This window comes from Hakea prostrata, chromosome 3 (genome assembly GCF_041222555.1).
Source record: "Hakea prostrata isolate BN-2017 chromosome 3, UWA_Hpros_2, whole genome shotgun sequence".
NCBI classification, from domain to species: Eukaryota; Viridiplantae; Streptophyta; class Magnoliopsida; order Proteales; family Proteaceae; genus Hakea; species Hakea prostrata.
In genome coordinates, this window is record NC_142602.1 from 70,091,796 (window position 1) to 70,150,172 (window position 58,377).

The 58,377-nt window shown below is 38.8% G+C and overlaps 1 protein-coding gene and 1 long non-coding RNA gene across 2 annotated transcripts; one reads left to right on the forward strand and one right to left on the reverse strand.

Annotated features, from left to right (window-relative positions):
* Window positions 1-21,364: 21,364 nt before the first annotated feature.
* Window positions 21,365-23,533, forward strand: LOC149022920 (protein SULFUR DEFICIENCY-INDUCED 1-like). Its single transcript, XM_089147366.1, has 4 exons — window positions 21,365-21,627; window positions 21,967-22,179; window positions 22,326-22,481; window positions 22,919-23,533. The coding sequence occupies exons 1-4, from the start codon at window positions 21,505-21,507 to the stop codon at window positions 23,324-23,326; spliced, it is 900 nt and encodes a 299-aa protein (XP_089003492.1). The 5' UTR covers window positions 21,365-21,504; the 3' UTR covers window positions 23,327-23,533.
* Window positions 23,534-26,399: 2,866 nt separating this feature from the next.
* On the reverse strand, window positions 26,400-28,954 carry LOC149022921 (uncharacterized). Its single transcript, XR_016172044.1, has 4 exons — window positions 28,561-28,954; window positions 28,391-28,434; window positions 28,077-28,192; window positions 26,400-26,478 (listed from the first exon to the last, which is right to left on the reverse strand). It is a non-coding gene; the product is annotated as an uncharacterized LOC149022921 (long non-coding RNA).
* Between the last annotated feature and the right edge of the window lie 29,423 nt (window positions 28,955-58,377).

Here is a 58,377-nt window from a genome sequence, read left to right on the forward strand (position 1 = left end):
TATAAAGGATATCCAGTGTTTGACCGGGAGAGTGGCCGCACTAAACCGGTTCATTTCCCGAGCGGGAGAAAAATGTAACTCCTTTTTCAAAGCACTTAAAGCCACATCAACCCAGGGAGAAAACATGTGGACTAAAGAGTGCCAGCAAGCTTTTGAAGACCTCAAGAAGTCACTTGGGATGACTCCCGTCTTAGCAAGACCAGTTATAGGGGAAAGTCTAACCTTATATCTGGCCATATCACCAACCACAATAAGAGCAGTATTGGTCAAGGGTGAGACGATCCAGAACCTAGTCTACTATGTGAGCCATGTATTCGTTGATGCGGAGACACCCAGACATTGACAAACAAGCTCTAGCTCTACTAGTAGCTTCATGTAATATAAGGCCCTACTTTCAGGCTCATCCGATTACCGTCCCGACTAATTTCCCGCTGAAAAAGATCGTGCATAGGCCACATGTAGCTGGGAGAATGGTTGGTTGGGAAGTCAAACTCAGTGAGTATCAAATTGAGTTCAAGCCAAGGATGGCCATCAAAGCCCAGGTTCTTAGATAACTTCATCGTAGAAAACAGTGTCCCACAGACACATAATTCGGAGCCCAGTCTACCTGATGACATGGAGGACCTATGGTTATTGCATGTAGATGGTTTGAGTAGCAGCTCGGGTTCAAGAGCAGGCTTAACTCTTAAAGGTCCGGGTGGTTTTACAATTAGCTATGCACTAAGGTTCAACTTCGCAGCCTCCAACAATGAGGCCGAATATGAAGCTATATTAGCTGGCCTGTAAGTTGCCCGAGCACTAAGGGCGCGAGACATAGAAATCAAAAGTGATTCCCAATTGATTGTAAATCAAATCAAAGGGGAGTATAATGCAAAGGACGATTGGATGGCAAAATACCTTGCGACGGTCGAGCAACTTCAGAAGGCATTTGATCGAATAATTTTTAAACAAATACCCCGGAAAGAAAATGAAGAAGCCAATGAACTGTCATGACTCTTCATTGCCGACTACAAAAACCTAGATTTGGTAGTCTACATAGAAGAATTGGATTTCTCGAGCATACAAGAGACCAAAATCCTGGAGATCGGGCAAGAAGCCGACTGGACAACCCCGCTCTTATCCTACCTGATGGATAACCAACTCTCAACCGATCATAAAGAGGCCAGAAGAGTCAAGAATCAGGCGGCATGGTTCACTATGTTGGATGATCAAATGTATAAGAGATCCTTTTCTGAGCCACTCCTAAGGTGAATCAGACCATCTCGAGCTGGTACGCCATGGCAGAACTCCATGAAGGGATATGTGACGCCCATATGGGTGGGAAGCACTGGCACAAAAAATTCTGAGGTTGGGGCTTTACTGGCCGACCATGCAACAAGATGCCATGGAATACGTCCTTAAGTGTGAGCAATGACAAAAACATGCCACCATTCCTAAGGGACCGGCAGTGCCTCTTTCCTAGATCTTATGCCTGACTCCTTTTTCCATGTGGGGGATGGACTTTGTCGATAAGTTACCAAAAGCCTCAAGGAATCAGGAATATCTAGTTGTAGCCATCAACTACTTTACGAAGTGGGTCAAAGCTGAACCCTTAGCCTCCATCACAGAGAAACAAATGGAAAAATTCTTCGAGGAAAAAAGTCATTTACAAGTTCGAGATACCTCGAATCTTGGTAACCGAAAACGGCAAACAATTTGAAGGTTCCGGGTTCAAGGCATTCTGCGAAAGATATCACAATGAACACTGATATTCCTTGGTTGCTTACCTGCAAAGTAACGGACAAGTAGAAGTTACGAACAAGACTCTGTTGGACAGGATAAAGAAAAGGCTAGAAGATAGCTAGGCATTGTGGGCCGAAGATCTCCCGAGTGTTCTATGGTCATACCGAACAACGATTCGGGCTCCCATGGGAGAAACACCATTCAATTAGCATATGGCACTAAAGCTCTAGCTCCAGTCGAGGTGTTGGCCGGGGCTATTCGATACCAGACCTTTGACGAAGGGAAAAATGAGCAAGGTTTGAGGACCAACCTTGACTTTCTACAAGAAATTCAAGAAACGGCTTGATGAGCACATTTATGTGTGAAATCTTAGGGCATAAAGCATGCATTTTACACACTTAGAGTGGAGCTACCTTGGGTTTTATGTTGTTTTTGCAGATTTTAGGACTTTTCAAGATTTAAGCAAATATTTGGAGTTTTGGGTATGAATCATGCAATTTTACACGTCAAGAAGTCCATTCAAATTCTCAAATGCGAAAATGGGCCTGATCTGGAGCATGATGGGCTATAGATGTGATTATGGGCCAACTCCAAAACATTGAAGAGATAAAGAAGGCAAATTTGATCTACGGCTAAGATTATAAATTATCAATCAAATCTACAGAGATATTATTGAGAGAGTCCAAATGGAGAAAAGAGTCCTTGCATACTTCAATATCTTATTTCCTATTTGGGATTTGATTAAAGAAAGAAAAAGAGGAAAAAGAATTATATTTAGAGAAGGAAGAGGCAAAAATCACGTTTTTGAATGTCTCTGTCCAGTTTCGATCAAGCCCTTCATCGAACAGTCATCCGGTGTCCGATCGTGCTGATTTTTGGAGGATAACTTCACGACTTCTTAAACCTCATATCCAACGGTAGAATTACGCATCTGATCTCTCTAAGTTTGTCTGATTAGTACGTCAAAACCCTATTTGGCTGAGTTAGATAGGAACCCTGAGTTTGATTCAAATTCTATCAAGATTCATATCTCATGTAAACTCTATAAAAGGAGAGCATACTCTATCAAAGGAGAACGTGTTTTAGAGCTTAGTAGAAGCACTCTTTCTTCTCTCTTCAGTTTATTTAGGCTTTCTCTAGTTTTCTTTGCTTGCATTTGTGAGATTTAAATTTCTAGATTAATTGAATGTTTAGGTTTAATTTTTCTATGTAATGCAATTCAAGTTCAAGTTTTAAGATTCGTTTTTCTCTGGGTCTAGCAATTGCAAATCTAGATCATTCTAGATCTAGATATGGTTGTTAGGGTTGGTTGAGATTTGAATCATTTGTTCAATTCGCAAGTAAATAACCTTCTTCAATAATCTTCTCTCCTCCCTCCATTCCCGCTTCTATCTACCCCTCCATATTCTTAATTTAAGATTTACTTTTAGCATTTATTTATTGTTCTCCCTTCCCCTGAGTCCTTGATTAGAGATGCCTACAGTCATGCCTCTCTTTGGTTAAGGTTTCCCTTTCCTTTTATTGCTTTAATTATTTCTTTTCTATAATTTCTAATTTCTTTTTCTCTAATATCCGCTCCCCCGATCGGTGGACTGTAAGCTACAGCAAAGGGTCCACGGTCAAAGTCATTATAATTATACTCCCCTTCCCTAGATCTAGAGCTAACACTCGAATCACTTCCCTTTTATTTTTATTTATTTATTATTCGCATTTTTTTCTGCCTTTATTAATTATGCGTTGATTATGTTCGCTTTAATTTTCGTTTCAATTTGATCGCATTAGATGTATGGATTAGGACCGTTCATTTAGTTTAATTAAGTAATTAACAAGTTTTAATCATTGCACTCTCGCATTATCATTAAGAAGTTAATTCTAAAGTGGCATATCTCATTGAGATTGACTTGTTAACTACACGATACCGTGCGCTTGTAGTTATTTTTAAATTTAATAAACACGGCTCATAACGAAACCAGCCAGTACCAGAAAAGGGTAGCACAATACTATAACTCCTGAGTGAAAAACTGAAGGTACAAGTCGAGGGACCTTGTATTGCAGAGAACAGGGGCATCGGACCCAAGAAATCAAGGAAAGTTGAGCCCGACCTGGGAAGGCCCCTACATTATTGACAAAGAAACAAAACCGGAAGCATACCAATTGATGGAGCCAACAACAGGAAAACCGATCGACCGATCATGGAACTCCACCAATCTGAGAAGGTTCTACCAGTAGTTTGTATATTTTTCAATAATAAACTTTTTCATCTTGAGTTCACCACAAGACTTCTCAAGTACTTATCTTTTGCACCTCTCTTCAGGACCAAACAAATACTGTGATTAGGGAACCACCCGGATCACATCTTTTGCACCTCTCTTAAGGACAACGTACAAACAAGTACAGAGATTCGGGAACCACCCCAGTAACATCTTTTGCACCTCTCTTGAGGACTAAATGTACAAACAAGTACAGTGACTCAGGAACCAACCTGATCACATCTATCGCACCTCTCTTGAGAACTAAACGTACAAATACATACGAAGGACCCGGGAACCACCCCGTTCTCATCTTTTGCACCTCTTTTGAGGACTTAGCATACTTAGAAAAATTTCTACTTCCGCGTCTTCTTCCTAAGTAAATCACGATGTTACATCAAAGAACAACTAAGTTATATTCCTAAATCATACCTCTTGGGTTAAGAACAACCAACACATGAGACATAATTCTCGGGAGCATGCAAGTGGCAAAATACTTGGTCAAAAAGTTTCATTTACAAAGAGGGGTCGAGAATACATCCTTCTAAATACATAAAAATGACAAGCTCGACTACAACAACTTGGGACTTACATGCTCGACTACAACAACTTAAGACTTAAAAATTACAAGTTTAAGTACAAAATGACTCAGGACAAGCCAGTATCCAGTAATTGACATACTAAAGCATTTTTGAACTCTTCGCAGTCACCAAGAGCGAAATTCATGTGCCGATCGAAAGCCATGAACTTACCAACGAGCTGACGTTCATTCACGTGCCGACTGAAAGCCATGAACTTACCAACAAGCTGAAGGCCATCTTGGATTGTCACTCGCATCCTTCCCCTAAGGCTTCAATAAACCCTCAGGGACTGACTCGGGGAAGATCCTGCCTCAATAGATTGGTCAGCCAACATACCTTCATTTGACACGTTAGTGTCAACAACGATGTCACTTGAGGTCCCTCCACCCTCATCTTGGTGTTCCTCGGTAAGCTCATCACCAGCGTCCTTCGGGAAAAAAAGGGTCTATGAAGTCCACAGGATTAGGAATCTCCAAGTTGGGAAGCTCAGGAAGCCCCTCGAGTTGAGGAATCTGGAGTTCGTCATACACCTTCGGGTCCAGAATCCTGGATAGCTTCCCCACATCCGAAAGTGATGCTTGCTGCAAGACGAGCTTGAAGGCTTGGTTCATCCCCCTCCTAAAAGTGGAAGTCGAGAGAGCCAACTTCAATTGCTTGAATTGAGGAGTTTTGAAATAATCCACCATCATCTTCCTCTTAGATTTGGGAGAATCCCTGAAGGAATTGGCCCTCAATTCCTCTTAAATTCGGGAGAATCCCTGAAGGAACTGGCCCTCAATTCCTCGACAATCTTTCTCAAACTTTCATTCTTTTTCGTCTCCGCATCCAGGAGAGTATTGGCATTATCCAAATCCTGGGTAGCCTTCGCAAGTTTCCTCTCAAGAGACCTAGCTTCTCCTTATACTTCCCCCGGCTCTTGGAGACTTCAGCTTTCTCCTTCTGTAGAGAAGTGACTTCTACCCGAGCTGCGTCAAGCTCCCTGTTGGCCTGGTGGGAACTATGGTCTACCTACTGACAGAGGTCTTGGGAGAGTTAATTCCTCCGACTAACATCGAGCCCGATCCATCACCTTAGCGAAGCAGTGGGTTGCCCCGGCCAAATGCCTGAGGATCAACGAAACTATTAGTCGGGATCATATATAAAAAAAGAAAAAAGAGAAGAAATACAACTTAGACTAGGAAGTCACCTATAAGCATCCGAGAAAAACGCTTCATCCCGGGAACTCTTCAAGTAGTCCCAATTGCCGGAAGAGTTCCACCCTCGACCCAATGTTGAGCTATGGCCGGGTCACCAAAGATCGACTGTAACAACCCCCATAATTCTAACCCAAAATCCGTATTGCAAGTCTGATAACTTGAAGGTCTAGCCAGGTTAAGTTGTGGAGTGTCCGGATAGAAGTCTATGATCCGTACACTGAACCCATGGATTTGGATTCTCTTGTTGAAGAACCTGCCTTACTTGGAAGTTGGATCTCTGGTGGAAGGCAAGAGGCATTTGGAGATGTCCGGAATGAATGTAAGACCTCTTCCATGTGTTGATTAGGGTTAGGTTGAGGTTGGGAGTCAATCCCTTGAGCAAAGCACCCAAGTACAACAATGTACTAAGGGCCGGTTGCTTAAGGCAATTGATTGAACCAATCAACAGCCCCAAGCGACTGCCAGATCCTAATTGCAAGGTTTTGCCCTATTTTTCCCTCTGTTCAATATAAATAGAAACCCTCGCCATATTAACGCATTATTATATTTGAGATTGCGATTTTGGACGATTAGGCGGCAGTGGGGACGTGCTGAAAGGTGAGCGAAGTGCAGATTGTGATCTGAAACCTTCTCCCCTCTTTTCTTGCTAATCTGGTTGAGGTAAGTGAATCTCCATTCATTCCATCTCTTTCTTCAGCTATTGAATGGGGTAGTTTTGTTCCCTTTTTGGTTGTTAGTTACCCTCCTTGTTATTGTATCCCCTTTTAATGTTCTTGAACGGATCCTGTCCGAGAACGAATCCTTGCATTCGTGGAAAGGATGGATCTATTTAAGGGAAGGAAATTGGGTGGCAATCCATGTTAATTTTTGGGTTTCTGATTTACCCCTTGGTTATAGACATGTTAGGTTCGAAATTCGGATTGAGATCATCCCAAAACCGGATTGAAAACTAATGATCAAAAGCCTGAGTATCGGATTGGAAACATTCTATTTTTGGGGTGGTTGCTCAAGGCAGTCGCTTGAGCCAAGCGACCGGTTGGGTCACAGTAAGTATGTGGCATTTGGCTTTTAGTCTGTTTGACTCATTTATCTTATATAATCTTGTAACCCTATTTATAGGTGTTCTCTGTTTCTACTGAAAGTCTTATAATTGTTATTGGATTGCATTCTAAAGAACTTCTACTTAATTACATGTAAGGACATACATTCTTGTTTTTATGCAATGACTTGAACATGCTAGACCAGTTACTTTCTTTACTATTCTTTAATCATATACCTTGTTGTAATTGTATTAAGCATGATAATGTTAATGTATACTTGCTATTTGTGACGTTCTTTTATGTACTTTATTGTTTATGATATTGAACGACTGGTTGTGGTATGATGGTGGTTGGTGTATTGCAGTTGTGATGGAAAGGGTATTCCATTGGGATATCTTGGCTTGAGATATCAGAGTGTTGTGGTATGGGACACATGCTCACTGATGCCTACAACACTATCATGACTACTGGATGACATACCTAGGGAGTTTAGAATTGCATGGCTAGGTAGCCCACATACTACTACCCTTTCGGTAGCGGAATTGAAGCCGGATGACCCGTGACGGTGGTGACGTGACTCTGATTCATCCTACAGCGGTAACCAATCTGTGTCAGAGATTCATTGGTCCACTATTGTTCATGCAATGGTAGAGTTGCATATGTTAGGGTTGGGCTCATGGACATCCAAGGAACAGACCGGGTTCCATGAGGAGTCATGAGAGCATTCCGCCCCAACAATATGTGGATGACCATAGGGTTAGGGAGTGGAGTCCAATAGCGGTAGCCAGTCCATGAGGGTTCTCATTCCTAGGTTGCGAAGGATACTGAATTGAGTTGGTTGGTGCCATAGGGAAAGTATTTGGACTTCATGTAGTGTGTCACCATTATGACTTGCATCAGATTAGAAACCCCGACATGCACTAGTACTCATTGCCAATGGTCGTGGTAAGAGAGTGTTGACTTATTCCCCAGCCATGGATTTCCTGGTGTGGACTTTACCCCTTTACCTAGGATCCCAACAGAGGTAATCAATCCGTGAGGGATCAGAGTGACTAGACCTACCCAGAGGAGGGCTAGTGTTATATCTTAAAGCATGTCATCTGTCTAGAGACTTGCATAGTTAGATTTTAGTAGCATTCATACTACTGCATATCATTCATATCATATTTGCATTGCTGATTGTGTGGTGAGAAAGGATATGTATAGCTTAGGCCTTGTATCTAGCATGGCCTCAAACAGAACTGATTGGAGGGCAAGAATCCATGTAGCCGACCCCCTTTAGTTGGGACAAGGCTTATTGTTGTTGTTGTTGTTGTTGTATTGTGTTGACATATGGATGAGATATGTGTATCCTTACTGAGTTCGTCAGAACTCATTCCTTTTTCCTTGTATGTATTATATAAACTATACAGATGGTTGCACAAAAACGGAAGTTGGAGTGGATCCGTATGAAAGACCCCTCACGTATGAAGAAGATGTGGCACCGTCAATGGGAGATGGAGATAGCTTGTGCAAGAGCTCCTGCAGAAGCATGGAGTACGCTTATAGCACCCATTGATGGACGGAGGAGATAGATTGCCAGACATTTTGCTGACTGTCTAGAGAAGAACTGGAAACCCCCTTCCTTGCTAAACATGAGTTGTTGTTTTTAGCTTTAGAGAAAGAAACTGGAAAGAAGATAATTTAGTTTATTTTTATTTGCTTCTGCTCATTATTCTTTTTGAACATTGATTCTTTCCTTTATCATTTTATTGGAGTATTTGGACTCCTGTAATCCTTTTATTAATTATTGAACTTGCTCTTGATTTATCTATACTTGCATTTATTATTATTGTTGGGTAAGACCGTGGATCCTGTGACGGATCGCACCTATGGGTTGTCGGGCAGGTAATTGAGACCGGCGGGTGGGGTGTGACACCGAGTCTCGGTCTGTCAAATCCCACTGAGGGACGAGGGCACTAGAAGACCTGACAAGGGAGTCGGGTTCATGGATTCTCACTTTCTTGGCTGGGGCTGCTCAAAGAAGGTCTTCGGTCAGCTCCACCCTTCCCTCAAGGGCTACAAAAGTAGCTTTCCTTTTGGGACTCTTTACAGTCCCGACTACAGCAGCGGAAGACTTAGCCGCAGCAGCAAGAGCGGATGGAGACTTTGGTTTTGACACCGACTTCTTAGCCCAGGCAAGAGACATGGCCCTGCTTGAGGCAGCTAAGAGATTGTTGAGAGGAACCTCTTCAGATGCTGCATAACAAAGAAAAATGATCAAGTCAGATAACAGAATGCATAAGAAAAGATTAATATGCATAGGGGGCTCACCCGGGGTGAAACTCCACAACTGAAGGATGGGCCCATATTCCATGGAATACCCATGGACGACAAACATGTCCCCTTCAATTCGATTGATATGCCCAACTATATCTTCTTCCTCAGGATCCAGATCAAACAGGGCATTTGACAAGTCAACCTCCTCCCTCGACCTCTCCTGAAGATCAGTAATAAAGGGCTCGGGAGAAGGCGGACGAAAAAATAAATAAAACTCCCTCCACCTTTTAGTAGTGGACGAGAGCGTATCTCTCTCAATGAAATTCCCTTGAAACTTAAGGGAAGAAGATGGCCTCTTGGCCAGAAAATACCAACCCCGCTGGGTGTGGGGATGCAACATGAAAAAGGTGTGGAATGGTCTGAAGGTCAAGGTAACACCTAGATTATTACAAAAGCCAGCAAACCTGATGATGTTGCGCCAACTATTCAAGCTCATGTTGGCCGGGCTGAGCGAATAATGATTCAAGACTTCAACAAAAAGAGGACGCAAGGGGAAATGCAATCCCCTGATGAAGGCATTGTAATACAAGGGGTAAAAACCACTCGGGGGATTATTCACCCGATCTTCGTCTCCTGGAAGACAAACCTCATACCCATCGGGAAGAGGAAAACAAGAAAGAAATCTATTAAGGTCAGTAGAAGTAAGAGAACATGGGTAAAACTCAGGCCCTGATGTCCCCATAACAAAATCTACATGCCAAGGCATCTGGGGCTCAGCCTGAGCAAAGCTCTGGCATCCAATTTCTTCCTATTCGGCTTACGGGGACGGGACCTCAGAATTCGCTCGGGAACTGAAAAGGTGGACGAGTAGAAGCCCTAGACCGGGAAGGAACGGTCCGGGAGGAAGATGTAGGACAATCACAAGAAGAAGTGGTCATCGATTCCGGGTGAAGAGGAGAACTGTGAGCAGAAATAGAAAGAGTGGTAGATTCATCCTCTGACCCAAAAGCATCCCAAGAGGCCACATCGGGGACTTTTGCAATCGAGACAGAAGATGGACCCGCCTGTTCACTCAAAGCTAATGAACGGGCCAATCTAACATTCTCCCTAAAAGCTCTTGGGTCATTATTAAGAGGACTATCACTCGAGGAACGACCGGACTCATCCTCTGAGGATTGCTAATGCAAATTCTTCAAAACGATCTCTCGTGAGGTTAACAACTCTCATCTGATCACTATCACCCTCACCGGCATAGCCCTTATGGGCGGGACGTTTTTTCTCAAGTTCCTTGGGGACGGGAACACTAGGTATATACCTAAACCACCCTTTGGCATCATGATCGGGAAAAGACTTAGCGAACTTATTGAAGAAAGAAAGAGCTGAAGAACTGAACACAAAAAACTGGTCGAGAGCAATGAAAGCAATGTGACGAAACAAAGATGGAAGGGGGTATTTATACCACTAGAAGAAGAGGAGATAATCTTGATCGAAATGTTAAGAAACAGTGAGATCAACAGTTCGAATTAAGAGATGTTTGAACTTCCCAAGGCTGTCATTATGACCAACCATTCTGACCCATGACGTGGCGACACTAGACTAGGTGTAACGCCTGGGGAAACCCAATCGTCATGGCTAACTCTCCAAGACGGGAGTAACCGAAAAACACCCCTCAACATAAGTCCCAGAACTCTACCCCGCTCGATGTTGTCAAAATCATCGCACGGGCTAGGGGGCTAGTGATACAAGAAGATTGTAACCAACTAGGTCTAGACTCAGCTGGGGCTAAAACTAGTAACTTAGTGGGGATCTTAGCCAATCGCACCACGTATATGGAAGGCTCCATCCACTCTAGACCTATATGGTAACATCGCCATAAACAGAAGGTAAACTCCAAGGATGATTAAGCGGGACAACCATCGGGGAAGCCTGTCTATAACCAAAGAGGTAACTCACATACTACTTAAACAAAGACTCACCCCTTCAGTAGGACACGAATACTTTCTTAGCGAATTCCTGTGTTGCTCTTGCACGGGATCTTAATCTGATCACTGTTTGACTTAGCCATCGGAGGCAACTACCCGGCATCCTAGCCGGCCCGCGTTTTACCTTTCTTGCAGGGCTCGTCGTCTCTAGAAAAGGGAAGGTAATCGAATACTAGAACAGCTTACTCGGAACCAAGACCGGAATTGAGACACATCAGATGTCAGTGGAAGCTTAAGATGATAAGTATGTCAAAAATGAAGGGAAATGAAGTTTATGTTTAATAACAATTGTTATATGATTCTAACCAAATGATATATGTCCCACTCAAATGTTTCTATATCCCTAAAAATAACTAGTCTCTGACCAAAATGGCAGAGTATCATATGAGCACTCGAAGCATGGACACACATCATCTTGAATCTCATAAGCTTCCACAGATGGTAGTTGGTACAATCCGATGGTATCGAATACTCCTGCACCTCCGAGTCATCAAGTCTTGAACATAATTTTAAAAACACATTCTCAAAAGAAGATGAAAAAAAAAAAAAAAAAAAAAAAAGAGCACATATTAAAAGACAGGAAAAGAAAAATCACATTAGGAGAATTACATGTACGAAGCATTGATCTCTCTAACTTCTTCTTTAGATCTCTAATATTTCTAATGGAACATTTTGAGAGAAAAAAATTAAAATAAAAAAAGTCCCTTCCTCATCAAAAGAGCTTATAACCTAAATTTGATTGTTCATTTTACTGTTTTCTTTCTCCACCAAAGAATCGATCAATTCTTGTAATTTCTTCACAAAGAATCTCCCTTTGCCTATTTTTTTGGGATCTTCTTTTTATGATTTATCCTTTTAATTTAAGAAAATGAAAAAATACCATAAAATATAAAATTAATACTTTGCTCTACCTGTGAGAGATTAGGAGAATTGATATCCAATAATGGCACACATACTTGTTCGCTCTTTTTGGACTAATTTAATATGTGAATTGACAGCTGTTGTTCCATTGGATGAGATTACATATGTTGTCATTGTTGGCAACTAAAATACAGTGTGTTCTAAGAGTACATGACTTGTACTGAAGTGAAGCTCCCATAGAAGATTTTGGGCATTTGTTATATATTTTAGAGGGTGATTAACACTATTACAACAGTTTTGAGTGTTTGTGAGAATATTTAAGTGTTTTGGATGAAGCGAAGATTACTTAGAATAGTGGATTTCAAAGGTCACTACAGAAGGGTCACATTGGATGAATTTTTTAGTAGTCATGCAGTTGTTTTCTAGGTTAGACTTAAACTGAGGAAACGTATTTCATGAAGTCTTCTTTCCAACGCACTTTTCGGATTGTGATTTCAATATCAAACAAGGGAGTTATGAGGTTTCTCGTGAGAGTGTGCGATATGGAAGCAAATCTGGGAATTGTAGAAGAAATATCAAATTTGGCTACTGTGATGTAATCTACTCTCAGGGGTTCGAAAATAATTTTTAAGAGTTTGGGAGTCTTTCTGAAATAAGTTTTACATCTCAAGGAGGAAAGTGTAATTTTGAAAGATTGAATGATACAATCTAATGGTCATTAGAAGGACGTGGATGAAGATCCAATTTTGAGGGTCAAGATTGATGCGCTTGGTTTTCAAGCGCCCAAGACCGAAAAGATTCCATCAGGTGCCTTTTGGTTGGTCAGGAGCATGATAATATGGTGCACTTCAAAGTATAATGATCAACATGATCCTGTGTATTGCAGCTTAAAGGTAAAGTTAGAAAAGATTCCGTTTGAAATAATCTGGTGAAGGATACTCTAATCTTACATCACTTAAAAGATCTGACAGCCCAGATCTCACCCGCCTTTTTAAAGTGGATATCCAACAGCTGTGGGATTAGATTCTCTTTGGGACTCATCTAGAAGATGAAATCCAACGGTTCTTGTGCATCAACATTCATTCTCTTTAAAAGTCCAAATTTGAGCTAAACAGAAGAGTGTTATTGAGTTTTTTGGCTTGTGGAGACTAAGAAAAACGTGGAGGAGGAGCCAAGAAGCAATATGGGTATGGAGAACAAGCTTGGATGCGTATTTTGGTGAAAACGTTGAAGAAGAAGGTGAGTAATCTATTGTAATCTCCCTTAATTTGAAAAGTTTCACCTTTCAAGTAGTTGCTTGTGAGGGTTGAGTTGTTTGAGGTTGTGGCCTTATACTTTTGTGGGTGCAAGAGTTAATACTGGAGTGGGTGCTCAATGTTTTGAATTAATTGAGAGTGGGTGCTCTCTGATCATTATAGTGAAAAGTTTCACCTTTCAAGTAGTTGCTTGTTAGGGTTGAGTTGTTTGAGGTTGACACCTTATACTTTTGTGGGTGCAAGAGTTAATACTGGAATGGGTGCTCTATATTTTGAATTAGTGGGTGCTCTCTAATCATTGTAGTGATCAAAATTTTAGTTGGAAAGTATTGAGTAAATACAAAGCTCTATTTAGGGCATTACTCCGTGGATGTAGGCAATTTGGCTGAACCACGTAAATTTGGTGACTTACGTTTCTAGTTTATTTTTCATTGCATATATTGAAGTGTTTTTATTGTAGAATGGTGGTGCACTATCTGATAGGCCCAGCCACATTGTGGCGTGTGGTAGACATGCCCTTGTGTAATTGATAATTACAGGATTATCTTGACCAACCTTGTCTTGAATTTAAAGAAGCGTCACATCAAAGAGAATTTTAGAAGACACTGATTCAGCCCCCCTCTCAGTGTCAACTTGGGAATAACAATTGGTATCAGAGCAAGGTTCTCGTGGCGAGAAGTTTAACCACTTCGGGATTTGATCAAAGAGGTCGTAATAATGGCCACAAGTGAATACAGCTCCAAAGACTTTGGAAAAATTCCTGTGTTTGATGGTACAGGATATGTGTTTTGGAAAAGAAGAATGCAGATATACATTGGATCACTTGGGTATGATGTATGGCAGTCTATAATTAATGGTTATAAGGAATCAATAGCTCCACTTACAGACAATGAGGCAAAAAATGCTTATGCACATAATCTCAGGGCACTAAATGCTATTATGTCTTAAGATGATTGAAGAAGAAGACATAGACAGCTATATGGTCCGAGTGAATGAAATTGTAAACTCCATCAGAGGAGTTGGAGAAAACATTGAAAATTCTATGATATGTCAGAAGATACTCTGATCTGTGCTACCCAAATATGACTCCAAAGTCTCAGCCATTGAAGAAGTCAAAGACTTGGATAAAATCACTCTTGATGAAGTACATGGAAACACTTAAGACTTATGAGATGAGAACTTAAAAAGGTAAGTTCATAGATAAAGAAGCAGCATTCAAAGCAATGAAGAAGCTAAAGGTTAAAGAAGAAAAAGAATCTGAAGACTCAAATGATTAACTAATAGCTTACTTAGCTAGAAAGTTCAAAAAAGGAACAAGTAAATACTATGGAAAATTACCTTTTAAGTGCTTCAGCTGTGGTGGAATAGGACACTTTGCTTCTAAATGTCCTAAGAGAAGAAATATAGATGAAGAGGAAGATGAAGAGGAAGAGAGCAATGATAGGAAGGGAAAGAAAAAATTCTTTTCAAAGAAAAGAAAAGCCACTTCAAGAAAAAAAAAAAAGTCTTTTGACTAAGAAAGACTGCTACTCTTCTGAAGAAGAATCAGATGAAGACAATGACTCAGCTGATAAAGTTTTATTTATAGCTATTGAAGATGATGAATCATCTCAAACTCAAGAAAATTATGATGATGATGAAGACACTGAAGGTGAAATTGATTATGTTGGTGAGTTGCACTCTGCCTTGCTTGATCTCAAAAAGGAAAGGAAGAAAAATGAAGAAATAAAAATCAACTTGAAAAGTCAGAGACAACAATCAAAGAATTGACAGTTACAATAATTGAATTAGAGCATGGTATAAATGACTCATCATCTTGCCTCTCTCAAGTGTAAAGAGTGTGAAGAACTTGAGGAAGAAATTGAAAAGTTAATATTTGAGCTTGAAGGACAATAGAGAAATTACTTCAAAGCCGTAACATCATCTATTCCAGTTACTTTGAACTCCAAAGACAAGGAAGTCAAAGATCAAGTGACTGAGGATACTCATTCTACCTCTAGTAGGGCAAGAGACAATGTGTTAGATGAGATTTTGAGCATTCAAAGATCACCTCATGTCAAAACTAGACTTGGGTACTCTTAAGGGGAATGTTCAAATACAGTGACGACCAAAGGAAGTGGAATTGCAATAAATCTAGTAAGTCTTCATGAGAAGCAACAAAAGAATCCATATGTTGGCAAGACCAACCAAAACATGAGTAAAGATGGCTATACTGGAGTTTATCATAAAAAAATTTAAAGGTCAAGGCTTTAATGGATATGGATGCAACAACTTTCGACACAAAGTGGAAAATTGCAGAAAACAAAATAGGGATGTGGCATTCAGCAACATTAACAGATTTGCACCATTGCCTGAGGTTGAAATAAAGTGCTTCAGGTGTTTCAAGTTGGGACATATTGCAAGATATTGTTGGACTGCTCTTCCTTCACAGAAGAAGAGAAACCTTCCCCAAAAGCAAGCTCAAAGACATGCATAAACAATTCAAAGAAAACCTAAAGAACCTATTATTGTATTGGATAAAGTAGTTTGGGTTGAGAAAGGACAAAAAGAAAGAAAGACAAATTCCTTGGTAGTTCAAACATCTTTTAAGACTCACAGTAGTGACTAGTGAGGCACCTTGGATTTTTGATAGTGGATGTTCCACACATATGACAAGTGACAAGAATAAGTTCTCAAGCCTAGAAGCAATTAAAGGTGGCTTAGTGAGATTTCGCAACAATGATGGGGCCAAGATTGAAAGTAGAGGTTCGATTAAGCTGGGATGAAGGAAAGTTGAAATCCAATAATGTTTTATATGTGAGTGGACTCAAACACAACCTTCTCAGTGTAATCCAAATATGTGATGGTGAGTATAAATTTCCTTCTACTAAAGAATTATGTGAAATCAAGAATTCAAAGAATGGAAAAATAGTGGCTCAAGGAACTAGGACTACAGAAAACTTATATGTCTTATCAAATGCTACTGAATTTGTTCCTACAAAAGATCCAAGTGGTGATATCTTCACAAAATCACTATCCAAAGACAACTTTTAGAGGTCAAGAGTTAAGCTTGGAGAGGTGGCTCTAAGGGGGAGCAAGTGAGAGAGCACATAGAACATCATCTCTCCATAGGATAGGAAGATGTGGTGGGCACTCCTATGGTTGAGTCTATGTAGGGGGAGCTCTATTGTAGGGGGAGCAAAGACACTCTTTGGAATTGTTGTCAAAGGGGGAGAGAAAAGAGAATAGAAAGTTGAGTTGCCAACAATTCTAAAGGGGGAGATTGTTGTTCCGTTGGCTGAGATTGCAGATGTTGTCATTGTTGGCAACTAAAATACAGTGTGTTCTAAGAGAACATGACTTGTACTGAAGTGAAGCTCCCATAGAAGACTTTGGGCATTTGTTATGTATTTTAGAGGTTTATTAACACTATTACAACAGTTTTGAGTGTTTGTGAGAAGATTTAAGTGTTTTGGGTGAAGCGAAGATTACTTAGAATAGTGGATTTCACAGGTCACTACACAAGGGTCACATTGGATGAAATTTTGCGTAGTCATAAAGTTGTTTTCTGGGTTCGACTTAAACTGAAGAAACGTATTTCATGAAGTCTTCTTTCCAACGCACTTTTCGGATTAGGATTTCAATATCAAACAAGGGATTTATGAGGTTTCTCGTGAGAGTGTGCGATATGGAAGCAAATCTGGGCATTGTAGAATAAATATCAAATTTTCTCTCAGGGGTTCGACAATAATTTTTAAGAGTTCGAGGGTCTTTGTGAAATAAGTTTTACGTCTCAAGGAGGAAAGTGTAATTTTGAAAGATTGAATGATACAATCTAATGGTCATTAGAAGGACGTGGATGAAGATCCAATTTTGAGGGTCGAGATTGATGGATTTTATCCGCTCCAGTTCGTGTCAGCTCCAGTTCCTCCTGTTAGCCGTTAGATCGTCGACACGTGTTTCATTCTAATCGTATGGCGATAATAACACTTCTGGGTCTCCACACCTGCTCGAAGTCGACGAGAAACCCACACCGTTCCCAATCGACGTTCTCATGAACATCGGACTCGCCAACGATTGCTCCTTCAAGATGATCCTCCACCGCCGGTGAATCTCAAACTCGATTCCAATAACGGAAAAAAAGCTGATCTCAAACGGTAATTTCAATCCTCTATATTGCCGGAATGAGAAAACCCTAGATTTTCCCGGCGACAACGAGCTGAACGGAGATGGTCTCTTGCTCCAGAAGCTCGCTCCGCGATATCTCCAGGGTGAAGCTGTAGTTGGCTCCAATAACAACCGATCCGCAGCGAGGTTGCGCTCGAAGCCGAACGAGTAGGAACATTTTAACAAAGGATCACGACCACCGTTGTAGTTATAGCTATACCTAGCTTCACTCTCGTTTCTGCTTGGCGATATCAGTGACTTTTTCTTCTTGTGAACTGAATGTTTTGTCATCAAACATACAAAATCAACCAGAAGATTAATCAATAGAAGAGAAACCAAGAAAAAGAAAGGGCCATAAGAGTTGGAAGGTTACGTTAAAGAAGATGATAAATAGATCGAAGAAATGAAAGTTTGTACGTTCAATTTACATCAATCAAAGTGGTTTCATCGTTCATTGATGGATTTCTCCAGAACCAATCTCAAGCGACGAGCAATCACATAAAGCTCCGCCGCTCTCTGCTCTCGCCATCTCTTCTCAAGCTCCATTTCCGATGATTCAGCTGGAGTGGAAAAAGTCATTCTCACCTCCTCGAGTGACCTATCGAAAAGATCCAAAATTGTATTTGCCGCTAAGCGTGCAAGCCCAGCACCGGCGGCGGCGGCGAAACCACCACCGTCTTCACCGATTGGCAAATACTGCTCCTCTTCATGTTCCCTGCCGAGATCGTTCTCTAGATTCAATTTAGCATCTTCTTTGATGATATCGGCCTCGTTGTTGGTAGATTGAACTGGTGGTGGTGGTGGAGGAGACGAATTCACCAAAACCATCCTCGTTGAGGACGCCGTTGGCCGGCCCGAAGATGGAGACGGTGAAGGAGAGGAGAGAGAATTGAGAGTTAGGAAGGTGTGTTGTTCTGATGAATTTTGGTTCATCCGATTGGAATGGATCTAGGTGTGTAACATCTAACGATGAACCGGAGGAAACAGGAGGGTGTAAGAACCGGAGTGGATAAAAATCCGAGATTGATGCGCTTGGTTTTCAAGTGCCTAAGACTGAAAAGATTCCATTGCACGCCTTTTGGTTGGTCGGGAGCATGATGATATGGTGCACTACAAAGTATAATGATCAACATGATCCTATGTATTGCAACTTAAAGGTAAGATTAGAAAATATTATATTTGAAATAATCTGCTGAATGGTACTTTAATCTTACATCCCTTAAAGGATTGACGGCCCTGATCTCACCCGCATTTTTAAAGTGGATATCCAACGGCTATGGGATTAGATTCTCTTTGGGACTCATCTAGAAGATGAAATTCAACAATTCCTGTGCATCAACGTTCATTCTCTTTAAAAGCTCGAATTTGAGCAAAACAGAAGAGTGTTTTTGAGTTTTTTTGGCTTGTGGAGACTAAGAAAAACGTGGAGGAGAAGCCAATAAGCAATATGGGTATGGAGAACAAGCTTGGATGTGTATTTTGGTGAAAACATTGAAGAAGAAGGTGAGTAATCTATTGTAATCTCCCTTAATTTGAAAAGTTTCACCTTTCAAGTAGTTGTTTGTGAGAGTTGAGTTGTTTGAGGTTGTAGCCTTACACTTTTGTGGGTGCAAGAGTTAATACTGGAGTGGGTGCTCTATGTTTTGAATTAATTGATAGTGGGTGCTCTTTGATCATTGTACTAAAAAGTTTCACCTTTCAAGTAGTTGCTTGTTAGGGTTGGGTTGTTTGAGGTTAACGCCTTATACTTTTGTGGGTGCAAGAGTTAATACTGGAGTGGTGTTCTATATTTTGAATTAGTGGGTGCTCTCTGATCATTGTAGTGATCAAAATTTTAGTTGGAAAGTATTGAATAAATACGAAGTTCTATTTAAGGTATTACTCCATGGATGTAGGCAATTTGGCTGAACCACGTAAATTTGATGTCTTGCATTTCTAGTTTATTTTTCCTTGCATATATTAAAGTGCTTTGATTGTAGAGTGGTGGTGCACTATCTGGTAGACCCAGCCACATTGTGGTGTGTGGTGGACATGCCCTTGTGTAATTGATAATTATAGGATTATCTTGACCTTGTCTTGAATTTAAAGAAGCGTCACATCAAAGAGAATTTTAGAAGACACTGATTCAGCCCCCCTCTCTGTGTCAACCTGGGAATAACAACAACTTTATCTTTTAAAAAAATAAAAAATAAAATTAGCACTTCTATCATGTAATCTTACTTTTTCTTCTCCAATTAGATGGTATGATACAAGATCTTGTTGTCGTCGAAATTTCTTAAATCAGACCATTTTGAGTGTATTGAATGCGAAAGACCATCTAGATACACTTCAATCAATTTCCATGGATATTCTTCCGGCCAAATATCAGCATCTGTACGTTTTTTGGGTCTAGATGGACTTAGTTGAATCTATCCTTTGCAACGTCCAAATTAACACAAATACTGTTGTTTGCACAACTTTCTTGCTTTTCATAGTTTTTGTTTTACATATGATTTTGATGTTAAGTGTATATAATTTGGGAAAAGACTTCATATGTCACTATAGAGATGATTTTCTTGCCCTTCTTATGAAAGTCAATTATTCATGTTTTCTTGAAAATATATGAACGACCCAACACCCAGAAATTATGGACAAAAATAGAGATAAATTGAAGAAACATTAAGATTAACGTGGTTCAGTTCATACACACGTCAATAAGGTGTGCTACATCCACATAAAGAAGAACTTTCACTACATAAGAAAAAAAAAATTAATGGGTTTCTTAATCAATCGTCAAAACGGCGTTACAAAAACTCTAATCTGAAAATTCGAAGGTAAAAAACCCCAAGTTTCACGACTTTATAAGAGAACATAGGGCAATTGGAATATCTGATCGTACCCACACTTCCACCAAAGAACAAGATCGGTAGTGGGCTCTAGGCTTATTTGCCCAAGCCCTCTACTAATGTCACATATCTCACGAATTGAGTCATCTACATCACTTAGCCGAAATATGTCAAAACAAGAAAAAGTTGAATTGAATGCTTCTAAAAATTTTCACCATTTATTAGGGGTGGACCCCGGATTCAACATGAGAGGGGAGGTGAATAATAATTACAAAATTGTTAGTACTAATATTTAGAAAGAAAACCGTATTGAAAATAATTCAAAATCTATATTAATTTTTTAGAAAAACAAGAATAAGGGAAAAGCCATAAAACACATTTCTAGTGCCAATATCATAATGGAATCCTTGAGATTGCAAAAATCCTCAACGATTGATTTGATTTACAACAAACTTTTCAAAATTCAAATATACAAAATTTTATTAAATGTTGCAGGTGTTAGAATCTAGAACTTTAGATATAATACAAACTCTCACATTCTGTTGTGTTTTGAATTCTAGATAGAGTTTGTTTTTCATTGGATTTGAATTTAAAATTTAAATTTAATCATAAATAATTTTTCTTCATATACTTGAAGTGAAAAGATAGTGTTGAATCAGTCTGGTGGACACAATAATGAGATTGGGTAGATCTTATCCTCTATAGATATGGGAGCCTTGTCAACAATCTGAATTTACTAAGTAAACGCATGTTAATGCATTTTCTAAAAGAAAATAAAAAAATATATGTTAATATGCTAGGTGCCTATTTCTCTTCATAGGAACATGTGATGCAAACATTGCGACATCAATAAATTGCAGCACTGTAAAGGTGACCCCATAAAAAGATAACTTCTAATTTGAAAGAAGCAAATAAAGAAAGCAAAATGGAAATAAAAAATTAAACAAAGCAATGTTGGAGAATCAATGGTAGGATGAGGACTTAGCTCGTGTAGGCAAAATAATTTTTTGGTGGTGATGGATTACAGTTTTATGTCGCCTTGAACCCTGGTGGAATTTGTCATTGACGGTTAAGATCAGTCGCGGTAATAGCATATTACATCCAACGGTTAAGGGAGCATCAGAGAATTTGATGACACCATCATATGTATAGAAAGGTAGCTGCAAAAACGCTAGACAAAATGAGGTAAAAGAAGGTAGGGGGACGGGAATAAGTCCAGGTTCATTTCCCAGGAGTTTCTGTTTATATCATTTAAGGATCTAAGCTTTTTCCATTTCTCAAATTCTCTTTCTTCCTTACCTTTTCACACAACTAGAGATTCGAGCTCTTTGATCACCTGGGAATCTCAAGTAAGAGGAGACATCATCAAGAATAATCGGGAAAGAAAATGCAAGGCGGAGAAGGGAATAGGAAGATGAATTTAAAAAAAGGAGACAAAAAGGATTCTCTCCATGTTATCCTCAAGGTTCCTTCTGGAGATACTCCTTATGTTCGAGCAAAATATGCTCAGGTACCTTTTCTGTCCCTTTTTCTTCTCATCAAATAAGAAAAAGCTTTCTACTTTTTCTCCCTTTCTGCGTTTGATCTGGGCTTCTATTTTTCTGGGATATCTGGATTCTGTAAATGGTTTTTATTTCTCTCGGGGGTGGGGGAGGAGGGGAGAATACAGTTTTTCCCGTTTCCAAAACTTTCTTTAGTTGGGTTTCCATCGAAAGCTTTAATTTTGTTAGTTTTCCGTTAGTTATTTGATAGCAACATTTCATTTTATTGCACACTCGCCGTGTTTCAATCACACCTCTTTCTTTTTCGGTTGTTTAATGGTTATGGTTTTGGGGTTGGGGATTTGTAGCTGCTCCAGAAGGACCCAGAAGCAGCAATTGTTTTGTTCTGGAAAGCAATTAACGCAGGAGATAGAGTTGATAGTGCACTCAAGGACATGGCTGTGGTGATGAAGCAGCAAGATAGAAGTGAAGAAGCCATTGAAGCCATTAAATCCTTTAGGCATCTTTGCTCCAAACAGGCCCAGGAGTCACTTGATAATGTTCTCATAGACTTATATAAGGTATTTATACTACTTTTAAACCAATATCCCTCACAGTTCCAAGAGGTTTCTAATCAAAATTAATTTTCTGAATTTTATTAGTTTGTTAATAAGCCAAATTAGCAAGTTTCATCATCAGCTGACCTCAAAGATATGTATATTAACAGAAATGTGGAAGAATAGATGAACAGATTGATTTGCTAAAGCAGAAGCTTAGGCTGATATACCAAGGAGAAGCTTTCAATGGCAAACCCACCAAGACAGCTCGCTCTCATGGCAGGAAATTCCAGGTTTCCATCCAGCAAGAGACTTCAAGGATACTTGTATGTAATATGATCAGCTCACCTCACCCAGACTGTATTTTAGTATCATTAATGATTAGAAATAATTCGTTATTCACTTAATGATCTTAGTGATAACTTTGAAGATCGACCCACATCGATATGTTTTGGTGGGCAACCCAAATGACCTATTTATTCAATTAAATTCTATAAATATGTACCTTATGTTTATCTGAGGTTATTGAGAAATTTTAGACTTTTTGTTTTAAAGTTTTAGGTGAAAGTTCTTATAACACCATTAGGGTGATTGGTTGAGAGGTTTTTGTTTTTTTAATTTTTCTTCTATGTAGTAGAAACTTCTTTTTTTCTCGCCCATTGATGTAGCACACTGCATTAGCATGCGTACCAAGTTAAATTTCTGTGTTCATTTTCTTCTTCTTCTACTACTTCTTTTTTTAGCTAACTGAACGGAATGGCAGGGAAATCTAGGGTGGGCTTATATGCAACAAACGAACTATATGGCCGCTGAAGTTGTATATAGAAAAGCACAAATGATAGAGCCTGATGCAAACAAAGCGTGCAACTTAGGGCTTTGCCTAATCAAACAGGGAAGATATGATGAAGCGCGGTTAGTTCTTGAAGATGTCCAGCAATGTAGAGCCACCGGTTCAGAAGACTCAAAGTCAAGAAGCCGTGCAGATGAATTGTTGCATGAGCTAGAATCGCTTCAATCGACCGAGTTTTTGTCAACTCAACTTGGTCAAAACTTGGAAGAAATCTTTACAGAAGGGATTGACCAGATTTTGTGTGATTGGACTCCATTCAAATCCATGAGACTTCCCATCTTTGAAGAGATTTCTCAATTCAGAGATCAAATACCTTGTTGACCCGTTGTATATAACTTCCCTAGCAGAGAAGAAATTAAAGGCCAAAAGGTTACTTTGTATACAATGGTCAGGAGAATAATGGTGGCATGCATGCATGTGGATGTAATGTATAAGTGGTTGGTGTCATGGAAGTACCTTTGTTCTTGTCTTAAGAACTTTGAATAATTTATACCAAGAAATAGAGAAAAAAACTTATTATGAAGATCAATTGAATTTTTTTAAAATTTAATTAAAAACATTTTTTTTATAAAAGAAAATATAAATTAAAAAACTACTGAATGCACTTACATATATTAACTATTGTACTATTACAATCATCCCTTTGATTCACTGCAAAATTAGCATATTTCTCAAAAACATCTGAAGCATTGAATTTGGGAAAGTGTTATATTTTATCGTCCATAGGAATAATCTGAAAAACAAATTGTTCTATAAAGGAATCATGCCAATACATGATGAGAATTTGGTTGGATAAAGCTAATAGGGTTTGAAATTTAATAATTAAGTGGATAATCTAAGCAATGACTTTTTTAACAAACAATGATTTTTTTTCCATCTAATTGTCACATCATATATTATTGTGAGAATATTTGTATCAAATTAAATAGTGACCCTAAAAAGAATAACAAGACTCCATCTCAGATAGTGTACCCAAAAAAAAAACTCTATCTCATACTGTTCAAATAAAATAAAGTACCCAAAAAAAAGTCATCTAGAAATGTGATTCTTTCCAATCAGAAGGATGTCTTATTGCACCACAGAAAAAAGAAAGATGTCCTTTTCTTTTTTTTTTTGGATAGTGAATGGATCATTCAATAGAGCGAGAAAAGCTCAAGGATGTTGAACAGTCCTCAGTCATCCAGGAAAATGAGGTAGTTGATCCACTCAATCTTGCTCGTACAGGTGAGTGCTCTCTTGGCTAGGGAGCCAACCATGCTGTTAAGCTCCCTAGGAATGTAGCTAAAGCTAATCAGGCCAACACAAGAAGAGAGCATTACAATATCTTTAACCACGTCCATGATTCAATGTTGGGCTAAGTTTGACCTTCTAATATTTTTACTAGGTTTAAACAATCAGATTTAAACTCCAAGTCCCACCAACCTTTTGTAGTGCAATAAAGAATTCCTTTCCTCATCGCAATGCTTCCTCGAGTAACGGCGAATTGAACTCAGCCAGGATACAGAACTCAACCCTAACTTCCCCTCTTGCATTTCTAACCAAGAATCCTAATCCTCCCTTTTCATTCTTGAGAGCTACATGTGTGTTGATCCTTAGTTTAGCCCTTGCTGGTGGAATCCAATTCGCCTCTTCCCTGTGATGTGTTGGATTTGGATTTTGTTTGTTCTTGCTCTCCATAAAGTCCTTGATGGCACTCTTCACTTTAGATACAATCTCGATGGGGTTTCCTTTCTCTTTGTTGAATAGGAGGTCATTTCTAGTTTTCCAAAGGTACCAACACATATAGGCTCCCAACCCTCAACTTACCCTCAACTTCCTTCTTCCATTCTACCGATATGTTTTTGTGAGCTCCTCAAGCTAGAATCAGCCGATCGAAATGATTATTCTCGAGAGGTGGAACAAACGAGAGATCTGAGGCAAACCAAGCTACTCTTGCACATAGACACTCTATAAGGATATGTTCCATTGTTTCTTGATTCGAGCCACATCTTGCGCATTATGTTCCCATATTCACCCCTCTTTTCACAAGTGCAGTAGCTGTGTTGAGGCCTTGGGCAGATCCTCTCCATAGGAATTCTCTGATCTAGGGGGCAATGTTGCATTTTTAGGTCGCTTCCAAGACTCCTTGGGAACAATGTGATTGTTGCTTATATGTTGTCTTTCCAGCTCTCTTTCCCTACTTAAGAGGTGATAGCGATTTTGTTGAATATTTCCCAGTTTTTTAGTGTCCCCAAACCATACTATCTCTTTGCTCAAACAAACCCAATTTTTTTTTTCTTTTATGTCCTTAGGATGGAAGAGTTGTTGCAGGACACCTACTTTCCAACTTCTGGATTCCTTGTCAATGAGCTGGGATACCATGGTGATACCTTGGAAGTTTAGAATTGGGTGTTTCAACTTTAATGAGGGGCTGAAAGGGATCCAACAATCCTCAACTTTGACTGATTCTCCATCACCTACAATCCATAGAAGCCCTTTCTTAATAGGGTCTCTTCCCTTAATAATGTTGTGCCATATCCAGCTTGGATTAGACCCCAACCTTGCTTCCATGAAATCCACAGAGGGAAGGTATAGGTGAAAACCCTTGGATTTCTAACCCTTTAACCCATGGTTTAAGGACCGTAAATGGTAAACCTGGAGCTCGAGTAGACAACAACTGTGGACCATTCAAGTTGAGCCTAGAAGTTTTGAAATGGACCCCATGGTAGTAAATGACCTTATAGATGACTCAGCCACTCTCTTAGAATTCAAGAGGAGAGAGAATGTCAATCATGAAGGCTTTAAGAGAAGATTTTGGCACCTCTAAAAACCGATGGAGGAATGCTTAAATGTCAAGGTAAATATACCAATGTGTAGGCCCTAGAGAGACCTTTCAAACCAACTGGGAATCACCGAATTCGACCCCCGATTGAGGGGTATTCAAGGGTTGGTCGACCGGGCTAGTTTGACTGCCCCTTGCCCAGTTCGGCATAAAATTGAAAATTTGGGTTTTAAAAACATTATTTTATGTCCCCACTCCTCATAAATGCATTCTTTATGCTAGGGAGGTGTTGAGGACCTAGGAGAGGAGAAACCCAAGAGATTTTGGTGATTCCTTCACGTGTGGTGACTCATTGAAGCTCAAATCGTCGACGTAACACTTAGAAATGTGAGTGTTCTCGAAAACCCTATTCTCTAACCTATTTTTGATGGTACATATTATCAATGAATGCTAGGTTCTTGTTGTTGGAGTTGTTATGTTGTATTGAATGCTCCCTCTTGTTTCTGTTTGTGTCTCCCAACATTTTTGAGAGTTGATTATGAGAATCTTTGCATTCAAAACCGATCCAGTTGAAAGAAAATTTGCAAGGTACAAAAGTTTAAGAGGATTGCCTGCAACTGCTGCAGTAGAGACCCACAAGTTGTCACTCCACGAAGTGGACTCTGGGCATCAGTGACTGCCATTAGGAATTCTAAAGAAGGTACAACCTCACCTGCAATATACACAGAATTGAGAAGATAATCTCAAGGTAGCGCTCCTTTTATTTCTTTTTTGTTCCCATGAAAGTCAAGTTATATGATATAGACAAAATTCACAATTGAAAAAAAGAATTACAGAGGTTGGGAGAGAATACTAACTAAACATATATCACACTTCCTTTTTTGTTCCCATGAAAGTCAAGTTATATGATATAAACAAAATTTCACAATTGAAAAAAAGAATTACAGAGGTTGGGAGAGGATACTAACTAAACATATATCACACTTCCCTCTTTGGTTGAGAGTATTCTTTCTTTCCTTCATAGCCCTGGTGTTCCAACTGGTTAATGGATATTGAAGTCTTCTGGGCTCTTTGGGGAGGTGGTTTCTAAGTGTTCCTGATTGCATGGCAGCAACTACAACATCAAGCGAAGGAAGCTCTCACAGATCACAAACTCTGCTCATGCTCTTTCTTGGGCTGCTCCTCATCATTCTTCTCCTAGCTCATCCTTCACACCAGTCCAGGATATTAAACATGTCCATGGCAGCTTCTTCTTTACCAACAGAGAGGCTTCTCTCAGATTCATCCACCAACACCAACACCACTTCATATCACATACAATGGTGGTCAAAAGCTTACTCGTAGTGAGGGGTTCTCCATCAAAGAATCATCTGTACATTTTCATTTACTAGAATTTTGACTTGTTTTTTCAGTTGTGAGAAGCTTTATTATCTAAGTCGGTTTTTTACTGTTTAGTCTAGTTTTTAAGGCTTCGGTTGGAATCTTGAATTTTTAAGGTTTGGCCTTCCTCAAGACATAATGGCATCACATTTTTCAAAGGGTATTGTTTTCAAATTTGGAGTGGAACCGTACTTAGCCTAATAAACTGTAATGTGGTATAGAATTTATTCATGATTCTGATAAGTAAACTGTTTTTTTTAATGCGTTAGCTAGTGTATCACTTTGTTCTTCATGGATGGAATCAGTAGCACTAGTAAGCTAATGCTAAGAAAGTAAAAGAAAATATTGGGGGCATAGGATCTGGATGCCCATTTAAAAGGACAGCTAATGCTAAGACTAAAGAAAATAAGGAACCAACTAAATTTGGAAACCACCAAAGTAAGCTAATGCTAAGAAAGCCAAACTTCCAAGTTATTCCTTCATAATTTACCCAAACAATTAAGAAACTTAAAATAACTTATAACAAATTCCAGTCCTTGTTGGACCAAAAACCCTTGGATGGTTTTGTTTGGTTTTGGGTTTGGGTTTCCAAAACCGATCATACCCGTCCAACCATTAAGTGCACCCACATCCATCAGCACCCCATATGGTAACCCATCGGTTTTATTAAACAATCTTGGAAATAGATGCAGACACAGAAAGATGAGAAAACAGTACATTTATTTATTTATTCATTCATTATTTCTTACTATACAAAGAATATACAATGATGTGTAAGGTTTTCTTCCCCTTTCTTCTGAATAAATTAACTAGAAAGTAATCAAAGTTTCCATGACCCAGTAAGCAATAGCTCATATTAAATTACAGAAAGAAGTTACATGAAATAATTGACAGAGAGAGAGAGAGAGAGAGAGGGAAAGATGGTCTTACTTGTCTCTTGAGATGGGATATATGAGGATGGGGCCCTCCAACATAATGTCTAAACATAATGTCTTCTGTACCCGGCTTATGCCAACACCTACTATCTGCTGCCAATTTCATCTATTCTGCACACCACAGAGAATTGCAATATTAGATCTATTCGAACTACACGGAGGCTTTGAACTTTATAAATCTTTCGACATGATTCATGCAACCTTCAGATCGAACCTGAACTATGATAGCATTAGGCTTGTGCTTAGCATCAAAAGTATCTACTGTAGATATTGTAAATGCAGAATTCGTCATTCGATCAAATATCATACCTTGTTTGAGAAAGGCCACTGCATTCCTGAACTCTTCATGGAAGCTAAAGATGAAACAGGAACACAAAGGAAACTAAATCAGTTGGGTAAGTGATCAAAACAAATCATACATGAAATAGCAAAAATAGCAAAAATAACAGAAACCCATTTCAAATCTTGATCAGACTTACCAAGAAGCTAAATCAAATCTGGAGATAAGAGCAAATACGAGGTACAGGGTGGTCAAACAGGTGATCAGATCCTTGGGAACACCATTATACACGAGGATCAAAATGGGCATAAAGACATAATAATAATAAATAATAAAGCAGAAAAAAGAAGCAGCGAATCTCGAAGATAGATTTGTTTAACATAAACATCAAAACAAATAAGGAAAACCCACAAGAAGAAGAACACAAAAGGAAAAGAACGCAAGATTCTTCACGTGAATATTTTATCTCCAAAAAGATCCACAAGAACAATAATTCCATTAAAAATAAAAACCACATGAAAAGTAACTCATCCAATAATTGTTAATATGGAAGATAGAGCGTGTGGCAATGCCAACACCAAAAATTCTGACCTGTACATTACCCTTAATTTTCATGAAGTCGGCGAAATTTGTCCAATTCATTTTGTTTTTGTTCTATTCCATGTTTAGCTTTATGGACTAAGTACTGTGTTGACTGTTGAGGACCCAAAGAAAAATCCGACTTGGATCAAATACAACAAATTCAAATTTCAGTTTTCTTTGTATATATCTTTAGAATGTCAGATGACTAGTGTCGTGGATGGATGGAAGCAGTCTTGGTTGATCTAATAATCAGTTTTTATTTATCTCATCTCACCATCGAATACGATTATAGAAATTGAACCACCCAAACATACAACATGCAATATGTAGCTCAAATATGTAAGAAGTAAAGAGAAATTTTTAAATATGCTAAGAAGCTATCAACCTTTGGTTTTAGACTTGATATTCAAAACCCCTTCACAACACTGTCAAAATACTCAGAGAAGATTCATTTATTGGAAAGGTTCAATGAATCAAAAATATCTTAGTCAAAAGGCAATTATTTGACATCTTGTTGCTACGCAACAAAAATTACCACTGCAAGCAATCTATGGTTTTAGATAAATGCATATGCACAAAATGGGGCATTCATGGCAAAAATAGTGATGTGGTGAAACAGATAACTTCTAATAGGTATTTCTAAAATAATATTAGACTTAAAGTTAGATAAAATAAAAATAAAATCAAACACCATTCATACTAAGCATCACTCTACAAACAGAAACTACAAAGAGCAAGAGAATCAAATTACAGCCAAAGGTAATTCTGCTCACAGTACCTCTGAGAATAAAATAAATCCCCCGAGAAATTTGGAACTGATACCTGAGACATCAGCAGTTACACTTGTTTACCTTTTTGCATTTCAAGTGAGAACAATTTATTGAATTTCTCCTACAAAGGACAGCAGCTTCTATAAATCAACTAGATCTTCATATAGCATAAATGACTGTGGGAGAAACATTGGCCTTTTTTGCAAGATGCCAATGGTAGGCTCACAATATGGAGTTGTAACACCTACCTTCTTTGAGATGACCAGCTTTAATCGAAGAGGCTTAGACCAATGAGTGAAACTGAATTTAATCAACTAATTCTCAACATTGAAACCTGCAGAGATGTTGGCAGAGTTGGTAGGAAGAGGAAGGGAGGCAACATTAAACCAGATGCCAACCTTGATATATACAGCCTAATGTGCAGGCTGATTAGAGTAAATTGAAAATGTTAAATGTTTCGAGTGGTTAATCAGAGTACAAATCTTCCAAGTCAATAGTCGTAAATTTAATTCATTGATTTGCAGAAGCTAGCTGCGGGATTGTTGATGGGTGTAAATTGTTGATGAGCCCCGGGCTCAAAAGGCCAGAGCAGCAAAGGCAGCTCCACAAAAGTCATTGCAAAACCAGTTCCTGATAAGGTAATAGAGATTAGCCCAGGTACTAGAAAGAAAAACAAACAGTGGAAGCCTCTGAACCAAAGAAAATAAAGAGAAGTAGAAGGGTCATCGAAGAAGAAAACCCAAACCATGACAGCAGTCCTTACAGCTAGGAGCAAGGTTAATCTCTTTTTAGAAACCTCCATTCTTTTCCTTTTCCTTTATAGGAAAAATGAAATCTACCATGAAGTCTCCATCTACATGATGGCATCCCTTAATAATATGGTTTCATAGAAAGACAACTAAATAGAAAGAATACAAATAGAAAGAAACTGAAGACAATTTACAAAAACTAAATTAGAGCACACACACTATTGCTATTGCCAAAGAAGACGATACATTCATCTGTACTGTACCAATGTTTCACCACCCAAATCTCCATCCAGGTATCACTTTAAAAATGGGAAGAGAAAAAAAAATTATAAAATCCTTGGTCACTTGTAAACTAACTAGGAATCCAAATATTTTGTAGACACAGATAGCTGAAAACAGAAACGTGAATGGGAGAAACTAACTGTATGGTGGGTGTGGGTGATCTGAGGATTGAAGTACAGAATTGGTATATTGAAGGCAACGAAACATAATTGGTATGAGGAGGCTAAGTTGCCCACTGTACCTGAGGATGAGCTTCATTGCAAGCGAAATGATGGGAGAGGCTGGCGATGCAAGAACCCGGGAATGATCCCTGCCTTCAACCTCACACACTAGATGAAGTAGTTGTTACTTCAGGTAACTAAATCAAGGCATAAGACCAATGCCAAGAGTTTTGTAACTTTTTAGAAGAGACTAATTTACTGAACCTTCATGATCAACAAGACCACCTCTTCAAGTATGACTAATACAAGACCTCATACCTGCAACAGGGCAGAATAATTACACAACGAAACAAAGAACTGGAAGAAACATTTAAGGGGGAAAAATCAGCAGGGGAAAAACACAGATGTGACAATACCCAAACCTATTATTATGAGTTAGACCATATAAACAAATCCTTCATGAAGTACCAAATATAAACAAATCCTTTCCACCACTGTACCAGATCGAAAAAAGAAAAAAGGGGTCTATCATGTAACTAGAAGAGGAAGAACAAGCAAAACGACAATGGTCTTCTTGTATGAACGGTACCACCACTGTACCAGATCGAAACACTAGTAGCTAGATATCAGTTGACGGAAACAAGGCTCGGTGTGAACCAGAAGAATGGATGACATGGCATGATAAATTTCCAGTAAAACCAGTGGTGAAGGACGACAACTAATGACTTAACCTAATCTCATCGCATCCTTGAAACTTTCTACCTATCAAAAACGATAACAAGGATGGCAAAAAAAACACTACCAAAAACAACATTTCGGAGCCATCAGTAAAATCGAAACTGAAAATAGCTTAAGGACTTGGAATCCAAATCTTGAGAATAGATGAAACAAGTGGTGAAAGCGATTCCAACTTACCCTAAATCGCAGAGAGCATAGAAAAGAGAGAAAAGCCGTGTTTCACCGTAAGCTTGCGATTCGCCGGTTTGTCCAGGGAAGAACCTTAAGTATGGTCACCGTAAACTTGCGAGTGCCGAAGTTGATCCAAAATTTCGAGTGGATTTCTCACCTTGAAAGTCCTATCGATCTCTCTGAGTTCTGAAGCTGTCGTCTGAAACAAAAAACAAACTGAGTTGAGAAGCTGAAAATGAAAATCGAACGGAAAATGGTCAAAAATTGACGCGGGATTGGGCGGGAGTGGAAAAATCTAGGGTTATTTGCAGCGGTTCCTATAAAACCGCTGCTATATTTATCTTCAGTGGCGATAATATATAAACGCCGCTAAATATATTAATATTTAGTTGCGGTAATATTTGGGAGGCCACTACTCATATGCTATTTAGCGGCGTTAATAGAACAAACGCCACTAATATTTAATTACTTACCGACGATTTTCTAAAACCGCCACCAAAACCCTAGATTTCCACTCAACCCCCTTCCGCCCGAGGGGAGCCCGTGTTTTTTTCCTAATTAGCGGCAGTAAATTGAAAACCGCCAGTAGATAAACATTATTAGTGGCGGTTTATCATAAACCGCCACTAATTAAACGTCACTAATTCTACTTTTTCTTGTAGTGACTCTACGTGAATGGAAGGTAATGTATTTTTGTTTCTATTTTCAAATTTCAAGAATTGTTATATGAGAATAATGTGAATGTGTGGATTTGATTGCGGGACTTTGTCCTCTTATACTTATATGCCAACTAGGGTTGTGGGTTCGCCCATTATCTTGGTGACTCTATATATATATATATATATATGCACTTAGACCTAAGTACATGGATGCTAGGTGTCTAGTTGTGTTGGCTAGGTAACCCCATGAATGCTACTACCCTTTTGATAGGGGTATTGAAGCTGTGATGTCATTGGTTGGGGCCTGTGAGCATCAAGCTGGCCCACTGCCATCATGAGATGATAGGATAGCATAGTATAGAGTTTGGGCTCGTGTCACTTTCAATGCGATTTGTGATTTCCATGGGGAAGCCACGAGACTGTCCACCTATACATGTGTAGATGAAGATAGGGTTGAGAAATGGAATCCAACAGATGCCTCCCATTGAAGATCCCATTTCTAGGTGGATAAGGATATCAAACCAATAGATGTCTCTCATTGAGGAATGATATCCAAACCATATATAGTATGAGACCATATGAATATACATTAGGCTTAGAGTTATCTTTGACATGCGCCAGTTCTCATGCCAAATGGTGATGTGAGAGAGTGGTGACCTAATCCCCAACCATGGATTGATGTGACTTGACCCAACAATCACAGAGAAACCCAATAGACGTCTCTTGTTGAGGGACAGTGATTGAGACCGCCCAGAAGAGGTTGATGTATAACTTAATGTGTGTCTACCATAGACCTCATGATTAGAGTTTGAAGCATCATCGCATACTGATTTTATTATTCATCTTATTATTATAATGTTTGATGTGGAAAATTGTGAATGGATGATAGACATATATTTGAGTTGACCTCACTGAGTTTTATTGAACTCACTCTTTGTACACATATGTTTTTAGATCTTATTACAGGTTATGAGGACTCCATTCAAATGGAGGATCCACCGTTGGCAGAATATTTTGAGGGAGTGACTTGCGAGGAGGTGAACTCACATTGAACTTCGTGCCCGTGCTCGTGCCTGTGCTCGGATTGCTCCTATGGAGCTGGGTATTAGTGGAGATCCGGCAACGTCTTTGGAGACAATAGCATCCCTCATAGCCTTATGTTATGTCTTTGCCTTTAAACCTTTAGAGAGAGATTATGTCGTCTTCCATCAAAGAACCTAGAATTCCACTACAAACTATTATTTCCTTCAAACTATGATGTTTTGATTTGATTAACCTTGAATGACAATATAACTTAAGTTTATGGACGAATGTAGTCATATTTGATTATTTGATTTTTATAACTTTAAATCTTAATTCTTTATTGTTCTCGTCCTTTGATTTTGCTATGTTGTATAGTAGTATGAATTTGGCCGTAAACCCTGGTCCTGTAATATCACCAACACAGGTATTTGGGTATGATTAAATCTGGTAATAGGTGGAGAGAATTTGTACACTTAGGCAAAACAAGACAGGCCTAAGTAACTATGCTAAACAGGTGTGGAGCAACTTCAGAGTTTGTTGGCTTATCCAAACAACAGACATCGGTGTTCAGCTTTCAAACTAGATTAATACTGTACATAGAGGCTCTTCAGAAGAGAGAACATTGACACTACATATCATTGCACTTTGGGCCATCTGGGCTGCCTTCAACAAAGCTACTCATGGGAAAGAATTTAGTAGTCCTCAACAATCATGGTGGCTCGCTTGGAACCTTAATAAGGAACTTCAAACACAAGCTCATCATCCAAATTGCAAGCTGAAGAATCGATTCATCTCCTGGACCCCTCCACCTGTCAACTCAATCAAGTTTAACATTGACGGTTCTTCAATCAAACTCCCGGATGGAAGCATCACCGCTGGTCTGGGAGGAGTGGCTAGGGATCATAACTGCAAATTTATCATGTGCTTTGGCACTCATAAACCTCATCTCTCCGCCATTAAAGCAAAGGCCGAAGCAGTTAGAGAAGCCATGCAGTGGGCAATAAAGCTCAACTTGAAAAATCTGGTTTTTGAAGGTGATAACGAGACAATCATCAAGCTCATTTGTGGTTCATGTAGTTCAGTTCCATGGCGGATTAAACACATCATTGAGGACATCCACTTGCTGAAGCATAGCCTAGGCTCTGTTTCATTTGTTCATACACTTAGAGAGGGTAATAGTGTTATTGACAAGCTTGCTTCCCATGCAGCCTACTCACACTCTTCTTTAGTTTCACTCTCCCCCCCTTTATCCACTGGTATTTGTACTTTGACTACTCTGGCTGTATTTTCCCTAGAGGTTTCACTTTTAAATAAATGCCTTATTGCACCAAAAAAAAAAAAAAAAGACAGGCCCAGATTTTTTTGCTGCAACAACTACTGTCAATCGTGAGCAGTTATGATTTTTTCATGCGTACAAAAATAAACCTAGCAATTGTGAGAGAAAATGCAAGTACATGTGTAAATATGACTTCTTTTCCCCTTTTATTTTTTTATTTTTTACATTCAAAGGTTTACTATTATTTTGTAAATTCACAAAAGGAAACCTCTTATTCTAAACCCCCTAAATCTTCCTTTCTTTATGTTTGTTCTGAGGACTCTACCCTAGAACTTCCCGTTTCCAACTACTATGTCCACCTCAAATTCTCCTTCCCATCCCAAGCATTCAACCCTGTGCCCCACACCATCCACATGGGCTGATGGTCCCCTCCAATTTTTTTATAGAAAAGCTTACGTTGTATATAATGGCGCGGAAAATTATAATGGTGGTGTGCATATTGATGTAATTTATGAGTGGTTGGTGTCCACCCTTTGATCTTGTCATAACAACTTTGAATAACTTCTACCCAAAAAAATACTAAGTTATAGTGAGCAACAGAGGATCACCTAAGCTTCTTTAAATTTTAATTGGAAACAAATTATTCTAGATAGGAATCATGCCAATACATGGAAGAGAATTTGGTTGGATTAGGCTAATAAGGTTTAGAACTTAATAAGGTTTTTGGCCAAAGCAATGCCCCAATCTAATGCTCAATCTAGTCACATAATGTAAAATAAAGAGGTTAACCCAAAAAGAAAAGAAAAATAAAATAAGGAGGTCACCAAAAGAGAAGAAGATACTAGTACGGGAAAAGGTAATCTAGAAGTGTGATTTTTTCGGTCAACCACTATTAGTGTGATTCTCTACAATCAGAAACACGTCTTACTTGTAGCAAAAGGTACATTTTTTATTCAATCTAGGTATGACCATCTGGCTAGCTTGAATTTATGTCAAATGGTGATTTCTTGAGAATTTGGAAGGCAACTTAGAAGATGAAAGTCCCCTCTTTATCTGCTTTTTTCTTTGTTGGTGTGCAATGACCGTCACTTCACCAATGCTAGGAAAAAGAAAATGAGTTTATTGGATCTGTAACTTTTGCTTGAATAGAAGGGAACATCATGCACGTACTAAAGAGACTGCAACTATCCTAAAGGTATTTCGCCAAAAGTTGTGCTTGTTCAACATCACACTTGGTTCTTCACTGGTAATAGTAAAGAATGAGTTATTTTGAATATTTGGAAAGATGCATAGAAGTTAGCAGAGGACTTGCAGGTTAGAATTGGATGCACTTTGTATTTCTTATAGAATTGGAGAAACTGAGATACTCATGAGACCGAGTTCACTAGGCCTGACAATGGGTTGCCTTGATTCATTAGTACTCCTCTACTGTAATGGAAGCCTAGGAGGCCAACACCCAAATGGTTTGATAGAACCAGTTGGTTGGAAACCTAGGGTTATGGGAGATTTAAATGTAATGTGGCGGCTACAGTGTTTAGGCATGCTGGATTTTCTCTAGTTAGGGGAGTCATATGGGACAAGGACCATGCCTACAAGGGAGGATATGCCAAATGAATTGGTGAGTGCTCGGTCCTTGAAGCTTAATAGCGATAGAGGTTGGTCTTCAGTTTTCTGTAGAGAATTGAAAGGTTGTTCGCTGATGCTTGTGGAGTCAGATTCATTGGAAGCCATATCCTTTCTTATAGTCTACTGAAGGGTTCTTGCAAGAATGGTAGTTGAAATAAAATCACTGGCTTGCTTGAACAGTTTGGCAAGTTTTAACCACAATTGTAGGTAGGCAAATCATGCTACTGATTGGAACCAGATCCACTCTTTGACCTGATCTAGAGGGATTTTCATTATGCAACAACATATCACGCTTAGTTTGAAGATTCAACCAAGATGGAAACTTCTATAAAAGTTCTCACTGAGATCTTCATTTAAGTTCTACCAGAAAAAAAGATTAAAGAAGTTCGTATTTCTAAGGCTTAAACTCTTGTATCATCTCTTTTCTAATAAAATCCTCTGTTTATCCGTCTCTCTCCTATCCCCAAATCAAAGGTCGTTGTTGAGTTATGACCTAGACAACATTAATAAAGGCTGTATATGATAGGGTGTTGAGACATCTATTTTTAGATTTCCAATAATTGTAGGTGTTTGAACTTTAAACCATATAAAATTCCAGGCTTAACTCTAGGGATATCATCTACAAGCCAATGGGTCTAACACGAAATCATGCATTTTCAAATATCAGTTGGGCTGGGAATCTCATTCCTGGTCTACCTTCTTTTCATCTTTTATATATATAAGATGTCACGTATGCATGGAACGAAGTTGCAAAATAGAATGAAGTGGAGCTTTTACAATGCTTTGGCTTGACCATTGATAATTGGAAGTTTTTGTTTCTCTGATGTATAGTAAATATAATGTGGGGTCTCATAGAAAACAAATTCTAATTGCAACGCATCTCCTGTATACTGCAATGTGAAGGGTTAATCTGTAAACTTCTATGCTGGAAACTTAATATTTGATGCAAGGTATACTTAGTTCACCTAGCTTGCACTGGGGCCTTTTTATTGTGCTGAACCGGGTGTATATGTTGTTAGTTGTTTGATTATTGCGATGAGCAGTTAGGGAATTTTGGTGTCTCTATGCTAGAGTTCTTTGTCTTCTTCCACTTTTCACTATAATGTAATTTCTTGATCTGTGCTTGTAATCTTGCTGTTATGGTGTGCTTTTCAGAGTCTCTGGCGTGAGATTCATGGTTTACATACTTGTGTTTCCTTCTTTGTAAGATTATAGGGTTCACTAGTACATTTGGGTTCATATATGAACCCCAGAGACGTAGGTTTTGCTAAGAGGGAACTCTGTCATCAAATCTCTGTTGTGTTCTTCAATTTTTTGTTGATTCAAACCTGTTGGTAATACATCAAAAGTAATTCAATTCAATTAATTGATGGGGGAAAAATTCCTTACCTGGATTTGCTTTCCCTTGAAGTATTCGCAGCGGAAGTCTAGATCCACGTTCTCGTTCCACCACCAAAGATTTACCGGTGAGATTCCACAATCACAGGGAAAGGGAATAATATCCACAACCCAAATGCCGTGGATTAATGGAATGAAGATCAAATACTAGGAAAGAAGAATTTCTAAGCCTGCGATTCTAAGAGAGAGGGAGAGAGAGATAGAGCCACCGTTTCTCAAAGATTCGCTCGTGCGAATGAATCACTCAGTTACTTGCTCACTAATGCGGTGGTTACCAAAATATATAACCCTATTTTGTAACCGCCCTAATAGTGAGCATCCAATATTGCCCTTGGGCATTTAATTTATTAATCAAATTAATAAATTCCAACAGCTCCCACTTGCACAAGGGCAAGTGTTAATCTTTCAATGTGTCCCAGACACACTTGTATATCCCAGATATACACATTCAATCTCTCTGCTATGTATCCCAGATACATAGACCTCTTGTGTCCCAGACACACATGCATATCCCAAATATACATATATATTGATCTCTTCACTATGTATCCCAGATACATAGACCACCTGTGTCCCAGACACTAATATCCACAAGTCATACTGGCAAAATGGGTTGTGCGACCGGTGATATACCTGCACGCGTGAGCCCCAAACTAGAAACCTTCCCAGAAGGCCAGAATGGCACATCACTCATAAAAACAAATCAAATAAGCATTAGTATAACACAATGTCCTAGGTTTATTCAAACTCACCAGACTAAAGGTATCTCGATCCCTACGAGAGATCACCTTCTTGTCCTTAAAATGTTCACTCGTAACACATACGGTTGGCGCCAGCAAACACTTTTAGGGTGCAATTGAATCAAACCTTTCCTTTCGCCCCAGACCATCACTACACTTAGGATTGACTCCTTTCCCGGTAGTGCCCCTTTAGGTCGAATCAATCATGACCATAGGTAACACCCCAAAGTAGCCACATCAACCCTTCGTTTCATGATGTCGTCGAAAGTCACTAAGAACACTAATGGACCATAAGGTCCAGGACTCACACAATGAGAGGAGCAAGGATCCATCCTCTCATTTCCAATGATCACTAAGCACACATAGTATGATATATGTGCTATGGTGGAGCATTCTATATACAATAGAACGTATGTCCATCTCAACACCATACGGGTCTTAGTCCAGTGCAACCCCTTGCGCCTATCCCGAGTTTCTTTATTGTCGCCACCCTAGCGCCACATAAAGTACTCGCACTAGCTCCTATAGGCAACATGAATAGTGGGAACATTCATGTCGATTCTCTTCACAATAGAGAAACTCATCTTGATTCCAAATCAAGGCGACATCATGATTATGAATTCACCTACACAAAGTCATTCACAATCCGTCTCATCTCTGCTCGCCTCCAAGGCGCGAGAGGCGAATGCTCGTGTGAGTGAGCCATTCTCTTGCCTATTGACATATGTTGTTTTATGCTAGAAGAAACACAATCACACGAAAGTGAATAAAAAAAATGCTGGAATGAACTCATATTATTCATTAATAAGAAAGTCTCAGTACAAAAATAAGTCACAATCTACGCAAGCCCAAGGATTTTACATGAGAAATAAAAACATCCTTGGCTATAGGTTTGGTAAGAGGGTCAGCTACCATCAAACTAGTAGATATGTGCTTAAGTACAACTTTCTTTCTTGATGTAATGTCTCTAATAAAGTGATATCTCAACTGTATATGTTTGGTCTTCCCATGATACTTGGGGTCCTTGACATAGCTAAGAGCTGCCGTACTATCACGGTGAGACAAGGGCAGCCTCTTTGGATGTCATCACAATCCCAGTATGTCGAAGGAATCTCCTCAACCAAACAGCCTCTTGAACCGCAGCTGAGCATGCCACATACTCTGCTTCCATGGTCGAGAGGGATATACAAGCCTGCTTCTTGCTACACCACGAAATGGCCCCGCCATTCAGCAAGAAAGCATATCCGAGAGGTTGATTTGCGCTCATCGATGTCTCCAGCCCGGTCGGCATCACTATAGCCAACTAACCGCAAATCCGATCCTTGGTAACACAACATGTAGTTACTCGTTCCTCCGAGATATCTCAATATCCTCTTGATCGCTTTCCAGTGCTCTATGCCCAGGTTTGATTGGTATCGACTAACCAAACCCCTTGCATAACAAATATCCGGCCTAGTACACATCATAGCGTACATAAGGCTACCCCCACTGCTTTGGAATATGGAACTCTTTCCATCTTGGTTTTCTCCTCTGGAGTCTTAGGACCCATATCAAGGCTCAAATGCAAACCCTTCTCCACTTTGGAGTATCAATTGGTTTGCGGTTGTGCATCGGTATCTCGTCAAGACATTGTCAATATAGGTCTCTTGAGATAAACCCGGTAATCTCTTTTGCCTATTTCGACAATCTTGACACCAAGCACATAGCTTGCTTCACCCATGTCCTTCATATCAAATACGGAGGACAACCATTTCTTAATGGTTTCCAATAGCTCCTTGCTATTGCTAGCCATAAGTATGTCATCTACGTATAGTGTCAGAATGACATAATTATTATTAGATCTCTTGGTGTAAACACAATGGTCTTCCTTAAGCATGGAAAAACCATTTTCCATCATAGCTTGGTGGAAGCGCACATTCCACTATCTAGATGCTTGCTTTAAGCCATATATGGACTTCTTAAGCTTGCACACTTTGCGCTCAAGTCCATGTGCTTCAAAGCCTTGAGGTTGATCCATATAGATCTCTTCCTCAAGTTCTCCATTGAGAAAAGCAGTTTTTACATCCATCGATAAAGCTCCAAGTCCAAGCTGAGCAACAATGGCTAGTATGAGGCGAATTGAGGCAAACCTAACCACAGGGGAAAAAGTTTCCTCATAATCAACGCCCTCTCGTTGGGTGTAGCCCTTAGCCACTAAACGAGCCTTGAATCTCTCAATAGATCCATCCGCCTTTCTTTTGATCTTGAGAACCCACTTGTTCCCAATCGCCTTTCGGCCTGGCGGCAAGTCAACCAAGTCCCAGACATGATTAACTTTCATCGACTCCAACTCTTCCTTTATTGCTTTTAACCATTCCTTTGAGCTTTACCCCGCAAGAGCTTCCTTCACGCTCTTTGGTTCATGCTCATCGATTGAAATCATCTCACAGTCGATCTCTTCAGGAGTTACCATGTAGGCTTCATCCTCTATGTCCGAAACGTCGACGAGGAACTAGCACGCGCCCACTACGGGCGCAAGTGCATGTCGGATTGCTCACCGTCTAAGGTAGCTATCACATCTGCACTCCCACTCCCACTAGGATCTTCTGGATGAACCCCAGGTTCATTATCCAGAATCTGAATCCCTGGAGTGACAAGACCACTATCTTGTATCTCAAAGAATTCCGATGATTCTTTGTTAACTCCTGAAAGAGATGGAAAATCATTCTCCAAGAATGTTGCATCCTTAGACTCAAGTTCCGTTCTCCTCTCATTCTCATCTAGTCCAATGAAGACATGGCCCTTTGAGGGTTCAGAATATCTCACAAAGATACACTTTCTTCCTCTGGGTCCAAGCTTTCCATATTGGTGAGAAGTAGAGTGAACATATGCTGCACATCCCCATGCGCGCAAGTAACTCAAATCTGGCTTCCTTCCGGTCCACAACTCATATGGTGTGGAAGGAACCGATTTGGTTGGAACTCTGTTGAGGATATAGGCCATGATCAACAAAGCATCTCCCCAATAAGAGATGGGTAGATTTGCCTGCGCCATCATGGATCTCACCATGTCTAGCAAGGTTCTATTCCTCCTCTCCAGCAACCCCATTTTCTTTGTGGAGTCCTTGGAATAGTAAGTTGTCTAGATATCCGCTTTTCATCACATAACCCTTTGTAACATATCGGAGAGATACTCTCTTCCTCTATCCGTTCTAAGAGTTTTAATCCTTTTATCTAACTGATTCTCAACCAAGCTCATGAATTTCTTAAAACATTCCAGAGCTTCTGACTTATGAGAAATTAGATAAATGTGACCATACCTTGTATAGTCATCTATGAATGTGATGAAATATGACTGTCCTTTTCTAGTATGCACATTCATGGGTCCACACACATCTGAATGGATAAGTTCTAAAGGAAGAGAGGCTCTCAAAGCCTTTTTAAATGGTTTTCTAGTTGCTTTTCTGCTAGACATGACTCACGAGGTTGGCAAATCGGATAGTGAACCTTGGCCTAAGAGACCTTCTCTTGCCAACCTGTTCATCCTATCTAAGCCAATATGTCCTAGTCTAGCATGCCACAAATTAGAATCAATACACACAGTATTTTGGCAAACAAAAGCACTACTAGAATTAAATGAATAATCAATTGTATCCAATACAATGAAACCATTATCCTTCACCAAAAAAAAAAAAAAAAACCATTATCAAGAAAACCATAACCATAAACTGTATCACCCAGATACAAAACCAAAGAATTGTTTTCAAATACAACTCTAAAACCATGTCTTAAAAGATAAATAACGAAACAAGATTTCGCCGAATGTCTGGAGCATACTGACACATCATGGAGTAACACGTACGGCCACCTCGCAAAACTAATTTGCATGTGCCTATGCCATGAACCTCCACGCTTGAGCTGTTCCCCATCGTTATTCTTTTGCTTCCTCTTGGAATACGACGGTATTCCACGAAGCTCGAGCGTTCCCTTGTTATGTGTTCATGCTTTGAATCAACAATCCACAAAGGATTTAGTTCAGCAAGCATAGTAGAACTTGTTACATAACAAGATGAGGTATAACACATAGTACATACCTCTTGCTCAGTGCAATCACGAGCAAAATGACCAGGCTTTCGGCACTTGAAGCAAATCAAAGCTGATTTCTTCTTGCCAGCACTAGTCCCCCTTGAACGCTTGGGCCCACTCTTGTTTTTGTTCCCACCCTAGTTACTTTGCTTGGACCGCTGAGGTTGAGCTTTTTCTCTCTTGTGCTTGAAGCCTGCACTCTTACTAGTGCTAGCTTCAGCAGCAAACACATCAGTTTGAGGGGTATCGGCCAACATCCGATCCTCATCAAGCTCAAGGTGCTTGGCAGCTTGATCGAAAGTCTTGACCTCATCAGCATGAGTCAAGAAGATCTTCATATGCTCCCAAGTCTTTGGCAATGACCTGATGACTGCGGAGACCTGCTCCTCATCAGTTTTCTGGCGCCCACATGCGCTCAACTCACTAATCATGTTAGACATGATGGTTATATGCTTGCCTCATGGTGTGACCCTGGCGCATCTTATAACCGTCAAAAGTGAGTCCGAGCTGGCGGCCTCTTGTGGTGGAAGTCCCTCCATCTTTGGAACTTCACAACCTCCCACAAAGACTTTGCAGTCCTATGCTTCTCATAACGAAGCATCGGGTCATCCCTCATGGAGCTCGGGATTGTAATCCCGGCTACCCGGTCTTTCCTCTTCCAAGCATTGTATATATCAAGGTCCACTGCGATCTTGTGCGGTGGTACCTTCCTCGGGTGGGTTCATGGTCTGGTTTATGGTCTCCAGCATATCCTGCTCTTCCTGGAGATATTGCACCTTTCGGTGCCAGAGGTCATAATTCCTCTCATTCAGCTTATCTCCTTTAGTGAGGTCAGCAACAATGCTCTTGGTAGCAGCCATTTTTTCTAGAGATATTACATACAAGAATGAGTTCAATAAATCTAGCATAAAACACAACTCATGCAACAACAAATCACACTAGCATAGTCAAGCTATGGGATAAGCACTTAAACCAAAAGAGATGCTAAAAAACATTCAATCAAATTCTCATGCAAACCCACATAGACTTATACACTAGCTTCATTCTGTGCAAGAAACATGATTGATAGACCCATAATTAAAAAATAGTTTTATTAAAATAAAACATGCAATCATGTTCAAGCTATGAGGTGGTTCACACAGAACACTTCTACCTCATTAGCTCCCACTAGGCCCCATTAGTCCCTCAATGCCCAAACATCACACATATTGTCGGGCCATTGGTGTCCAGTAAGTTAGAAACACATTCTGAACTGGACAGACCAATATCCAAAAAAATCCATCTCTCAGACGGACTTCCGTCTGCCTAGACGGAATTCCGTCTGCCTTTATGCCTGGACGGATGCCGTCGCCCAGGACGGAATTCCGTCCGGCATTTTATGCCCAGACGGATAACCTTCTGGTTCACGGCATTCGTCTGGCCCAGGACGGATGACCGTCTCCCAGACGGAAATTCCGTCTGGGTCACTGTGACTACTCTGATAATAGACGGACGACCGTCTAGTCAGATGGTCATCCGTCTAGTCCACAGTGACCAAAAAACGGCGATTTTTCAATTTTTCTTGAACGAAATTTTTTCAAAAAAAACGGTAAAACACGTTTTTTTTTCACTCAAAAAATCATCCAAAAACACATGAAAAAAAAAATCCAACAATAAATTTTAAACAAAAAATTATCATCATGGATTATCAATTCATGCAAATCTTCATTAGGGAAATTCACAAGGATCTCCCACTAGGATCCGAATCAAAATTAAGGTAAGGGTTTCCAAAAACCCTATCAATTCTCCCATGGGTTTCGTATTAAACCCTTGATCCTCCCATTGGATCCATACAATAAAAATAAACAATGGGGAGGAACAATAAACGTGGGAACCTATGGCTCTGATGCCAATGTCGGTAATACATCAAAAGTAATTCAATTCAATTAATTGATGGGGAAAAAATTCCTTACCTGGATTTGCTTTCCCTTACTTGAAGTATTCGCAGCGGAAGTCTAGATCCACGTTCTCGTTCCACCACCAAAGATTTACCGGCGAGATTCCACAATCACAAGGAAAGGGAATAATATCCACAACCCAAATGCCGTGGATTAATGGAATGAAGATCAAATACTAGGAAAGAAGAATTTCTAAGCATGCGATTCTAAGAGAGAGGGAGAGAGAGATAGAGCCACCGTTTCTCAGAGATTCGCTCGTGCGAATGAATCACTCAGTTACTTGCTCACTAATGCTGTGGTTACCAAAATATATAACCCTATTTTGTAACCGCCCTAATAGTGAGCATCCAATATTGCCCTTGGGCATTTAATTTATTAATCAAATTAATAAATTCCAACAAAACCATTTGATTTCGCACCTAGAATCGTAGGGTTACTAGTACAATATAAAAAATGCAGATATTTTGTGTCCAGGCAAGGTGCCCATCATGCATTTGGCTGCTGGATGCTCTATACCTGATGCATCCAGAAATTGTCAAGCCTTCAGATACCTCGATGATTGCCTGCAAAAGAGACTTAGATGTGACCCGACTGTGGGGGTCGGGAGGACACCTCCGAAGCTTAAGTCAGTTCCTGAACTAATCACCAGAGTTCTGATAAGTAGCAGAGCTAAATAATGAATGCGTGAATTGGAAACGATTTAGATACCTTTGGAGTGAATTGATCACTTGTTTATATAGATTTTACCTCCAAATCTCAACCGTTGAGTGAAGTCTCAATCTCTGTTGGTGGCCGTCCAATTGTAGGGTTTCCTTCTAGATATTCGGGAACACAGGTAGTTACCAATTATGGCACGATTCCCTCACCGCCTTGCCAATAGTTGCTTCCTACAAGTCAGCTTCGTCTACCGCAAGGTTCGGGAGATCTTACCGGACTGATAACCAAAATGTGGCACCTTTATGATCAATTAATTAGGGTTTGGTGGGTCCCCGACTACAGTCTAACTTGGCTGATGATTTTGAACCCGGTCCACGGGTTCGATGCAATTTTCCTCATATCATTTGCCCCGCAAGCCAAGCATTCGAGCAACGGTGTGGAATGCTTGGTTTGGTACACTTTCAGATCATGAGTGAGTATGAAATATCTTTTCAAGTAGAAATATCTCCGCATTTAATGCTGCTGACATCTCTTTCCAGCGAGGTGCCGTGTAAACATTCTGATGCCTCGTTGCTCGTGCGTAGTGGGCCACGTGGCAGTCGGGGAGGTGCGAACGTTACACCCTGTCATTCGAACCGTCATATCTCAGTTTTTCTCATCATGACGAAAGTTTTTTTTGAATCGTCAACAACTACAAGCCATTAGCACCTTATGAATTGTCCGATCTTTTTCTCTCAAATCAATGTGGCCCTATCCATCGATTATATCCTTGTTCATTTGTCTTTTGAACCTATAAAAGGTTCCTCATGCCTCATTCCTTCTTTTTACTTCTCTGCTTATCAGCTTGTGTTCTTTCGAGTTCTTCAGTTTTCAACCTGTGAGACTCAAGCTTTGTTCTTCTAAATCTCGAAATCACAAGTAAGTTCCATTTCCCTTACTTTGTTCTCTTTTCCTGCACTCGCACAGTCTATTCTTTCTGTTTATTTCTTCAAAAATGGGTAGTGGTAAAACCTCTAAAAATAGCGATTATGTATCCCGCATGGTAGAGGGTGAAGAATCTGCCGATCAAAGGAGTCCCACTGCTTCTGTCGAATTCTCAGGTGATCAAGATCATTGGATCACTGAACACTGGTTGAGATCTGCCCCGGCCATCCCTAGGGACACACCAAGCGACCAGCTGGTTTCCAGTGACCAAATGACTTTTGGTTTTGATCCAATTTGATTCATTCGACTTATACCTTATTGTAACCCTGTATATAGGTGTTCTCTGTTTCAAATAAAAGTCTTATAATAGTTTCTAGATTGCAAGTTAGAGGGATTCTTCATAATTACAGGTAAGGACATAAAATCCTATCTTTATGAAATGACTTAATCATGCTAGTCCAGTGTCTGTTATTATTGTTCTTTCATTTCATATGTTGTTGTAACCTAGTTTAGCTTGCTGATCTTATGATATGCTTGCTGTTTGTAGTGTTTTTAATTATACTTTGTGGATTATGAATGTGATATGCTGATGTTGGTTGGTTCGTGGTTCTAATGGAAGGGGTATTCCATTGGGATATCTTAGCTTGGGATATCAGAGGGTTGTGGTATGGGACACATGCTCGCTGATGTCTCTAGCTCTATCATAACTACTGGATGACATAGCTAGGTAGAGTCTAGAGTTGCATGGCTAGGTACCCCACATGCTACTACCCTTTCGATAGGGGAATTGAAGCCGGATGCAGTGATGTGACGATGGTCCACTGTTGGTCATATAAATGATAGGGTTGCATATGTTAGGATTGGGCTCATGGATGTTCAAGGAACGGACCGGGTGTCGTGAGGAGTCATGAGAGCATTCCGCCCCAACAATATGTGGATGACCATAGGGTTATGGAATGGAGTCCAATAGCGGTTGTCAGCCCGTGAGGGTTCTCATTCCTAGGTTGTGAAGGATACTGAGCCGAGTTGGTTGGTGCCATAGGGGATGTATCTGAACTTCATGTAGTATGTTACTTTTATGACTTGCATTGGATTAGAAACCCCGACATGCGCCAGTACTCATGCCAATGGTCGTGGTGAGAGAGTGTTCACTTAACCCCAGCCATGGTTTGAGAGTCAGGTGTGGACTTTCCATTTTACCCAAGATCCCTACAGAGGTAACCAGTCTTAGAGGAGGGCTGGTGTATATCTTAAAGCATGTCAACTGTTAGAGACTTGCATGGTTAGATCTTAGCGGTATTCATACTTTGCATTCATACATATCATTTATGCATTTCTGATTGTTTTGACATATGGATAAGAATTATTGTTGTTCTTACTGAGTTCTCTAGAACTCATTCCTTTATTTGTCTATGATTTATTAGCTTTGTACAGATGGAGGAAATACGCAGGAAGATGGATTGGCTTCCTATAAAGGAACCTTCCCATATGAAGAAGATGTGGCACCGACAATGGGAAATGGAGATAGCCTGTGCGGGAGCTCTTGCGACTGCATGGAATGCGCTTATAGTACCCATTGATGGGCGGAGGAGACAAGTTGCCAGACAGTTTGCTCATCGTATGGAGGAGAACTGGAGGACCCCATTTCTAGAAATTCATGAAAAACATTATTTAGCTTTAGAAAAGGAAATGAGAAAGAAAATCATGTTACTCTTTTTGATTGCTTCCACTGAACTCATTTACATTTTGATTATTTATTCTTTCCTTGATTATTTTATTGGAGTATTTGGATTCCTGTAATCCTTTTAATTAATTATTGAACTATTCTTGCTCATGATTGTCTTTACTTGCATTTATTATTATTGATAGACTAGAAACGTGGATCCTATGACGGATCGTTCCCACGGGTTGTCGGGCGGGTAACCGAGACCGGCGGGTGGGGTGTGACACCAATCATCTCAAGGTTCTAATAAAAAATTACTCTTCTATTATATTGCCTCCAAATACCAAATTAATAGGATACTAAAAACCATATAGGAACCATATTAAAACATTTTCAATTCTTGTACCATTGAATTTATTTTTCTTTCAAACAAAAATACAACATATAATTCAAATGTGCTTCATAATGAAGACTAAGGAAGAAAGAAAGAAAAAGTAGCATTATTAGGGTTATTGCAAGAAGACGGTACCCTCTGCGGCACCAAACGTAGCACGATATCCCTCGTGTAGTGATCGGTCCCTTCAGCATCCAACCTCAATTTCAAAGCCCAAGTTAACGTTACAGGCATTCCCAAGTCCAACACCAACTCCTACACAAGGGTCAATGCTGGCATTAATAAGGCTTGTCTTGGTGCACCGACATGCGCTCCCCTTGTTCGTTGTGGCAATCATAGAGATATCCTTTAGGCCCTTGCAGCATTCTGGTGATGGAGGAAAGACAATGGCTTCGCCACTCACGGTACCTAAGCATGGTTGAATATTAGCATTGCTATCCCCGCTATATTCAACAACACCCCATTTTTCTTTATCATCGGCTCAACACTCATTCTCTTCATGCCTTCAAAATTCCTTAGTCGTTTGGTCATTTCAAGTCTATTGTTTCTCTTGTGCTTATGTGCTAAAGCAAAGGTGAGAAGCCTTTTATAGAGTTATTTGAGGGAAAAGATGAAGATTGACAATCCTTTAAAATTAATGTTGGAAAAAAAATATAACAGTGCTTGAATGTTTCTAGGTGAAATGCCATCACAAACTTAGAGTGCTTTATGACCATGATAATGATATATGTACTTCTCTTAATGGGGATATTCATATTGGATTTTTGACATCTGAGCTGTAAAGGTTTGGTGTTTTGAGGCCCCTCCATCATTTATTGATGTGCCTTCTATTTATGTCTAAATATTAATAAGTAATCAGAGTGATACAAAATAAGCATGTCCTAGTTCTAGAAGAAAAATACTTTTCTTTTTTCTTCAAGAAGAAAAAAGGTGTTGCACATTTGTTTTCTTCCATGTGAATCTTGTTAATTAACAATAACTCTTACTCAAAAATCATATAATAGAATGATCAAATTCATACATATCCAAGCTAATTTCCCAGTAGAGAGTTTTATATATATATATATATATATATATATATATATATATATATATATATATATATATATATATATATATATATATATATATATATATATATATATATATTTATATATATATATATATATATATATATACCATTAATAAGGGGGTATTCCAGAAAGTTTTAAGTTCGCTGGATCGAACTATGCAAAGCTATATGCAAATATGACCTATACTCTCAGAGTATTTTGACCAGTATATCTGAGACAAACAGACGCAAAACACAAGGCCTACAGGGCTCCTGCATACTTACATCGTACCCACCGAGACTTATAGCCAAGCTCGCTCTGGAAGTGGCACTGCAAAGCAGGGATGCTTTCTGCATTTCCTTTTGGGCCAAAGAATGCATTTCTATTTACTCTCAACCAGATCTCAACAGATTAGCCATTTATGGTGAATTTGGCTTACAGACAACTTTTATGGAAGATTATTATAAGTCATAGGAGATAAAAATAAGATATTAAAACAGATAAATCAGACTCTTGATTTAGGAAAAGATAACACCCAGATTCTTAAAAATCTAGATTACATAAATCATAAGATTGAAGATTATAGAAAAATAATCCTCAACATTGATTTATCTAAGATTCCCTCCAAAGATGAAATACGAGAGTTAATCCACCAATTAAGGTTAAGAGAACCTAAAGATATAGAAAGACAGACTCTAGCAAATCTAGAAAATTTAGAAGTTGAAGCCCAAAAGATGAGCCTCCAAAGGCAACAAGATTCAGAAGAGTTTAGAAAGAGAATGTCCTTAATAGATACAAAGATAGATAACCTTGAAAGTTTAACCAAAAAATTATTTGGAATATGAGTTTATCTTGCAGTATAGACTATATGAGAACCAAAGAAAGATTGAAAGAATTATATTGGGGAGACCTACTAGAAGAAAATGTAGGAATAACCAAATACAAAGCTCCAGGAGTTCCAGATACAGTTATCATAGTTCAGAATAATATTGAACTAGAGATGCTCAAGACTATCATGGAAAAGCTTGATAGGATAGAATCCAAGATTAGCCAACCAAGTAATTGTTTCAAGTACTGAAATTGACAACTTGAATTCGTCCTTGGATAGGTTAAAGGTTCTCGAGAATATTATAAAACCTAAAGGAGATTTTATTAAGTATTCTCAAGATAAGACCTTTAGATTTGGTCCATATTTCTCAAAATGAGTATTAGACCATTTATGGGAAGATCCAATTGCAGTAAAAAGATCGGGATATGAGTCAAGTGGCTCAAACAGTTCTGAGACTACCATAGGAAGAATATTTAGAAGATTTAGATCTTCTAGCAGTCAAAGTCTTGCACTAGAAGAAGTCATAGATATTGACCATAATATAGAAAGTTTTAGAAACAATAGATTGAGTTTATTAAAACCAGAAGAGTTGTATCCTCGGAATGGTTTTCTTAAAGATCTCGGCTTAGTAAGAGCTTACCAAGAACAACCCATGAATGTCACTGGAAGCCAAACTGGAGTAATCCAGGTTCTATCTGATGAAACATTGGGAAAGTTAAGATTGAACAAGAAGATGAACTTGTTACATCTTGGTGTCATAGTTATTGGCATCAAAGGACTAACAAGAAAGAATTTAGGTACCAAAGTGTTGGTAGCCCTAACAGATGACGGATGGCAAAATCCCGCAGAATCGATTATAGCTGTTACTAAAGTAGATATGAACAACAATATAGGATTGTTCTATATTGCTCCAGATTTTATGAAAGATATAAAGGATGCTCGTCAGATAAGATTAAAGATTATGACAAAAGGCTATGAGAGTTACGTTGGACATAACCTTTTGGCATGCGTAGGATTTATGGGGAAAACCTCCAATAATTCTACAATTATGTTTAACGTGCAGATAGACGATGTTATCCAAGGAATAGCATCAAAACATATAGCTTTACAAAAACCAGCCATGATTGACCTGATAAGATTGGCAGGATTAGAATGGGATGTCACACAACTCATCCACCAAAAGGATAATAAGGTAATTACTCCAACAGAAAATACCTTATACCAAGATTCGCAAGGTAATACTTTGCTTAGATTCCATAATTATTTAGAAACTCAACAAAGAGTATCTACAGATAGGAGAGATGAAGATAGTAGTAGCATAAGATCAGAATTTGAGTAGACTTTGATGGACAGAGAAACCAGAAAACTCTGTGAAATTAGAGAAAGAGCTATAAAAAGAGGAGATGAAAGAATGAGGTTGATGGCAGAAGATGTTCTCAAAAGACGAGGAATCATATTTGAAGATAATACCCATACAGAAGCTGCTGAGATTGAATCCAAATTTTTGGCAAAAATAGATGATGAGCCTACCGAAAAGGATGAGATAAGGTCAATCCCTGAATCGACCAATGACAGCATAAGAATTAGAATGGATAAGCAGGATGAAGACTTGAATCAGATTCCTTCTGATTTGGAAGATGTTGGTGAAGAATTAGACAAAGAAAATTTTGTAGGAATGAACATGCAAGGAGCTCCATATGACCCTAGTAAGCCATATGGACCAGGTAATTCAGATATGAGGTTTGGAGACAGACCTAGATTAAAGATAGAAAAATTAGATTATGAAGTTGAACAAATTGGACCAGGAGATATAATCAGGCCTCGAGGAAGAGAGATGCCTGTAGAGCCTCCAGTTAGATTAGGATTAGATACTATCACAGGAACAGGAAGATTACTGAACCTAGGACACCATGATCCTCAAAGGTGGGACAGTGTCATAGATGTCTGGAAACAGAATGTCGTTAACGAATTCTTCAAAGAAACTCGTAATTGGACGGCAGAAGAGATGTACAGATATTTGGAAACCTTTTTAGGGGAATCCATGAAAGCTAATTGGGAAAGGTAAAAAACAGAATACCCACAGTCATATACTAGACTTGTAAGTCTAGGAGTAAATCCCTATAATTTTACAAGTTTTATTCATATGTTATGTACTGGACAAGATCCCAATAGTGCACAAACAAAGGTTCAAGCTATGGCTTTAACTAATCTTGAACAGTTAAGCCTTCAGAGTTACAGATACATAAAACCATTCCTTAAGTTGTATTACTATTATACTAGTATAAGTGGTAATATTTTTACTAAGGAGATAATGGACAAGTTATTTAAGAAGTTACTAGGACCCCTTGGAACAAAGATTAAAGATAGATGGATCCCAGTAGAAGGTGACCCTGCAAAAGATAATGTGTGTATACAAATCACACATATAATTACAAAATTAGTTGAAGAATGTACTTTTATACAGATACAAAGACAGTTTCAAAGTACAGATTTTGGATTTTGTAAAGATATTTTCACCACACAAGCATTTGGTGAAAGAAATCAAGATCACAAACCAAGGAGAAAACCTAGATACATCCAAGCACCTAGGAAACCTCAGATAAGTTATTATGAAAGACCTAGAAAAAGATCCTACCAGGAAAGGAGAAATTGGTATTTAAGAAGATCCACTAGGAGGAAGCCCTTCTTAGATCCCCAGAAACATGCTAGGAGATATAACCCAAATAGGAATTATAAGACTAGATTGGCATGTTATAATTGTGGAGATACCAGTCATCTGGTAAAAGAATGTCCCAAATTAGTCAATATAGATAGCAAAAGAGCAATGGTGGTACAAAATACCAATGAATGCTTGATTGCAGTAGATCAAGAGATGTCAGATCAAGAATCAGTTTATAGTGTTATATCAGTAGAAATACCAGATATCCAAGAAGAAGATACTTTGAACCATACCTGCATTTGATTAACCAGTTGGTTAACCCTACAGATTTGTATATTAGAATGGTTAAAACCCAGTGCGAGAAAGATAAGCATCTTTGGAAACACAAAGGTGGAAGATACCATATTGCTTGTTCAGGCTGTAGAAAATACCCTGGATTAGACCTAAGATACCAATGCAGAAATTGCCTTGACGAAAGATGTGTTTTTTGCCTAGATAATTCAGTAATACTTGTTGAAGAAAGGGAAAGTAAAATTACTATCCCGGAATTACAAGAAAAAAGAGATTCCACTAAGATAGAACTTTTACAAGATGAGTTAGCAATTATCAATGCTAAAATAGATGAAGATCCAGACCCTGATATCAGATGGTTTTCTGAGGTAGCTTTGCACCCTCGGAAATCTACAAAATACAGTTTAGGGTTCGACATATTTATCCCATATGATTGTATCCTTGAGTCTCAAAAGCTAACTATCATTGATATGTTCGTTACTTATACAATCAGTAATATGTTCGGAATGATAGTCAAAGATAGATCTTATTATGCATCACAAGGTTTGCAAATCCTTGGAGGTGTGTTAGATGCAGATTATACATATTCCATAATGATTTGTATGATGAACCACAATGACAAAGAGATAGTTATCTCCGAAGGAGAAAAGATTGCCCAGATCATAATTGTACCAAATTATGGAATTGGCCCTAAAATTAAGAGGAGAGGAGGTTTTGGTTCTACCAATCAACCAAGCACCTCAGCTCAGATTTCGAAGAAGTACAGATACCCCTTTGCCAAACAAAAGATGATTTGAAATCTATTGAGGTAGAATGTCAAGTCAAAGTTGGTACTAAGATAGTTTCTTTAACCGGAATAATAGATACGGGTTGTACAATTAGTACACTGAACCCTAAATGGTTCAATGATCCTAAGTTTTTAGTAGATATACCACCCACTATCAGTAGAGGAATAGATGTTATACCCCATACAATAGATAAGATGCTGAAGAATCCATTAATTAGTTTCAAAACTAATTGTGGCCAAAGTCAGTGGTTCCAGATGGGTAAAGTTTGTCCAAGACCAACTCCAGGCAGTTTCTGATGCAAACAGAGACATCTGACCATTGTGTATAAATTCTAGGCAGCTTTTCTTTAAACACAACGTAGTATCTATAACTGGATTTTGACTTGGAATAAGCCATGTTCATCTGATAATTTAAGCAATTCATGACTGAGCTGAAGTAGTCACGTTTGCTCTTATCTGCACTGGTTCTTGGACACTCTGGTGGTGAGAAATCCAAAGATTATCTAAAATTGTTCTATCTTCTTCTTCAACTTCAAGTAAAACCTTGAATTGAAATCTTTCATCTATGGTGTAGAGATATCTCTGCCCATACATAATCTTCTTTGGTACATGCTTCCTTTTCAAGATAGCACTTCCCATCTGAGGAACTTTATCTTTGCTGCTCCGGGTATTAACCACAGAAGCTATAATCTCTTCAATAGAAGTATCTTTTGACTGGGAACTAGTCGTATCTTCAAGATCTTTGGGCTGAGAATCAGCCATATCTTTGGGCTGGGAAACAGCCAAATCTAGTTCCTGCAAATTATTTTCCAAATAAGGATCTGGATAATCCATCTGCAAGAAAATTATCTTTTCCATTAATATGTTCAAAGGTTATATCAAAACCTTTGTTAATAATGGTATCTCTAAAAATCAACCATCTTCTTTGTGAGATCTTTTTCTCATTTAGATTTTTATAAAATCTGACTATGGCTTGGCAGTGAGTTCTAACAAGAATCTTTTTATTTTGAAGAAAAAGTTCAAAGGCTTCTAATCCTTTAATAACAAACTCAACTTCAAAATCTATTGCTGCCAAATTTTTGTTCTGGTGCAAACCGAGAGGCATATCTCGCAGATTTCTTCACTGGATTTAGGTGAATACTCATTTGGTCTAATTTTGAGTATTGCTCCCCATCCTTCTTGTGAACCATCTGTTTCAACAATATGGTAATAATTATCTTTGGGATATCTCATGGGTTTAACTTTTGAAACCAGTTGTTTTATTCTTTGGACCAACTTAATGTCTTGTTGGTTAAATCTTTTCTCAGCTTTTGTGGAAGTCTTAGCATATAGGGGGCCTAAGATTTTTCCCAAATCTTTTATAAAATTTCTGGCTTGGTTGACTAAGCCAACAAAAGATTTAATCTGGGTTGTTCCTTCAAGGACATCTGGGAATTCCAAGATTTTTCTCGAAATATGATCTTGTAAAGATATCAGGTCCTTTCCTAAGACTAAGCCCAGAAAGTTAATCTGTTCTTTGGCTATCTCTAATTTTTTCTTAGAAATGACTAGACCATGTTTAGCAAATAGTCTAAAGGCAGTGAGCAAATGCTCAACATGTTCCTTTTCATTTCTGCTGAATACTAAAATATCATCTATATAGACTGCAATAAATTTTCTGTAATCTAAGAATATCTGATCCATTCTGCGTTGGAACACAGAAGGGGCATTCTTTAGTCCAAAAGGCATTACGTTCCATTCGTAATGTCCTCTCGCTTGTTGTAAAAGCAGTCCATGGAATTGAATCTTTGTGGACCTTTATCTCTGGTGGAAACCAGATTTAAGATCAAACTTCTTTGAATATCTTTGCTTTGTCTATTAGTGAGACAAGGAAACTCTCACTTGGGGATGTTGTATGCATCATCTTCAGTATTGTCATTCAATCTTTTGTAGTTTATCACCATTCTACTTTTACCTCTTTTCTTTTCTGATTCTTTCATTACAATGAAAGCAGCTGACCTATGGGGGCTATTTGAATCTTGTACTAATCTAAGTTCTTTGAGCTCTTTAAGGTGCATATCGAACTCTTCATCATCTTTGGGATTATACTTAGGGTTTCCTGTAATAATCCTCATATCCTGGTTTTTTATCTTTAGCTCAATCATTGGCTTATCTATATGCCGGAATTCTAAGGGATTTTTATCCTGTATAATCTTTGATGTTTCTAGTTTTTCTAGAACCTTTTGAATTGTTAGTTCATGAAAATTAGATTCAAATATTCTAAAATCTAAATAATCTGTTTCAACCTCATAACAAGAATTAAACTCATATTCTTCTTCTAATAATTCTTTTTCTATTCTGAACTCAAAATTTTCATCTTCTTCAATATCTAAGGCAATCTTACAAGAACCTGGTATTTTGCATTTGCAATCATGAATTTTTCTTATCTTATCCACCACGTTTCGCTCGCTACTCTGAGGGCTGGAGTAGGGAAGAGTGGGAATCATAATACTCTGTCTATTAATCTGAACATAGTGCTGTTTAATTTGTAAGGAACCATTAAAGCTTAAAATAAAGTTTAGTCCTATTAGGAGGTTATCCCACGGAGTTGGTCTTGGACAAACTTTACCCATCTGGAACCACTGACTTTGGCCACAATTAGTTTTGAAACTAATTAATGGATTTTTCAGCATCTTATCTATTGTATGGGGTATACCATCTATTCCTCTATTGATAGTGGGTGGTATATCTACTAAAAACTTAGGATCATTGAACCATTTAGGGTTCAGTGTACTAATTGTACAACCCGTATCTATTATTCCGGTTAAAGAAACTATCTTAGTACCAACTTTGACTTGGCATTCTACCTCAATAGATTTCAAATCATCTTTTGTTTGGCAAAGGGGTATCTGTACTTCTTCGGAAATCTGAGCTGAGGTGCTTGGTTGATTGGTAGAACCAAAACCTCCTCTCCTCTTAATTTCAGGGCCAATTCCATAATTTGGTACAATTATGATCTGGGCAATCTTTTCTCCTTCGGAGATAACTATCTCTTTGTCATTGTGGTTCATCATACAAATCTTTATGGAATCTGTATAATCTGCATCTAACACACCTCCAAGGATTTGCAAACCTTGTGATGCATAATAAGATCTATCTTTGACTATTATTCCAAACTTATTACTGATTGTATAAGTAACGAACGTATCAATGATAGTTAGCTTTGAGCTCAGGTACAATCATATGGGATAAATATGTACCCTAAGCTGTATTTTGTAGATTTCCGAGGGTGCAAAGCTACCTCAGAAAACCATCTGATATCAGGGTCTGGATCTTCATCTATTTTAGCATTGATAATTGCTAACTCATCTTGTAAAAGTTCTATCTTAGTGGAATCTCTTTTTTCTTGTAATTCCGGGATAGTAATTTTACTTTCCCTTTCTTCAACAAGTATTATTGAATTATCTAGGCAAAAAACACATCTTTCGTCAAGGCAATTTCTGCATTGGTATCTTAGGTCTAATCCAGGGTATTTTCTACAGCCTGAACAAGCAATATGGTATCTTCCACCTTTGTGTTTCCAAAGATGCTTATCTTTCTCGCACTGGGTTTTAACCATTCTAATATACAAATCTGTAGGGTTAACCAACTGGTTAATCAAATCTGGGTATGGTTCATTATCTTCTTCTTGGATATCTGGTATTTCTACTGATATAACACTATAAACTGATTCTTGATCTGACATCTCTTGATCTACTGCAATCAAGCATTCATTGGTATTTTGTACCACCATTGCTCTTTTGCTATCTGTATTGACTAATTTGGGACATTCTTTTACCAGATGACTGGTATCTCCACAATTATAACATGCCAATCTAGTCTTATAATTCCTATTTGGGTTATATCTCCTAGCATGTTTCTGGGGATCTAAGAAGGGCTTCCTCCTAGTGGATCTTCTTAAATACCAATTTCTCCTTTCCTGGTAGGATCTTTTTCTAGGTCTTTCATAATAACCTATCTGAGGCTTCCTAGGTGCTTGGATGTATCTAGGTTTTCTCCTTGGTTTGTGATCTTGATTTCTTTCACCAATGCTTGTGTGGTGAAAATATCTTTACAAAATCCAAAATCTATACTTTGAAACTGTCTTTGTATCTGTATAAAAGTACATTCTTCAACTAATTTTGTAATTATATGTGTGATTCGTATACACACATTATCTTTTGCGTGGTCACCTTCTCTTGGGATCCAGCTATCTTTATTCTTTGTTCCAAGGGGTCCTGGTAACTTCTTAAATAACTTGTCCATTATCTCCTTAGTAAAAATATTACCACTTATACTAGTATAATAGTAATACAACTTAAGGAATGGTTTTATGTATCTGTAACTCTGAAGGCTTAACTGTTCAAGATTAGTTAAAGCCATAGCTTGAACCTTTGTTTGTGCACTATTGGGATCTTGTCCAGTACATAACATATGAATAAAACTTGTAAAATTATAGGGATTTACTCCTAGACTTACAAGTCCAGTATATGACTGTGGGTATTCTGTTTTATACCTTTCCCAATTAGCTTTCATGGATTCCCCTAAAAAGGTTTCCAAATATCT

Excerpts from the sequence above, each read along its gene's own strand:
- LOC149022920 (XM_089147366.1), top strand. The coding sequence starts at position 21,505 with ATGCAAGGCGGAGAAGGGAATAGGAAGATGAATTTAAAAAAAGGAGAC. Across the intron at positions 21,628-21,966 it reads TTCGAGCAAAATATGCTCAG|CTGCTCCAGAAGGACCCAGA; the intron begins GTACCTTTTCTG and ends GGGGATTTGTAG. Across the intron at positions 22,482-22,918 it reads AAGAGACTTCAAGGATACTT|GGAAATCTAGGGTGGGCTTA; the intron begins GTATGTAATATG and ends ACGGAATGGCAG.